Raw genomic sequence first — 72,089 nt, forward strand, 5'->3', positions numbered from 1 at the left:
TCTTTTAAAAATATTATGTAAAGATTTTAATGATGTCTTTCTTTCTTTCTTTCTTTCTTTCTTTCTTTCTTTCTTTCTTTCTTTCTTTCTTTCTTTCATTGTTTCCAAAGATGTTCTGGGAGGCCTTATCTGCCATAATAACAGTACTTTGAGAAAATGAGAGATGATGTAGGAAGCACATTGTTAGGAGAGCTGGCAGATGGGGAAAAAGAAAGAAAGGACGGAGGGAGAGAGGGACAAAGGAAGAAAGGGGATTAAGGTCTAAAATAACTTTGAAATATTGATGTCATATCAGTCTGTCCTCAAGGAGAATGCAACTCATAGTCTTCAAAAGTAAGTATGTCTCCTGAATGAATAAGTTTATAAATGTCTTAGAAGCACTCTATTCCATTAGCCTCTCTTGGAATTCTGTAAAACTCCATTCAGTTCTTCCCTAGACCAAATGTGTGAGCTGGGGCTTTTCTGATCCTCAGAGTTTTTGGAACTCCTGAAAGAGACAGACTTCTCCAGAGATACCCACTTTAGAGAAATTGGTATTTAGATATTAAACCACTAAAAAATAATGATATACTGCATGGTGACTAACATAACATAATAAAATAAAAATTAAAATAAATAAACAAACCACTAAAAAGGGCAAAATACCCAAATCAGGAAACACAGAAATAAATTTATGGTAAGTGTTCAGACCAATAGAAAGATGCCGAAAGATTTGCCTATTAGATCATCCACAACAAGCCTTACTTTGTTTGTTTCCAGCAGAATGAAAATTGCTGCATACTGTCTATATAGTAATAATGTCTATATTTCTTTTATTTTCTTTGGGTTTTTAGCAACTCTAGCTCCTTAAATGAATGAAAGAGAAGATTGGTGTAAAAACCACAAACATATTGTACCACAAACAACAATTAGACTTTCTAGTTACTAAAAGAAAATTCTGTGAAGCATGTTTATTGAAAGTGTTTACAAGAATTACTTCTCAATACAATTCACCTTTCTCTCAAGATTATTTCATACACGTACCAAGTGTGTTGAACTTAGTTTTTAACTATAAAGAGTATTATTTAATTTTAAGAAATTCAATTCTATTATATGTGTGACCCTGCAAAAATAGTATACACATTTCCAAAATTGTGAAGTTAAAAAGGGAGGAGCTTTAATTGACAGCATTAGCAACATCAACACTGCCTTTTGACCAAAGTTTGAATTTCTCAAGTTTGCATGACATATTGGATTGCCTTCATCTGTTCTCTTCATTTTCCTCTGATGGCACTATAAACAGCCAACACACACCCAAATCAAATGTGGGATAGAAGTTCTTTACTTGATGATCAGTGCTCTTATTTAACCACTCGGATTCTATTGGTTATTTATACCTGCCATTTTGAATGATGGGTGCTGTGCCATTGTGTTAGCTATTTTTTGTTTAATATTTTTATATCCTCCCCTGCAGTGGTGATATTATAACGTTACAAAATGTGAAAAGTGTAAGGTCTTTGAGAGCTCTTTGGTGCATAATGCACTCACTGCAAAGTTGTATGGGTTAAATATAGGCAAAGATGATTTCTTCCCTACCATTTTACACTCAATAATTTATTCACTCAATCATTTGTTGAGCATGTGTTGGGAGTCAATTACTCTTCTGAAGTAGGAAAAGAGAAGACATAGTATCTATTCTTATTAAGTTCAATGCATGACGGTAGAGGCAGTTATAAAACAGAAAGGCAATTCAGCTCAGTAGGCATAGTGATAAGAGAATGCACAGCAAATTAAAGGAACAGAAAGAAAAGACACCTTGTGCAGAATGAAGAGGACTGGCTACAGAAAGTTTTACAGAAGAGAAAAGTAATTTAAGACATTTTCTCCTAAATTATGAAGATAAGGAGCAACATTCTACCCAAAGAGAATGCTCTTCAACAAAGCACAGAGATGGAAGGACATGTGGTTTACAAGGAAATATGTCATTTGTTCTGACCCTGGCATAAGTTGGCAGTATGAGATGTGCTAAATATTACCAGACCTGGAATATTCAATATCTAATCTTTGTCTCAGAGAAATCTGAAATAATTCTAAGGCAATGCAGGAACCAATGAGTTTAAGAAATGAGTAACAGATTAGGGAATATACTACAAAATATGAGAGAAATATTCTGTGCATGTTAGACAGGTGTGAATATTGTAATAGAGAAGATAGATGGAAGGATTTCAAGAGGCAGAATCAATGAAGATTGATGTTTAATTTGATATAAGAAATAATAGAAAGAAAACATTTAATGGGACCTTTAATTTATGGGCTTGAGTGAATGTTTAGATGGTGATGACTTTAAGTAAAATAGGAAAAACAGAAGAGTAGAAAGTTTGGAAATTTGAAGATGGGTGAAATAGGTGAAGGACATTAAGAGGTACCAACTTCTAGTTACAAAATAAATAACTCATACGGATGAAAGTACAGCATTGGGAATATAGTCAGTAGTAATGTAATAACTTTGTATGGTGACAAATGGTAACTACACTTGCTGTGGTGAGCATTTCATAATGTATGATTGTTGAATCACTATGGTGCACACCTGAAACCAATAAATATTGTATGTCAACTATAATTCAGTGAAAGAGAATAAAAAACAGGAAAAAAGTTTGGGAATTTGGAGTTCAATTTTAGATGTTCAGTTTTAATATCTTACTGGAAATATCTAGTCAGTTGAATATATGGATCTGGTGTGCAGACAGGGGAACAGAGATAGAGATACAGATGTGACAGCATCAGTGTTCACTGTTTCTGGTTCTTGGAACTGTGAGTTTGGTTGAGCTAGCCCAGAATAAGTGGGCAGGCAATGTTAACCAACTCATGTGTCTAGAGAATCTGGGCATATAAAGAAAACAAAGGAAAGGACATGCCCACTCATAGTGAGATGACTGTGGACTGAATCGGAACATACATGCTGTCTCTATATATGGTGACTTATTTCAGTTCTAGCCAATTTTGGCATGAAGGAATGTGGGCACACATTTTCATATATGCCAAGAGAAGTTAGAAATCAAAATTTTTGTTGAAAAATATCCTGATTTATAAATGTTGACCCCCAAAAAAAAACAAACAACCCCAAATTTGTGTAGACTTAACAAAATATTCCTGAAGAACAATTAAGCCTATAGTGGTCATCCACTAAAGTCACATCTAGTAAGAGAAAAGGACAGAAAATAGAACAAAGGGGTCACCAATACATTAAAAATCAAAAACTAGTAGAAGTTTTCTTGTTTTTCTTTGTAATAGTCCATTTTCACCTAATGACAGTACTGTAATACATCCAACATGGAAAGAGACTTCTTGCGGTTCTGTAAGCAACAGTTTTCCCGAAGAAAATTTGAGATCTTTCAATTGAGAACTGAAGACATCTCTTGAAACTGTGGAGAAAAGCTGTGAGTTAAAGAGAATCACTGAGACTAGTAAGATTGGGAATGTCAATTTTCATAAATAGGAAAAGTTGTGGGATAGTTAGTATATATTGATTCTGGTCTAATTTAAGTTTAGGGAAAAAATACATCATGCGATAAAGAGCTCAAGATTATGGTTCTCTCTTCTGTCATTCAAGAGTCAAGGTATAGGGATGGAGAAGTGAGACTGTTACAGAATCTAGAGATAGTTTTACATAAGAATGTGTTTCAACAATATAAAAGGGCAAGGTCATTGAGGGCATCACAGCAAGAGTACTTGATGTATTGAATTATTAGGGCTCAGCCAGAGGGGAATGAATCCAGGAGGAAACTTACTTTCTTTTACCCTAATATGAAGTTTCTATCTCACTTAAACAATACACTAGTGAATTTGTGTCAACAGATTAAGTCTTTTTAAAAGTAATATTATTTTGCTGATAATATAGAAAATACAAAAATTAAAAATTACCTATAATTCACTATCTGGAAATAAAAACATTAATGTTTTGGTACATTTTGTTCCAATCTATATAAATGTGCTTATGTTGTGTGTGTGTGTGTGTGTGGTGTGTGTGTAAGATGAAGTAGGGAGGAGAGAGCTGCAGAGGGAGAAAGAGAGAGGGAGGGAGGGAGGAAGAGAGGGAGGGAGAGATGGCAGAGAAAGAAGGCTGCATGTGCACATATATTTTATTTTGGTAATTTCCCTTTTAAATTAATATTTTATTCTGGATATTCTCTAAATAACATCTTTTAAAAAACATGCTTTATAAATGATTGCATATTATTTATAAAATGAAGCATATTTGTGTGACATTAAAATTATTATAATATTCCTTTTTATAAATATTTTAAAAAGCACTCTTCAACTTACACTTTTCACTCATTGATGATTTTATCTTTGACTTTCTAATAGGTAATTAGAAGGATTATTGTGTCAAATGTTATCAACACATTCAGGTCTTGCTACTACTCTCGAAATGATTTTCAGAGAGTTTGGAGTTTTACTTGGAAGTGAAGTGGAAAACTTAACACTGTATTAACACAACTGCTATTAGGGCAGATTGAGTACTTACATTCTACTAATTTCTCTTAGGATTTTCTCTGTTTTGTTGAAGTTAGATTTTCTCTCAGATCTACTGCCTTCTTCCTTTACTTTCTGACACTTTTGACTTCCTTAATGTCTCTTAGTGAAGTTAGATTTATATATTCATTTATATATGTATTTTTACTTTTTGTCTCTTTTTTACTAGATCTAAGCTCCAAAAGAACAAATAACACAACGATCTAATTTAAAGTTTTATTCTAGCATCTAGTCTAGCACATAGTAGAATATTAATATTTATTTGTTCAATAAAAGAAAGAGGAAGGAGTAAAGGAAGAATTAGCGAATTTAAAAAACAAAAAGAAAGAAAATACAAATGATTACCCTCTCTATAGCATTTAATTTCTGATGTCTCTTGTTTATTTTAAGCATTGTGACACTGTAAGTCCTCCATTACCTTATTGCCAATTGTTACAAGGAGTGGCAATATGTAAAATCATGTCAAAATTATAGTAGTCATGAAGAAAGGGGTGGCAAAATGGAGGCATTAAATAATCAGAAAAACTTCTTACTACAATATACCTACAAATGCCAAATAGAAAATAACGAACATCCCTTTAAATGAATATTGGAATTTGCAATGAAGATAATTCCCCTAGAGAACTGAAAACCACAATGTTACAAATGTGTGCTGTATTGTTGGAGGCAGGGCGGGGGGTGTCTCAGTATTTTTTAGACGTAGGTTCTCATATCCATGTAAAATTAACCAATAAGACTTTGAACCAGGGATCAACAGATTCAACCCACAGAGAAAATATGACCAGTCTTCTCCTGTTTCTCTTACAGTATATGATCTTATAATAGGTTTTACAGTTTTCAAGGGTAGCTTTTTTCTTTTAAGAGGGAAGAAAAATAATATGCAAATTCGACCATATGTGACCCTCACACAGAACCTAAAATATGTACTACCTAGTCCCTTACAGAATCAGTTTGCCAGTCCCTGATTTAGACGCAGGCAACGCTGGCGGTTGAAACTGAGACCAGGACCATAAATCTAGGACCTAGAGTGGTTGTAATCTCTGGAAACTGATGGAAGAAAGCAGCTAATCCAATAGCAGATGGAGGCTACAAGTAAGCTTGCCTACTTTGGCCTAAAACCTGGAAGGAAAAAAGAATTCCTCTTGAAAATTTCTAAGTATGGGTCTGCCTTCAGTTATCTTTGGGGCACAAGTAGGAAATGTGTGTCTATTTCTTCTTTCAGTAAAGATGCAGTAACAAGGACTAAATTTAATGTTCTGCCTGAAATAACTTAAGAAGAAAATATATAAAATTTATGTTTTATATGCCTTCGATGGCAAGCAACAAAGAGCAATGATCAGTTATCCCTGGGGGACATGAAGTAAATAAGGCAGACCCTATGGTAGTCCTACTTCAACTCCTGGGGAGAGTGTTTGGTCACCAACCAGGGAAGAGCAACCCAGTCCGAGGCTGAGCTGGGGGTCTGGAGATGGAACAGAGTATAGGAGAGGTGAGTGCTGCACAGACAGAAAGTGATCTGCAGAGGGTTCCCCAAAGTCTCCAACGGGGGGCTTACCTGTCAGGAAACCACAAGTGGCCGAGAAAGAGTCTGACTAAAGCAGAAGGAACAATCTCAAAAGTTCACATAGGACTAGGAATAGTTCTTTTGCTACCAAAAATCCATAATTAATGGGGAATTAGTTAGAGTACCCTGGGTGGGGGGTATTGCCTGAGTAATGGGGAATAAATTATTCTGTGTAAAACATAGCAAAGCTTGTATAGCAAAACTTAAAAGTAAAAATTGGATGGATCAATTTCCAAGTAACTTAACTGCATTTCAAAACAAACCTCAAGAATATTCAGAGGATTAAAACAGTAAAAATATTCAGCTTACAACAAGGTAAAATTTACAGTGTCTGGTGTCTAATAAAAAATTTCCAGGCATGTAAAGATAAAGGAAAATAAAGCCGGAGATGAGAACAAAATCAGTCAATCAAAACTGACACAGGAATGGCATAAAAAATAGTATTATTAGAAAATGATATTAAAAGAGTTATCTTAACTATATTCATGTGCAGAAGATGCTAGAGGAAAAACTGAGCATGCTAAGTAGAGGAAGAAAGACAGAAAAGGGGGCCTGGATCAAACATCCTAATATGTCTAGATGTCTAAACTACATGTTTAAAATGAAAAATCCACGGTGTGATTAACAGATTAGATATTGCAGAAGTAAAGATTGGTGAGGTGGAAGACATGGTGAAGGAACCTATCCAGAATGAAACTTCAGTGGGAAAAAAAAAAGACTGAAATATGAATAAAGTAAGGTGAAGTAAAGACTTTTCAGAATATAAAAGCTGAAAGAATTCATCATCAGCAAACCTGTACTTTGAATAATTTCAAAAGAAGTATTCAGGCAGAAGGGAAATAATACCATATAGGAATCTGGTTCTACATAAAATAATGAACAGCAAAAGGAAGGATCATTTTTTTCTTATTATTTAAAACTCTTTAAATAAACTATTTATGCAGAGATGTGACATGATAAAATTCACCTTTTTTAAAAAACCCATCCCCCCACCCTCCTCCCTTCTGGTAAACCATCAGTTTGTTCTCTACAGTTAAGATCTGTTTCTTGGTTTGCCCCCCGCCTTGTCCTTTGCTTTTTTTTCTGTTTCTTAAACTCCACATATGAATAAAATCATATGGTACTTGTCTTTTGCTGACTGACTTATTTCATTTAGCATAATATTCCCTAGTACCATCTACATTTTTGCAAATGGCAAGATTTCATTCTTTTTTTCTGGCTGGATAATATTCCATTGTGTATATAATCCACATCTTCTTTATCCATTCATCAGTCGATGGACATTTAGGCTGTTTCCATAGTTCGACTATTGTAGATAATGCTGCTATAAATATCAGGATGCATGTATCCCTTTGAATTAGTAGTTTTGTACTCTTTGGGTTAGTACCTAGTAGTGTTGAGTAAAGAACAGGTGAGGCTAGGCAGGCTACCTGACTACACGGTGACCAGGCTCGTGGAAATCCCAGATGCAGAGAAATGTTACAGACAAGATATTAACCAGAAAGAAGGGAACGTAACAAATCCACCTGTTTATTCCAGATATAGAGGAGATATTTTACCTGATAGTTACAATCTACCTTGTTTGTTCTAAATATACATGAAATATTCACCTGATATTTATAAATACACCTTGTTTGTGGTAAATGTTATAGACAAGATATTTACCATGTTCCCTGGTCAGTTTTCTATAAAAGACCAACCAGAAAAGGCCTCAGTGGCAACCCATTCGGGACCCCTCTTACTCTAGAGAGCTTTTTTTCCTTTCCTTTCTGTTCTCATCTTCACTTAATAAACTTTCACTTCACTTCACCCTTTTGTATCCATGAGATTCATTCTTTGACCCCGTGAGACAAGAACCCTGCAGCAGTATGACTGCTTTATCCTGGAGTAGTCCTATTTTTAACTTTTTGAGCTACCTCCATACTGGTTTTCACAGTGGCTGCACCAGTTTGCATTTTCCCAACAGTGCAAGAGGGTTTTCCTTTCTCTACATCCTTGTTTCTTATGTTGTTGATTTTAGCCATTCTGACAGATGTGATGTGATATCTCATTGGTTCTTCTTCTTCTTCTTTTTTTTTTTTTAATTTATTGAAGGGGGCAGGGGCAGAGGGAGAGAGAGAATCTCCACTGGGTATGGAACCTGACGCAAGGCTTGATATCAAGACCCCAACATAAGGACCTGAGCCAAAATCAAAAGTTGGACACTTAATCAACTGAGCCACCAGGCACCCCTCACTGTAGTTTTGATTTGCATTTCCTTGATCATGAGTGATGAGTATCTTTTCATGTGTCTGTTGTCTTCTTTGGAAAATGTCTTTTCATGTCTCTGCCCATTTTTTAATTGGACTGTTCATTTTTGGGTGTTGGGTTTTATAATTTCTTTATATACTTTGGAAACTTTTTATCAGATATGTCATTTGCAAATATCTTCTCCCATTCTGTATGTTGCCTTTTAGTTTTGTTAATTATTTCCTTTGCAGTGCAGAAGCTTTTTATTTTGCTCAAGTCCTGAGTTTATTTTTGCTTTTGTTTCCCTTGTCTCCAGAGGCTTATCTAGAAGAAAGTTTATAGGGCCAATGTCAAATGGTTATGCCTGTGCTTTCTTCAAGGACTTTTATGGTTTTAGGTCTCATTTAGGTCTTTAATCCATTTAGAGTTTATTTTTGTATATGGTGTAAGAAAGTGGTTCAAGTTCATTCTTTTGCATGTTGCTGTCCAGTTTTCCCAACACCATTTTTGGAAAAGATGCCTTTTTCCCATTGGATATTCTTCCCTACATTGTTAAGATTAACTGACCATACAGTTGTGGATTCATTTCTGGGTTCTCTATTCTGTTCTATTAATTAATATATGTGTCTGTTTTTGTACCAGTACCATACTGTTTGGTTACTACAGTTTTGTAAGATAACTTCAAACCTGGAATTGTGATGCCTCCAGCTTTGTTTTTCTTCTTTGAAATTGCTTTGTCTATCCAATGTCTTTTGTGGTTCCATACACATTTTAGGATTATTTGCGAAACATACCATGAAAAATGCTATTGGCATTTTGATAGGGATTGCATTAAATGTTTAGATTACCTTGTATAGACATTTTAGCAATATTTGTTCTTTCAATGCATGAGCAGGGAATGTCTTTCCATTTCTTTCTGTTGCCTTCAATTTCTTTCATCAGTGCTTTATAGTTTTCAGGGTACGGGTCTTTCACCTCTTTGGTTAGGTTTACTCCTAGGTATCTTATTATTCTTGGTGCAATTGTAAATGGGATTGATTCCGTAATTTCTCTTTCTGGTGCTTTATTATTGGTGTATAGAAATGCAACAGATTAAAAAAATGCAACAAATTTTTGGACATCAATTTTGTATCCTGTGAGTTTACTTACTTTATTTATCAGTTCTAGCAATTTTTGGTGGAGTCTTTTGGGTTTTCTATATAGAGTATCATGTCATGTACAAATAGTGAAAGTTTACGTCTTCCTTACTGATTTGGATGACTTCTATTTCTTTTTTGTTGTCAGATTGCTGTGGGTAAGACTTCCAATAGTGTGTGGAATAAAAGTGATGAGAGTGGACATCCCTGTCTTATTCCTAACTGTAGAGGAAAGCTCTCTGTTTTTCCCAGTTGAGGATGATACTAGTTATGGGTTTTTCATTTATGGCCTTCATTATGTTGAGGTATGTTACCTCTAAACCTACTTTGTTGAGGGTTTTTTTTTTTTATCATGAATCGATATTGTACTTTGTCAAATGCTTTTTTTTTTTTGCATCTATTGAATTGATCATATGGTTCTTATATTTTCTTTTATTAATTGGATGTATCACATTGGTTTATTTGCAAATAATTGAATGACCTGTACAACCCAGGAATAAATCCCACTTGATCATGGTAAATGACTTTTTAAATGTATTGTTGAATTCTGTTTGCCAGTATTTTGTTGAGGATTTTTGCATCTATGTTCATCAGAGATATTGGCCTGCTGTTCTCTTTTTTTTTTTTTTTTGTGGTATCTGTATCTTGTTTTGGTATCTGAGAAATGCTGGACTCATTGAATGAATTTGGAAGTTTTATTTCTTCTATTTTTTTTTTTTTGGAATAGTTTGAGAAAAATAGATATTAATTCTTCTTTAAATGTTTGGTAGAATTCTCCTGTGAAGCTGTCTGGTCCTGGACTTTTGTTTGTTGGCAGTTTTACGGGGTTTTTTGTTTTCATTTTTTGTTTGTTTGTTTGTTTGTTTGTTTTTTATTACTGATTCCATTTCTTTGCTGTTTATTGGTCTCTTCAAGTTTTCTATTTCTATCTGTTTCAGTTTTTGTAATTTATATGTTTCTATGAATTAATCCATTTCTTCTAGATTGTCCAATTTTTTGGCATATAGTTTTCATAATATTCTCTTATAATTGTTTGTATTTCTGTGGTGTTGTTTGTTATTTCTCCTCTACCGTTAGTGATTTTACTTATTTGGGTCATTCCTTTATTCTTTTTGATAAGTCTGGCTAGAGGTTTATCAATTTTACTAATTTTTTCAAAGAAACAGCTCCCGCTTTCCTTGATCTGTTCTATTGTTTTGTTTTTGTTTGTTTGTTTGTTTTTGTTTTTAGTTTCTGTATCATTTCTTTCTTTTTTCTTAAAATTTTTTTTGTATCATTTATTTCTGCTCTAATCTTTATTATTTCCTTCCTTCTGAGGCTTTAGGCTTTGTTTATTTTCTTTTTCTAGCTCCTTTAGGTATAAGGTTAGGTTGTTTATTTGAGATTTTTCTTGCTTCTTGAGGTAGGCCTGAATGGCCACATGCTTCCTTTTTAGAACAACATTTGCTGCATCCCCCAAATTTTGGACCATTGTGTTTTCATTTTCATTTTTTTCCATAAGTTTTTTAATTTCTTCTTTTATTTTCTGATTGACGCATTCATTGTTTAATGTCATGTTATTTAATCTTCATATAGTTGTGATCTTTCCAGGAAATTCACCTTTTAAAAATATTTATTTTACCTCAATGTGATCATTATCAGATAGTTATTTAAAGATTTTATTTCATATTTGAGGCAAAAAAATGGTAGTATCATGGACAAGATAAAATTGCACAGGTTTATTATATTTTAGTGTTAAAAGCAGTGTACTTTGGACATGGATATTGGTGAGGATAATTTTGTTACATGATAAAAATGAACCTTTCCCCAAGAAGGTACACTAAGTACACTAGCTAGTATTAGTTGCTTGGTATTCTAGCTATTGGCAATTATTTTAACATCTGAATGTCCATTGCATCACCAAACATTTCGTACTCATTCTAATCTTCATTGAGGGAAAAGACAACTTTCATGTTTCTGTTATCATCTGCAACTAATAGATGGCTAATATATCTAGTAAAGACTTGTTATTTTTATGCTACTAATATTAACACTTACATAGCATGTGAAAGACTTTTAACATCCTCAAGTATAATGTCTATTTAATAGGTTTAAGAATTAATATGGCTTAAACATCACAGTTATGAGAAAACTATAAATTTGAAAATTACCTAGATATCTGATGGTATAAGAGATTAATTTTAACTTGGTAATGATATGATTTTTTTATAAAAATAATTTATTGTTTTGAAATTTATTCTAAAAGATTTATGAAAAAATAATAGAATTGTGGTATTTTCCACAAAAATATCTTGAGATAAAATTTAGGGAGTCTATTAAAAATTAATAATTTTTGAAACTGGATAGATATAAATTAAAGAAACAATGTTATCTACTATTGTATAGACTTGAAATACAATATATAGTTTTTTAAAGAGTTTGGCAGACATTGTTATGTACATTCTTTCTTAAGGGATTAAATTGTACAAGAACCCAAAAGAAATGAACATCCAAAAATTTTATGATAGAATCATTTTTGCTAGATATTATTGTTGCCTTAAAGGTTCAAAAGTTGTAATGCACATAAAAGACATTAAAATGTTAGAAAATTCTAATATAACATAATCTAATATGCTTTTGTCCACCATTCTCAAATATTTTGATCACTGAACAATTTTATCATCATGTTAGCAGCTATTTATATCCCAAAGAAAACACTAAGAGAAGCTTTAATTTATGATGTCTCACCACTTACTTAGCCATTGGACTTTACTGTTATCCTCTCGCATTAGAGACAAATGTGAAACAGCATGGGCTTTGACATCAGATAGCTGTGGTGTGGAAATCTAGAGACACCAGTTACCAGCTTTGTCAATTCGTGCAAGGTAAGTAATATCTCTCAACCTAACTTTCCTCTTCAGTAAATTAGATACAAAAACATATACTTAGAGAAGTATTGTTAAGATTAAATGTACTGCCATGTGTAATATTAATAATGGTAAAATTTCCTCCTAAAATGTATTATTTACTAAGAAATGTAGTTTAAGGCAATAAAGGAAATTAGCAAACTAGGCTACAAGAAAAAATCTTAAATTATTTAATTTCATTTTTTCATGTGTATAAAATCATTACAATTGACTTTCCACAATTCGATTTCGAATGTAAATGTTACATGTATGATAAGGAAAGCTAACGTGAACTCAAGCCAATTACTATCGTTTTGGTTAAGGAAGAATATATTTCTACTGGTGTATATACTCATCTGGAAAATGGAACGCTGTGTCTATTTCTAAACACAATAGTAAGTAAATAGTAAATAAATATAATAAGCTGTAATTTTTCAAAGTAGACATCTTTGGCCCAAATAGAGAAAATTGGTACAGATATGAGAAGACTTCATAGAAATGGGTAGGGCTGCCTTATAGAAGAGAGATTACAGTCAATCTGTATTACATACATCAAATGAGAAGGAACAAAATGGGATTCTTTCCTAGTCCTTTACTTTCCTAATGTGTGGTATTTCCTAATGTGTGGTATTTCCTAAATTTATACTTTAAATTTGGTAGACAATTCATACGCAGATAATCTATAAGGGTAAGTCTTAAGTATAATTATGCTGTTAATTTGAAATACTATGGACTGTTAAAATAATATTGTTATTCTACCAAACATTCATTTCCCCTTACTCCCTTAGTTTAGACATAGCATGCTGATTTCACTGCCATGTCCACCTCTATCCTATACATGTCCAAAGCATAAGACCACCTCCCAAACTCAATGGATCACATTTACAAGGTAAAATCCCATTATAGTGGTTCTATTCCGTTGCGTATAAGTAATCGAGAAGGAATAAACTCAATGATGACTCCTTAAATATGTGGGTATTTGATTTAGATTTGGCAGATAGGGAAACACATGCTTGTGATTTTCTTACTCCTTTTTCTGCCTCTAGACACAGTTATGTATGAACAAGTTCTGCTTCACGCATTATGAGAGACTTCCACGCTGAGGGCAAAAATGACTCACTTAGGACACCAGACAGGAGAGATGCAGGAAACTTTGTGTTTCATGCTATTATCACTGTAGCACTAAATCAACCAGCCCTCAAACCTGGCCTGGCTTTGGAGGTCCTATTATGGGAGATACATGAAATAATGTGTGTCCTTCATGATAAGTCAATTTGACAGGATTATTTATGATGTGGTTGTTGTTACTGTCACGTGGAGTTGTGCTAACTGTGGGGAAACAACAACAGCACAATAATCGTAAATGTGATTTATCCAATCAGTGCATAGTTTTAGTGGTAATATAATACTCCAGTTCTGCCAAGTAACATAAATAGTCACAGATACACAGTCATATTGATCACATGTTATTCTGCTAAAAAATCATAAGATTAAATTTACCAAGCCAGTCATAGTATGAAATAATTTGCTTCTAGACTATATTTTGAGTTAATGTTGAAATTATTCCAAAATGTAAATAAAGCCAAAGATAGTAGGAAAACACTCATTGGAAATTATCACAATTTACTAACAAAATAAGCTACATCAATTAGAATTCATGATAAAGTAAAAGTATGGTGTGTGAGAAAGTAACTATTCTTTTTTTCCATATTTGGATTACTATTGCCTTATTCTCTCTTATAATATCAAACTCTGTATTTTTTTTTGTTCCTAAGAGATGTTTCCTTAGAAGTTCTTCATAATTCTCCAAAAAGATAGGGTGGAGAGGTACAAAGGAATAGTTGGGTCTTATATTTGTTTCTCCACATTTTATTTTTAAAAGGCTTGAACTATTCATTATAAGAAGATTATTCATTAAACTTTCAACTGCCAGAATTCTATAAGTTTCAACTATAGCTGCTAGGACATATTACTGAGACCAAAATTTTTTAAACTGATAATGGAAGAACATGAAAGGAATCTCTGTACAAAGTCTTAAAAACAAAATAACTTAAATTCATAGTATTCTTAAAATGAGCAGGCTTTTACAGCATCTTAATTCTGCCTTTTAAGTATCACACCTCATAATGAAGTTCAAATAAAAATTCTGGCAGAGAAAAAATAATAATGGAAATAATAATAAGAGAGTTGATATATAAAAACAAATTGTGTAAAGTATTTACATAGAGGATTCTTGACAAAAGAAAAAAGAAAATATTCATGCATAATAACATGCCTTAAAAATTGAATTACAATAACTTATAAATGTTTTCACATAATAAATGTGATTCTGTAACTATGAGCTATATGTAACTGTATTCAAAAGTAGCTCACAAGATCATTTAAAAATCTCTCCCATATGATAATATGACAATTTCCTCAAGGCAGGAATATTCATGATTGTTCTGGTATTCTTAACATACAGTGTCTATTTACTAAGTCAAAACTTCTGCTTGGCCATGATAAAAAAACAAACAAACAAACAAACAAATAAATAAATAAAGTGAAACAAATGTTAAATTATGAATGACATATGAAATTAATTTCCCTATAGAACTTGGCAATCATTTCAAAAGAGAGAATGGGGATTTTAAAAAATTTTATTCATTTTATGTTATATAGCAAATGATACCTATTTTTCATATCAAGGAGGCTGAAAGAACGGCTATTAAAGAATTGTCTTACTCAGATGCATATTAAATTTTATCTGAATCAAAGATATGAAAACAAGATAATTATTTTGAACATGTTTACTAAATGGAAAGATAGCTGGTAGTATGAACCAATCGATTTGTCCTGGAGAATTGGCCATTCAAGTAATGGTAACATGTAGACAAAGAAAAAATCAAGTATTGTATTGCAGTGCAGGGTGTTGTTTCGTCCCCTCGCATTGGAAAACAAGAACTATGGATATGGGCAATAAACAGAGTTCTCACAAATGCAGGAATCTTTCGTTTTTGTAAGCTGTCATAGATGCTTTTTTTGATTCATGTATACTTGGACAACTGATGTTGTAAATCATTAAAAAAAAAAAAAGGAACTCAGATATTTCTGTTTCATGTTTCAAAGAAAGCAAACCTGCTGCTCCGTGTATTTGGGAGTGGTTGTTATGGCAACACAACACCAACAAAAGTGAGGCTAATAGTAACATAAGGAAGAAAAAATGAACTGTTCCTGGATTTGTTTTTTGATTCCCCAGCTACAACTGAATTGACCAATGCTAGGCCTTTAAAACATTCATAGAAGGAAATGCTTGCTGTTCATAGCAGGGAACCACCTATTTTTATACTTGAATAGTGCACCCAGAGCAGCATTATATGGTGTCTGTAATGTATTTCAAGAGCCACGTTGTAGTTACTGTTTGTTTCCATAAAAGTATTAAATTTTATCATCATCAAGGGCTATCAACAATTAAAGCACCAAGCAGGCAACTAATGGGAACATCTCACCAATAGGCATTTAAAAAAAAAAAAAAAAGTTTCTTCAAAAACACACACACTAGTAAAATGAACACTCTTTTTTTCATATATTTAAAGTTAAAACTAATTTCCCAAACTGGAAGAGCCTTTAAGGCAATCATGACGATTATGAAATTCTTAGATGATTTAAATTTATTCATGCCTTTAGGTTACAACTTTATATATCACTATCACTGCTTAACCACGACTGAGTTTTCTCCAAGATCTAAGCAGCTAAGAGTTTTATACTGATCTGAATTATTGTTTTTAGAATTAAAAGACTCTTGTGGCATACGGTGAACTTGCAGCTGTGGCTTCTGATCTCTGGAGCTCTAAATAATTGTTCAATAAAAATTCCTTATAGATTGATGTATTTTCTTTAGGTGTATACTATCAATTTACATTTGTCTATCTCAGAGAAAGCATTTAGTAGCTCTCCAGAATCATCAGATTTCTTTCCAAAAGCACATCTTCAGTGACCAAGAAGAGACCCAAGGAGTTCACTTAGAAGTCTGGTGAGTTCCCATGCTTACCTAAGTTTTCTATCTCTTGCTGCATCTCTTAACTTTATTAAAGACTTACGCAGATATACACCATGGAGTCTAGTAAGTCTTTTCAAATATCCAACACAGTATAATCAATGCAATACTGATTTCTAACGCAATGTCCGCTGTTAATGAAAGGAGCCATAAACAATATGTAAATGAGTGAATTGTCTTCCAATAAAATTTTATCTACAAAAACAGGCTGGATGGGCCCCCTGTAAAGTACTGTGCCCATACCTGCCATAGAGTCAAACATTATGCAAAAGTAAAATTGTAATCATTGGCTTCATATTCACTCATATTTTATATATATTCACCCTCATATGTTGAGAAAGGTAAATTCTATTTTTTTTTAGGTATATTATGTGAAATTTTAGTGCTGGCAGGATTTTCTTGTGTTCAATGTTTACTTGTGGAAAAGAAGAGAATGGTTCTAGAAGTTACAAGTTCCAACTTGAACCTTAAATGTGAATGTACTTTTGAAATATAAGTGCATCCATCTTCTATACTTTAAATCTATAATCATATTTAATGTCAGTTTTTTTTTCAAGATCTTTAAAACTTGTCAGGTTAATGTAATTTGTATACTAACATAGAGTATATATATCCATTTCCTCTAAGTATCTGATAGCTGCCAAAATGAAAATGTCATTATGATGTGGAAATTGACTTCTATCATATAAAATAAATCATAATATTTTCAACAGTTACCCTAACAATACTTACAACAGCCTTGTGAAAAATGACACTGATTTGATTCTTTTGATCCAGATTGCATGTGCTATCTTTATGTAATCAAGTAATATTCTAGTCTTTTTTTTTTTTGAGCCATGCAATGAAGGCAAGAAAATTAAAAGAACACTTCCATGAAAAATTAAAACATATTATCTTTATGAGTCCTCAGGTGGTGAAATAAAAATTTAAAAAGTATGTTTGCTTATGTTTTTTATTCCTCTCATTTCCGTATTATGGATATTTTTGTAGAGAAATCTTTTAAGTCTGAAGGTTTCTAAAAATCATATAGATTAGATATATAGAGTCAATAATACATATAGAGTCAACTGATACATTAAAAACTTTTGAAATATTGGTGAGTAAAAAAGGGAGAATAACAAAAGCATCCGTACATTCATGAAAATGACATAATGTGCCAAGAGAACAGATGTGAGTTATAGATATTTAAAGTAAAGATTCAGCTTTAATTAACACTAAAGAGGAATCTAGGCAAATCATCTTAACCAAATGCTTATGTACCAAGAAGTTTGTTAACTATATACCCATCATACAACTTATAATAAATAATCCATTATCCATTTTACATTTCATAATAATGTAGTTTTTATGTCAGTGTGAGTACCTAAATATGAAAATATGGAAACAAAGTACAAGCAAAAGTAAACCTACTATAAGACAGTAAACTCTGCCATTCTACAGTTTTATCTCTAACTCTTTGTATTTAATAAACATTTCACATAAAGGGCTTCTTTGTTCAGTCTTTAGATTTAGTTTTCCTTTGAAGTAATTTATTTTGCTTCAGTATTAAATGATCTCACTTTCTTTGTCTCTGACTTTTATATTTGAAGGAAATTAATTTCTCACTGCTTCCCTAGAGAATTATTCTCTTCACCCCACATCACACCTGGCTCTTCCTTTTAACTGGTGAACTCGATTTATTTATGAGGATTCAATGATGATGAATGATGACTGACTGCCTAGGTTGAATACATGCCTTCCTCTGTTTCCTGGGGTATTATTAATGGAAATGCTTTGTTTGTTTGTTTGTTTGTTTTATGAGTGAAAAATGGAAAAATCACTGCAGCCATTCCCTGTAAAATGTACATTGCAGTAAAATGGCTCAATGTTCTTTTTTCTTTCTGTCCACCTTGGTCTAATTGCAGGTAGAGACTTGTTAAGAATAAACCAGGGTAAAACTTGAGTCCATTGAGATACAATCAATTTGTTTTATGAAACTTCTTTTTTTTTGAAAACCATGTCAGGAAACAAGAAAGGTAGAAGAATATGTAATATCCATGTAGATATCAAGACAATGTCAAATCATTCCACAACCTTATTCTACCCACATTTACTATCAGAGGCTATATACGAAAGCTCTTTAAAAACTATTAAGACTTTCTACAAATATTTAATGAGTTCTGATTTATTATTATTACTATTATTATTTATTATTATTTCATATAGCACCTGAAGCCCTGCTGACTATGCATTTTTCATCCAAAAGAAAACTTATTTCTGCACTTCATTTGAATTGAGAGGTAAGGAATCTAGCGTCTAGAACATACTAAAAAACGTGCTTGTGGACTTGTTAACTCTTGTTACAGTCCGACACTTCTGTCCACATATTTTCAGTCATTTGTATTGCACTATGCTTTCTAAGGAAAAGAATAGAACTTCAGCTAAAAAATGTTGGTGTTCATGCCAAACAGTGGTTATGCTAATAGGAAAATATCTCCTATGTGATTCACATTTCTATGTGTGGAAATAGGAAAAGGTTCTACTAAAGACCTTTACTGTGTGAACTCTGAAGTACACCACACTTTTAAGATGAAACTTTTTGTTTTTTAAGACAAAAGAAAATATACAAACACATAGGTCATTTAGGTAATAGGAAGAGGTCTGAAAGATCAATAAAGGTAAACTTAGGGTCCCACAGTCATTCCTCCAGGAAAATATTTTTCCTACTCTTCATACCAAACACATTTCCAATAGTTCGTGCCAGATATATTTGGAGTTGTGATGCTGCGATGTTTTGTGGATTTAGAAAAGACAACGGATAATTTTTTAAATTACTAACTTAAGCATTGAAAACTGTCAAAAGTGCCTGGAGCGGTATACGAAGAACTTCATTGCTGACCTGGTTGCCTTCATGGGCTAAGATGAATGAAGAAGAGAGAATCTTACAGTAACTTTTGGTTCCCATATAAGATGCTCATAGATGCACATATCTCTAAGGTTTAGTACTAGATATTGGTCATTGCCACGGACTGAACCTTGTCTGGTGAGAAAATTAACCATTTGGAATGAAAACAGACAATAGCCTGCACCAAGTAATACTAAGCACAGTTAACTAGTTAGGATATCTTCTTTAGCTCATTGCCAGAAAATCCATAATATGATTCAAAGAACCTCCACTTTTAATTCAGGCAAAAATTATGGATGTTCAAAAGATTGATGGGTTTGATAAACAATTAGCTAAATGACTGGCTAGAGCTTAACTACTTTCGGAACGCTTTGGTCTAATAAAATTTAAACAAAACTTATAAAATTAGCCCCCCCCCCACACACACATACAATCAAGCAAAACATAGCTGATATTTGCTATTTGTGATATTGCAAAGTTTCTGACTAAAAACAATATGGATTTCTTATTGGCTTCTCTATCTTAAAATGATCAAAATTATTTCAATGGACTAGAGTCTAATTCAAAAACTGTTTGTCCTAATATTATAATGCTAAATAAAAATCAACCCAGATTAGGTAACTACTTCTAACAATAGTAAGTTTTCATTTATCTATCATTTAAAAAGTTAATTATAATGTATATACAAATTAAATACCAACTTTCAGGAAGGAGGTTTAAACCTTGTTTCTATAAAATCTTACCCACAACAAGTTACAAATAAAATGTAAAAAGCCAAAATCACACAACTGCATTTCCTTCAATTGTCTTACATTTCAAATCCTCTGGAAGAAAAGAAACTATTGCAAATCTAAGAAGGGAATGAATATTTATTATGCACCTACATATTATTCAAAATATTTCTTCTTTAATTTTAACATGAACTGGATTTGCTTGTCTCTGATTCTTGATGGAAAAAATGAAATTCAGAGATAAACTTTGCACATTAATAGTTAACAAGTAGTTAGCCAAGTTTTGAAACCAAGCCTGTCTTAAAACAAAGAATGTTCTTCAAATGTTTTTCATGATTCACAGCCTGGGGAGGGTGATGCTCTACGTAGTAGGGACCTGGTCGTTAGCGAGTGCTCTATTTCATTTGACTAGATGTGGCCTAAGTAATGGCAATCTGTTAAAACAAAACAAAACAGAACAACTAATGATGTACTGTATGTTGGCTAATTGAACATAAAAAAAAAGGTGACTTTAAGATGGAGATCATGATTTTAAGTTTTATTCTCTTCATCACTCCACAAGCTAATTGAGAAACCTTCAGCAATTCATTTAACCTCTCTGTTGTCAGCTTCTTACATTACACATGAAGTGTAATAATATTATCTGAAGGTAAATAATGATAAGCTAAACATACCATGAACTCCAGAGTAACCATATATATTTATTAAAAATAACTAGTTACTCAGTCAACGGAAGAGTTACAGTGGAATATTAAAACATAATCAATTGATTTAAATAAAAATAGAAAGGAGAGGAGAAAGAACAGAGTAGATAAATAATTAAATAAATATAATGATAGTAAAATTAATGATATTCATATAAATAATAATTACATAAAATGGAATACATGCTCTTCTTAAAAATAGTAATTATTTTACTGGATTAAAAAAGGAAGACCAAACTACATGCTGTTTACAAAAGATGTACATAAAATATAAAGTTGCAGACTTAAAACAAAAACTTGAAAAGTTATCCTGTGTAAACACTAATCATTAGAAAGCAAAAGTAGATAAATTTGATACTAGACAAAGTTGACTTGAGAGTAAAGAATATGAACAGAGATAAATTATTTTATGACATTGAAGGTAACATTTATCAAGAAGACATACAAATGTTAAATGTATATGTACTCATTAATGGAAGATCAAAATACAAGAAGAAAATAACTTCATAAATTATAGGGAGAAATAGCAAATCCACAATTATAGTTAGAGATTTCAAGACTCTTCACTCAGTAATTGAGAGAAAAATAAGTGGACAAATATTTACCAAGGATAAAAAGATCCAAACATACAATACTATTTCTGCCCTAACTCCTAAAATATAACAGAAGGTACTATTTCCCAATAAAAATTTGAGTTACATTTTTCCTATATACACTGAAATTATATGTAACACAATTTATTTCACCATACTTAACAATAAGCTCAATTTTTGTATGCCCTTAATGATTTAAAAATATATTTAAAAACACTTATGAATTGCATTTTTATGTTATATTAAAAAATAATCTGAAGTGTTTTAAAGTTATTCCTTTTATAAAATTCATTTTATTCAGGGTGGAACATACGAAAAGCATCTGATAAAGATGTGTATATATATGTATGCATATGCATATATGTACATATGCATATATATGCATAATTTTTGTGAAATTGACAAACTGAAGAACAATATATCAAGAGGGTTCTAGGCTCTATGGCCCAGATGTGTCTGCTGGGCTCACCACTGAGTGCTCAGCTCCTAGTACAGTACCTGATCCACACAAGTATTTTACTTTTCTATAAACTGTTTCAATGATTAGAAATTAGCGCAATTGCTCCTTAAAGGATATTATTCAATAAACTGAGGGAAGATGGAGTAAAAAAGATAAGTTGCCATTCCCTGATATGGGAAATAATTATTAGTATAGAATATAAGGTTGAGATTTATTAAAAATATAAATTTGAAAGAGGTGGGATAAGATGCAGGGATAAGATACAACTGTAAACCCAAAGAACTAGAGAAAGATTTAAGAATTAAAAGGAAATGGATGATTAATATACTTATGCAATGTTAGTGAAGTTTATATAAACCTTGAGTAAGATGACAATGGAGGCCTGAAATTTCAAATGTGACCCTAAAGCTATACGCTTTGAAGTATAACATTAAATAATAAATAGTTCATCAGAGTAAAACATATATAAAATAGAAGGAAATGGACAATTTGGAAGATTTTCACTTACAAGGTAAATGTCAATATTTTCTTAAGTTAAACTTACTGCGAGTCAATACGATTAGTTCCCTGACAGAAAACTGAGTAAAAAGCATAAACTGAGAAAAGAAGGAATATGTAAAAATATGAAAAATTCCTCAATACCTATGGAATCAACGCAATGCAAATTTAAATAGCGATGAGGTATTTTGATTTCTCGGATTGGCAAAGATTAGAATGAATAACTATGTACATTTTGTTGAACACGTGGGTGTCATTCTGTTCTAGCTGCCATAACAAAAATGCCATAAAATGGATTGCTTATAAACAACAAATATTTATTTCTCACAGCTCTGGAATCTGGGAAGTTCAAGAGGATGGCTGCAGGAGATTCAGTGTGTGGTGACAGCCTGCTTACTCACTGATGGCCATAGTCTCCTTGTAACCTTGCACAGCAGAAGTGGCTGGAGAGCTCTGTGGGATCTCTTTCCTAAGAGCACTAATCTCATTCACGAGAGCTCCACCTTCATGACCTAGGGCTTCCCACAGGTCCCACCTATGAATACAACCACATTGGGTATTAGGTTTCAACACATGAATTTGGGGGGGGGACACAAACATTCAGTCCTTAGCAGTGGAAATTGAGTACCGTCAAGCACTTATTTGTTATATGTTAGAAATCCAAGTATGGAAATACATGTCGATATTTATCTATTTCCCAAAAGAAAAAGTGGCAAGGTGCAGGAAGAAGAATATGATTTCCTTACAAAATTTGCATTAACTTTGGCCCAGCAGTTTGTCTTAAGGAAATTATCTGACAAGTATGCAAAGATTCATTTTTAAAATGATCTCATTAATCACAACCACCATATTCTCTTTCATTTGTGAAACTCTATCTGCCCAGGAGTGTTCTTGGTGCTGGTGTTACCTTGATAAAGATGTATGTATAATAATATCTGTTGCTACATTATTTATAATATTGAAACAATAGACACAATCTAAATATTAACACAAGTATACTGATTATAATACATACAGGAATGCTATTCAACCACTAAATAATGATATATGTATGTACTTAAGAGAATAGAAAATCGTTCATTTAATAAAATAAATGTATTTGAATATAAGTGATGCAAATAGTGAGATCTCTTATTTTGTTAAAAACGCATTTGTGGTGTATGTACAGAAAGTTATTTTCCATATTTTTTCTCATCAGTCATTTTACTTATGAAATAATGACCAAGATTTGCTTACACGATTAAGAGAGAACTTTCCAAATAATTTAAAGTGCAACTCTTGACTCACAGCCTACTTGAATTTCTTATATTAGAATGGCTTTCACAATGATCTGTAATTTCTGTTTTTAATTAAGGGGCTTGGGCTCAGTCTCAAACTGAATTATAATTTTAGCTTGAGGACATTGTACATATATTTTTTAAAATCTGTACCTGTGATTCTAATATGCACCTCCAAATAAGGAACACTTAGTAATGGATGTAGGCAAAAATACTTTCTGCTTACTACTGTCTATTGTCGGGCATTTTGGGAATAAACACGAAGTTTTCATGTGGTTCCTGTTCTCAAGAAGTCTACTTCCTAATGAAAGACTGAGGGGAAGGTGTAGATAAATTTGCATAAATCAGGACAGACACAATATAAGACACAATTAAATTTGTGGGAATTGGCTTCCATGTGGAAGTTTTAGAAGGCTTCATAGAAATCATGTAGTGGAGACAATATGTTTTAATGGAAGAGGCCGGTATGTGAAAAGTCTAAATGAGGAACAGTGGGGAAAATAGTGGAACAAAGCAATTCAGTTTACACGAAGTACAGGACTCATGAACGTGAACACTGAGATCTAAGCTTAAAAAAAACTGTCTAGGGTAGAACATGGAAGCCTAAAATATCCAGTTTATTAATTCAAATTTCAGTTTATAGGCAATGAGGATTTTATTGACAGTTTGGAAGGGAAAATTGACATAAAGTGAGATTGATTTTTTTTTAATTATGAAAAGAGAACATTAAATAATTAGAGCAGAAAGAATTAAAAGTAGACAAAACACTACTGGCCAGGCTTTTAATATGCAATTCAAGAAGCATTCTGCCTTTATCAGATCAGTCTATTAGCATTTAATTCTCCAGGACAGCCCATATCAGACATCCGAAAATATAATGAACCCCTCCGATCTTTAGATAAATGATCATGATAAAAAGCATTCACATATCTGAATTAACTCTATTGGGTTTGAACATTTATATTTACAGGGATTTCAAAATTTTCCTGTGTGTGACATAGAGGAGGATGACAAGAAAATCGGGTCACACAATCAGTCTAAGACCAGGGTTATGAGGGAGAACATCCAGCTCTGAGAACTTGGAGAAGAGAGAAGTAAGTTTACATTTCAGCATTTAAAAATGATTTCAAATAACATATTAAGTAATGGCAGAAATCCAGAGAAAATATTAGCTTAAAATAATAGTTGTGTGTATATTTTTGTACAACCTGAGAATCAGAATCTAAACAGAAACAATGAAATGTATTGTAGTATTTAAACCAGACTTGATTTAAGAACTGTTTCTTTCTAGTCTTTGTTTTATTATCAATAAAATAAAAATACATGAGTTAATGTAAGATACTTTGAACAATGCTCAGATTATGGTAATGTTCAGTAAGTGTGTTCATTAGATATCATTTTATAATAGGGTTCATACAAGCCTCATTTGTTTCCAGAATGTTATGTGGAGATATATTACATGAGCAATATAAAGTGGGTAAGAGAATGACAAACACCACAATCTAAGACACTAACACACACACACACACACACACACACACACAGGCACAGCAAGTCGTATCAATTTCTACCCACCAAATTTTCCCAGGTAGAGATAGTAATCTATACAAGTGCATATATAACAAATTGACCAGGGATGTACTGTATGGTGACTAACATAATATAATAAAAAATACTATTATAAAAATATATATATATAACAAATTGATCATAAAATTATATTAATGAACTGCTTTATGTGGAAAAATTATTTCTTTCATTTTATAAGTATGTACCAATCAGAATCTCTGAGCACAGTGTGTTTTCACTTATTAGTGACTTAGAGAAACAGGAATTGATTCTTCTTCTAGTGGCTAAAAGTAGAGTTGATTTCCCAAGAGATACACATTTCTAAATACAAATAACCACAGAAATCAGTAATGCAAGAACTGACCTAATATAGAATTAAATATAAAATAAGCAGTAAAAACTGTAAGCAAAATAATATATACTCTGAGTTGAATAAGGGAAAAATCATTGTCCTAAAGCAGTGCAAAAATGAGTCATGAAAAGGTATTACGCATGTTTGAAAGCTGGATCCAGTAAAACACTGGCCCCCGGATTTTCCAACCTAAGCAACCACAGGAGATGCTGTGTAAAATTACAATAATTTCCAAAACAACTTGTAAAAAAGCACTTTCAGACCTGTGGAAGCTGATCAACCATATCTTAAGGTAAGTAATTATTTTATCAAACCAGGTGGAAAATACTGGATTAAACAAAGGTGCCACAGGGGTTTTAGCTTAAGGATTTTTCTTTCCATAGACCCTGAGCTATGTTTTTCCTAAAGTTGAAAGTCACATTGAGTTGTAGCCCAAGTTTCTACACATGGGACAAACGTTTTCACTTTTTTGATCAGTCCCTTAGAGCCAATGAGTATTCCTTCAAGTTATTAAACTGGATTATAAAATGAAACTAATTTATTAACTATAATCTGGATACCTGAAACTTGATATCTCACCCCCTGCCCCCCACTTCCATTTAAAGAGTTGAAATATTTGGACTCTGTACATCACATTATGTTCGGAATCAGGAATCAGGCACATCCTTTGCTTTTTCCTCTCATTTAAATCACTTGAGTGTAATCCAATTTAAGTAGCCACACATGGGATGATTTCTTTTGCAGTCAAATTTCTTGGCGCACTGATAGATGATGAACTTTATAACACTGGAAATACCTAATGATCCAAAGAGAGGAAGGTTTTCACAACACCATTCTAACGGTCCAATTCCAGTATCCTGTGTGTGTGGAGCCGGCTGGGGTGGGCTTGTGAGGTCAGTTTTTAACAGCACAAAAGCTGAATATTTTTAATTCCTCATACAATTGAACAAAACAGTGACAAAGGAAAAACTAAAGTGGGAGGATAGAAATTGCCTTCATGAGGTATGCGACATCTCCCAACCCCGTATCTTCAGGAAAACTTAAGTTTACAAAATGTTCACAGAGATACCATATATTAAGTAAGGACTGAAGTGTCCCAAAGTAAGAAAGCGCCAGCTGCCATCTGCGATATATAGGAAGACTTTCAATTCTGTGTATTCATGCAAAGCATGAAGGCCTGAATGACTCAGTCTGGAAAAATTTCCCACTTTAGGCAAACAGTTGTATTCTTTGAGCCCCACCTTGAGCCTTTCCAAGTCTAGTATATTTCTATTTCTGCTAGAAAACCATCTTTGGTTTAGTCCCAACTGTTTTTAAGGCCCTAAGGAGAGTCAGAGATGAATCAAAATGTTTAATTTTGAATAATGAAATCTGTCATGGAGTCAATGGAACATACTGGAAAGAAAATTAATCCGTATGTCAATTGTAGTTTCTAACTTGGAGGAATCCTCATTGGCAAATTGTGCGAGGGGAAAAGATAAAAATTTAGGTATTAAGAAAAAGGAAATAAAAAATGCACGTGAAGCCAAAATACATATTTTTGCAGTGCAGGACGAAGACAAATGGAGACAAGGTATTGGTCATCAAGATATTTGGTTTGCCTTCTTAAAAAATAGGGAACGTAAGATAAGGGGGGGGGTTAGGTTGGGGTGGAGATAATACGCTGAGGGAGTTTCCTTACATTGTTTTGTTAGGCTCCATCAGGAATTAAATGTTTGTTTCTCCCTAAAATTTGTAAGTCAAAACCCTACCCCCAAAAGTGATGGTATTAGGAAGCGGGATCTTTGGCAGGTCATTAGGATTGTATTACCTCATGAGGGTGGAGCCCTCACTGAACGGCGCCAAGGGCTTTATAAGAGGCCGCGAGGCCTTGCTTCCGGTCTCTGGTTTGTGAAGACTCTGGAGCAGGCTCTCTGAAACGCGGGCGGAAGAGACGTCTCCCCAAAACTCTACTGTGCTCGCACCCTAAGTTCGGACTTCTCATCCTCCAAAACTGTGAGAAATAAGTTCCTGTTGTTTTTAGTATTTTCGTTATATGAGCCTGAAGGGACTAAGGCCCTGTTGTGCTTTGACTTAGAGGTATCGTGGATTCGAAGTGAAAAGTGTATTGCTCCGTGTTGTGGTGGAAGCTTTGTAGAGCGTCTGCCTCGGCAGTGCTAAATTAAGAAGGTTGGGAAAAACGAACGCATTCATTTTCTCTTAGAAATACCGGAGTTGTTGGAATGGCTCTTGTCGGAGGCCTTACCAGGAGTTTGAAGCTAGTACCGTGTGTGTCTGTGCCAGGAGCTCAGCGGCCAGGGGTAGGCAATTAAAGCAACAAGCAAACCTGAAAGAGGCCTTTAATCACTTGCTGGGAGATATAAGCAGGAATCTAAACCTGGAGGAATGGCCAACTTCTCCCGTTTCATTTTCCTCCAAGAAAGGACATAGCAGTGGAGAGTTAGTGGGGTGGAAACGGTTCGTTGTTGAGGATGCCCGTGACTTTAAAAGGCTCTGCGGGTTTTACGGACCCTGGAGTGCTGAACTCTGGAGTGGGGGGGTGCAGGGGTGAGACAGTAAGGCTAGGAGAGGAAGGCAAGGGATACCGAGTCAGAGGAGGAAAAGTGTCCTCGGAGTTTCCCTCCTCACCCCAAAATAGTAAGTCTTGGCAGAGGCAACTGAAGAGGCCGTGGGCCAAAGACCTGGGATAAGGAGACCTAGCAGCGAAAGGACTTGAGCTAAGAATGTAAACATGGAAGGATCAGGACCAGCCAGAGGGGCCTGAGACCCTGGCAGCACTGCCCTCCCTCGGACACAGCAAAAGCCCTGGCTGTGTGTGTTCAGTGTGCGGAGGGCAGCTTTCCTGCAAAGGCCTGTCAGGTAAAGCCTTTCTAATTGCCTTTTACGGCGGGTCTGAAAAATAAGGTGTGGGTTTTTAACCAGGAGCTGAACTCCTCAAGCAGTTTTTTTCATTTGAAAAATAAGGAGATTAATTGCAATTGCTTTTACCTGTTCTATGAGAGTATTGAGAGATTTCTGAGAGATACTGCATATTGAACTGTAAGATCAAACGATAGTAAATATTACTGTTTTTGAAAAGACATTCTTAGAATGAAAGAGTCCACAAGAAAATGAAAACCTAGTAAAAATACTTTTGGTTTCATCTACCAGTAGATTAACAGGATTCCTTATTTAATTTTAGGAGTGCATGAGTCCCTGAGAAAATCAAATGAATTAATCTACAGTTGTGTTAAAGTCAAACTAATTCTGATGTATTGAGTGTTATAAAAATGAAAAAGATAATAAAATAGAAAGCAGGGGCACCTGGGTGGCAGCGTTGTTAAGCGTCTGCCTTCGGCTCAGGGCGTGATCCCGGCGTTATGGGATCGAGCCCCACATCAGGCTCCTCCGCTATGAACCTGCTTCTTCCTCTCCCACTCCCCCTGCTTGTGTTCCCTCTCTCGCTGTCTCTATCTCTGTCAAATAAATAAATAAAATAAAATAAATAAAATAGAAAGCAACACGCTAGAACTATTGTAACTTTTCAGTAACCACCCAAAAACCAGAGAAACATTTACATGTTGGAGTAGTTTTCATTGAGACTGTGACTGTAAGATGAATTTATTTTCCGAGTATGTAGAATTTGAAGGAAAGTCTATAGGATTGAAAACAGTATGACAAGCTTTCAGCAAAACACAACAAATCACAATTGCCTGTTTGATTCCTGTATTCCTGGAAAGCTTCAAAAATGGATGAGAGACAGCACATGGTAAAAAGAAAATCTAAATATAGTGTGTATATAGGTTTATGTATGTAATTTGTAGATCTTCTAATAAATACATAACGGAGAGAATCCTTTCTTTGCATTTCTTCTGGATTTCCCTGCTATAACTACCCGATCTTATACTTACCTGACGCCAACGGAAAAGCCCTAGCAGACATATGTCTTAGTGCATAGCTTAGGTTTGAAGCCAGTGAACAGAAGACCCGATGAGAAAATTTTCCATAATATATTCATATATATGTATACTAGACTATATCATCCTCAGAAAATAGACTCAAGACTCAACTATTTTACAGAGAAAATAATTTATCTAAAATTTGAGAGTAAAAGTTAAATGAACCCAGTTTCACACAAAAGAGAAGTATCCATTCCTTTAGCTTCATAAATGCCTCCTCCATACTCTTAAAGTAATACTTAAATTTGAATCTTACATACTATAATGTTAGTTTTTAGATCTTAATGAATCTAACATAATTTTAAGAAAAGGAAATAATAGTGTCAAGAGTAATGTTTTGAGTCAGTGTAGAGGAAATAGCAGAAGAAAAGTAGTGTCATAGTTTATCTGAGATAATTATTGTTTAGTTGAAGGTGGAAGAAAGCTTTTATGCTGTTGTGGCAAATGTGATAGTATTTGGCAGTGCTTTGTATTTTAGGGGCAAATTCATCAAGTTCTGGAAGCAAAGATTGTATTAAATGTCCATGGACAGAAACCAAATTTAATTTGTGTTAAATGAATAGAGTCATAAACTTACGTGATATGATGGAGCCACTGTTTATTAGAAGTGAAGATTTAGAGGGGCTGGGCGGCTCAGTTGGCTAACCCTCAGACTCTGGGTTTTGGCTCAGGTCATTATCTCAGGGTCATGAGCCTGTCAGGGATGCTCAGTGGGGAGTCTGCTTGAGATTCTCTTCCTCTGCCCGTCCTACCCCCACATGAGTGCTCATTCTCTCTCTCCTCTCTCTCTAAAATAAATAAATCTTAAAAAAAGAGAAATGAAGATTTAGAGAACATAACCCATTTACCATTTATTGTATTAAAGAGAAAGATGGACTTACATGGGTATTTATGCTAAATCAATAAGAGGGCAAAGAAACATAAGGAAAGCTACAATTACTTATTTTTTTCCTTTAACTGACAGTTTTCTTAAAATCCATTCTGTATTAAAACATTTATAAATCTATTATATGGTACATAATTTTTTTTTTAATTTAACTCAAGCTTAACTGTTCTCTTGGTTACAAGCAAATTAAAGTGCCTATTACTATTAATATCTAGATACCTTTAAATATTATACTTAGGGGGTATTTACTACTTAAGCTGAATAAGAAAATATTCAGATGTCAACCCAACGGTGGCAGGAGTACAACTAAAGGAGTTTCTATTAAACATCACTCTTCTTCACCAAGTGATAATTTCTGTTGGAAACATCCTATTTTTGTTATCTGTGATTTGGTCCTACAACTGATGATTAAAGTCTACTTTGGCTGATGAATATTGAAAGTAATCAGGTAAAAATTGATTTGTCTTTATTGTGGACCCTCAGGTTTTTCCCCTCTGTCAGTCTCTCTGTCCCTCTTTGTGTGTGTGTATAGACACATATGAAGACAAAATAAGGACTAATTTTTTTCATTCACACAGTCATGCCCATTGGTCCAGTCCAGACCCAAAAAGGTACATGTAAATACATGTAAAGAGATACCCTACGGGAGGACACGGTGAAGTAGCCAGATTAAAAATTAATGTAACATTTTTATTGAATGTCATACATTTGATTCTATTAGGTTCGGGAATTTCTAGTTTTTTATAAAACAACAGGGCTCTCCAAAGTGTTTACAATTTAATATCTATATGTTCTTATTATCCCCTCTAACCTTCTCTCTTAAATTTTCTCTGGTGCTTCTTAAAATCAATTTGCTCTTTCAAGAAGTGTTAACTCTTCACCTACCCAGTGCCCTTGACAGTGAGACTACAGGCATGGACAGGCTGTGATTCCTGTTCTCTAAGAATATTAGTATTGTTTTTGACTTTACCACTTAATGCCTCGGTCTCTTTCTTCTTAATCCTCCAAACAATTCTTGCTCTACTGAACACTTAAATATTTGCCCAATACTTGCCTTCTATCTTTTTCTGTAGTAAATTTTCTTTTTATAAATATTATCTCCTTTTCACTCATCTACCTGACTTTAGTCATAACTTATAATGCTGATCAGTGAATCTGAAATATTTAACTCCAGGGTAGACATCATTCCTGAATTCCAGAGTGACTTATCCAGTCAAACCTTAAATAAAATAACCATCTTTAGTCCTATACACCTAGAGAAGTAACTACCTTTGACGTTTTGATGTGTAGTTTCCTATGTAATTGTGTGTGTGGTATGTGTTTACATACAGAGAGAAATGGAAAATATATTTAGGGTATATAGAAAATATATTACATAAATGTTATTTTTAGTAAGTTTTTTTTATATAAATGTTATACCACTCATGCAACAGGCTTATTTCACTTAGTATTACGTTATACAGAGGATGACAACCAAACCAGATCACTTTTGAGAAAATAAGAAAATGTTAAAGTAATGTTTTGTAATTTAAGTATTTAGTGGCCAAAAAATTATTTTATCAATGGGCCTATAAAGCCGCTTTATTCAAACTATATTTTCAAAACCATAAGTATTTTCTTAAAGTGGAATTCTGAAGTAATATTGAGTATGTACATTAATTTTCTGAATGAGCAAAAATCTCTAACCAGAGTATTCTCGAGCATATTTATGCAATTTAACCATTTCCTTTATACATATTTTGAATATCCTATCACTGATAGTTCTATGAAAAATTATTTTTCTATTAAAATTTATGAAAAATGATTTTTAAAATATGGTCTAATTACTATTTTATTAAAATATAATTAACAGTGTTATATTAGTTTCAGGTGTACAATACGATTCAACATTTCTATGCTTTTCTCCGTCCTCATCAAGATAAGTGTATTCTTAATCCCTTTTGTTTTTTTCACCTATCCCCTCACCTACCTCCCCTCTGGTAACCACCAATTTTTTCTCTGTATTTTAGGGTCTCTTTTTTTGTTTCTTTTTTTTCCCTCCTGTTTTGTTAAATTCTACATGAGTGAAACCATGTGGTATTTGTCTTTCTCTGACTTATTTCACTTAGCATTATACCCTTTGGGTTCATCATGTAGCAAATGGAAAGATTTCATGCTTTTTTATAGCTGAGTAATATTCTATTATGTATGGATGTATACGTGTGTGTGTGTGTGTGTGTGTGTGTGTGTGTATACACACCACATTTTCTTCATTCATTTACAGATAGACACTTGAGTTGCTTCCAATCTTGGCTATTGTAAATAATGCTGCAATAAACGTGGGGTTCATATAACCTTTGCATTTGTGTTTCTGTTTTCTTTGGGTAATACCTAGTGGTGGAATTACTTGATTATTGGATAGTTATAATTTTGATTTTCAAGGAAGCTCTATATTGTTTTCCACAGTGGCTGTACCATTTTGCATTTCCCCCAAAAGTGCATAGGAGTTTTGTTTTTTTTTTCTCCAGATCCCCACCATCACTTCTTATTCTCTTTTGAAATTTAGCCATTCTGACAGGTGTAAGGTAATACCTCATTGTGATTTTGATTTGCATTTCCTTGATAATTGGTGATGTTGAGCATCTTTTCATGTGTCTGTTGGCCATATGTTTATTTTGGAAAATTTCTATCCGATTCTCTGCTTATTTTTTAATTGGATTATTTGTTCTTTTGGTGTTGAGTTGTAGACATTCTTTTTAGATTTTGGATATTAACCTCCTAAAGAATATATCATTTGCAGATAACTTGTCCTATTCAGTAGGTTGCCCTTTTGTTTTGTTGATGATTTCCTTCACGGTGCAAAACCTTTTTATTTCGATGTAGTCCCGAAAGTTTATTTTTGCTTTTGTTTCCCTTGCCTGAGGAGATATATCTAGAAAAATCTTTCTACAGCCTTTGTCAGAGAAATTACTGCTTATGTTCTCTTCTAGGAGTTTTATGGTTTCAGGTCTTATAGTCAAGTCTTTAATCCATTTTGAGTTTATTTTTGTATATGGTGTAAGAAAGTGGTCCAGTTTCATTCTTTTGCATATCACTGCACAGTTTTCCCAGCACCATTTATTGAACAGATGGTCTTTTCCCTACTGTAAATTCTTGCCTCCTTTGTTGTAGATTAATTGACCATATAAGTGTAGGTTTATTTCTGGGCTCTCTGTTCTGTTGATCTATGTGTCTATTTCTGTGCCAGTGCCATATTGTTTTGATTAATACAGATTTGTAGTGTATCTTGAAATCTGGAATTGTAGTGCCTCCAACTTTGTTCTTTCTCAAGGTGGCTTTGGTTATTCAGAGTTCCATAAAATTTTAGTATTATTTGTTCTAGTTCTGTGAAAAACGCCGTTGGTATTTTGATAGAGATTGCTTTAAATCTATAGATTGCTTTGGGTAGTGTGGACATTTTAACAGTATTTGTTCTTCCAATCCCTGAGCGTGAAATGTCTTTGTATTTGTTTGTATCTTCAATTTTTTTCAACAACATTTTACCATTTTCAGAGTACAGGTCTTTTACCTCCTTGGTTACATTTATTCCTAGGTATTTTATTCTTTTTAGTGAAATTGTAAATGGGGCAGATTCCTTAATTTCTCTTTCTGCTACTTCATTATTAGTGTATCAAGTGCGACAGATTTATATGTATTGATTTTTTATCCTACAGCTTTACTGAATTCATTTATCAGTTCTAGTAGTTTTTGGTGGAGTCTTTAGGATTTTCTATATACTATATATACATGTCATCTGCAAACAGTGGAAGTTTTACTTCTTCCTTACAAATGTGGATACCTGTTATTTCTTTTTCTTGTCTGATTGTTATGGCTAGATATTCTTGTATGATGTTGCATAACATTGGTGAGAGCCGACCTCCTTGTCTTGTTCCTGATTTTAATGACAGAGCTGTTTTTCACCATCGAGCATGATGTTAGCTGTGGACTTTTTCTACACAGCCTACATTATGTTGATGTATGTTCCCTCTAAACCTACTTTGTTGAGAGTTATCATGAATGAATGTTGTACTTTGTCAAGTGCTTTTTCTGCATCTATTGGGATGATCATATAATTTTTATTCTTGTTAATGTGATGTGTCACATTGATTTGTAAATATTGAACTGCTCTTGCATCTCGGGAATAAATCCCACATAATTGTGGTAAATTATTTTCTTAAATGTATCATTGAGTTTGGTTTGCTAATATTTTATTGAGGATTGTTGCATTTATGTTTATCAGATACTGGTCTGTAGTTCTTCTTTTTCTTCTTTTTTTTTTAAGTGTCTTTATAGGGTTTTGGTATCAGAGTGATGCTGGCCTCCTAGAATGAATAGAGGCTTTATTCCTTTCATATTTTTTGGAATGGTTTGAGAAGAACAAAAGTCCAGTACCAGATGACTTCACAGGTGAAATCTACCAAACATTTAATGAAGAGTTAATTCCTATGGTATAATTATTTTTATTCTCTGAATTGCCTATCATCTTCAAATTTCTATTTTATGGTTAATAAATTTGAAATTGCCAACATCTTTATTAAACTCTTCTTTGCAGAATATTTCTTACTAAGAAATTATTCTGTAGTTGCTGACTTACCTCATATATTCAGAGCAAAATTAGTTAAATACAAGGTTTTCACATTTTTGTCTTCAACATAGAAATGTGTAAATATATTAGCCCAGATATTTTCTTGGGTTTTGTATTTTGCCACCTTTTAGATTATCTTTCTTCAATGAATTTTTTTTTTAGATAAAACTAGTCAAGTAAGTTCTATCAGCTTTGATTCCTTTTAATGTTTCACCAAAGTTTGATGTTGCAAAACATAGGCCTTCTCAAATCATTCCATGATAAATTAAAAAAAATATTAAATTCATGTTTTTGAACAACCTGTGTGTTCATCAGCTTTCTTGAAATTAAAAAAATTGAATGCATATTTTTCATTTAATATGCACAGTCCGTTTTTAGCTCATTGCTGATGAAAAGGCTTATTGCAAAATAAGGTAAAATTATAAAACTATAATAAATATTTGTAGATTACCACTGTATAATAAATGATGAAACCAATTGAGTGTTCAACTGGTCTTCATAGACTTTATGGGAGGACTGCTCAGCTTTTAGTTCTTATACTTTCTCTTACACTTAAATTATATTTTGCTATATTTCCCACTGACTGTCAGTTTGTGGCCTGGTGGCTTTGTGCATCTTGCTGATTTTTAACTTTCAACAAAACGAAATGGGCTGATTAACACTATATCTGACAAAGGCAGTAATATCAAATATTTCTTTCACCACCATCTGAGAGCATATGAAAGTGTAGCTATCTCCATTATCTCTTTGGCAAGCAATCTGTTTTTCAGCTCCATATACTTACCTGAAATATTGATGGTCATTTAAATTATATTTTAATCTCATGTTAAAGTAAAAACACTATTCACTTAACATTTTTTTTTTTTTTCAGTTTAATGAATGAGACCATAGTGTAAGTTGGAAGTATGGGGTAGAGCTCTCCCAAACCCATGTTAGCTTATTTTCACACAGCTGTTAATAATATGTTAACAATGAAATATTTGGAAAAGATTCTACACTGGGCAGGCTACCAAGACAACAGGCATAAGGCAATAATATCTCAGGCAAATCAAATCGAATGGTCAAACATTTTACATGGATGTTTATTCCTCACAATTCATATCAAGATCTATATCCTGCTTCTAAAATATATCTCAATATTTTATTGGATAGATGTATCCAAGTTTTTTTTAACTGTTTTATCATTGACCAGTACTTAGAATCCAAACTTAAGCAGTTAAAGACAATGATTTTACATGTCTCCTTGCAAATACGTATTTGCATATTGTGTATTCTGTATTTGTGCATTGCAGATTTTAATTGGTATAGAAGCAGTAAATGGCCCTCAAAAGTGGCCACGTGCCAGTTTACAGTATTAGTAGAGCATGAGAATCCTCTCTTCAGCACTGATAATATCAAAGTTAATATTTCCAATGTAATAATTACAGAAATTCATTTTTAGGTATAATTAAGATATAACATTATATTAGCTTCAGGTGTCAGTACAATTATTTCCTATTTGTATATATTGTGAAATGATCAGCACTATAACTAGTTAACATTGATCACCATACATAGTTGTAAATATTTTTTTTTGTGATGAGAACTTTAACATTTAGTCTCTTAACTTTCAAGTATGCAGTACAGTATTACTATATTCATAATGCTGTACATTACATCCCCATGACTTTTTTTATAAGTGGAAATTTGTACCTTTGACCCCCACCTTGGGTGACGAACCAGTCTGTTCTTTATGAGCTTGGTTATTGTTTGTGTTACTTAGCATTATGCCGTAAGGATCCACCACTTGGGAAGGATTTCATTCTTTTAAATGGTGGAATGATATTCCATTGTACCTATATTCCACATTTTCTTTTATACATTCCTCTGTTTTCAGACAAAGATTGTTCACATTTGTGGTGACACAGGCTATTGTAAACAATGATTCAGTGAACATGGAGATGTATATATCTTTTCAAATTAGTGTTTTTGTTTTCTTTGGATAAGTACCCAGAAGTGGAATTTGGATCATATGATAGTTCTATTAATTTTTTCAGGAACTTCCATACTGTTTTCCATAGTGGCTGCACCAATTCACATTCCCGTCAACAGTGCACAATGGTCCCCTTTTCTCCACATCCTTGTCAACGTGTTATATCTGGTCTTTTTTGAAAATAGTCATTTTAAGAGGTGTGAAGCAATGTCTTGTGGTCTTGGTTTGCATTTCCTTGATGATTAGTGGTGTTGACATCTTTTCATGTACCTATTGACCATCTGTATATATTCTTTAAAAATATGTCTATTCAATCCTCTGCTCATTTTTAAATCAACCATGTTTTATGGCATCTTTTCTTTTTTTTTTGAACTGTGTGAGTTTTTTATGTATTTTGGACATTAACCCCTTATCTGATATGATTTGCAAATATCTTCTTCCATTCAGTAAGTTGCCTTTTTGTTTTGTTGATGGTTTCCCTTGCTGTGCAGACTTTCTAATTTGATGTAGTCTTACTTGTTTATTCTTGCTTTTGTTGCCTTTAGTGAGATCCAAAAAGTCATCTCCAAGATTGACTTTAAGGAACTTGCCACCTGTTTTCATCTCGGAGTTTTATCGCTTCAGTTCCTCATTTAACTCTTTATTTTGAGTTAATTTTTGTGTACAAGAAAGCAGTCCAGTCTCATTCTATTGTATGTGGCTGTCTAGTTTTCTCAACACCATTTGTTGAAAATACTTTTTTTTTTTTTTTTTGCCATTGCATATTCTTGGCTCTTCTGTTGTAAGTAATAGACCAATTATGTGTGGGTTTATTTCTGGGCTCCTATTCTGTTTTTTTGATATATGTGTATGTATGCAGGTGTCATACTGTTTCTATTACTATAGTTTTGTAATATTATTTGAAGTCTGTGGTTTGTTCTCCGGGTTTGTTCTTTCTCAAGATTTCTTTGGCTATTCTTTGTCTTTTATGATTTTAAACAAATTTTAAAAGTGTTCTATTTCTGTGCAAAATACCATTGGCATTTTGATAGGGGTTGCATTAAATCTGTAGATTACTTTGGGCAGTGTGGATATTTTGACATTATAAAATCTTCCAATTGATGAGCATGAAACATCTTAGAGTTTTAGCATACAAGTCTCATTTCTTTATATGTATTCCTAGGTATTTTATTCTTTTTATGTAAATACAGTTTTATTTCTGTTTCTGATAGTCCATTTTTAGTGAAAAGAAATGCACAGATTTTTATATCTGATTTTGTATCTTGCAACTTTACTGAATTCTTTGGTTAGTTCTAATAGTTTTTCTGGTTAGGGTTTTCAATATATAATGTCATCTGCAAATAATGACAATTTTACTTACCCCTTGTCAATATGGATGCCTTTTATTTTTCTTGCCTGATTTCTCTGGCTAGGACTTCCAAAACTATGTTGAATAAAAGTGTGAGAATGGGCATCCTTGTCTTACTTAGTGAAAAGCTAAGAGCTTTTCATACTGAGTATGAATTTACTATCGACTTGTCACATTTGGCCTTTATTATGTTAAGGCATGTTCCCTGTATAAACACTTCGTTGAGAGTTTTTTTAAATCATAAATGGATGTTGAATTTTGTCAAATGCTTTTTCTGCATTTATTTTGTAATGGGGTGTATCCTGTTGATTGATCTGCGGATGTTGATCCATCCTTGCATCTACAGATTAAATTGCATTTGATCATGATGCATGATCCTTTTAAAGTATTGTTGAATTTGGTTTGCCAATATTTTGTTAACAGTTTTTGCATCTATCTTCATCAGGGAGATTGACTCTACAAGAAAAGAAACTTATAGGCCATTGTCTGTTTTGGTATCAGGTTAATGCTGGCCTCTTAAAATGTGTTTATAAGGATTTCCCTCCTTGTCTTTTTTTTTTTTTAAAGAGTTTGAGAAGGATTGGTATTAATTATTTTGAATGTTTCATAGAATTTACCAATGAAGCCGTATGGTTCTGGGCTTTTTTGTTTGTTTGGGAAGGTTTTGATAACTGATCAATATTCTTACTAGTAATTGGTCTCTTCAGATTTGTCTATTTCTTCTTGATTCAGTCTTGGTAGGTTACATGTTTTTAGGAGTTTATGCATTATTTTTTAAGGCTTCAAATTTTTTGGTGTATATTTGTTCATAGTAGTCTAATACTTTGCATTTCTATGGCATTAGTTGTAACCTCTCTTTTGTTTCTTATTTTGAGCTATTTTTGTGAGTCTAGGTACAGGTTCGTAAATGTTGTTTAACTTTTCAAAGAATCAGCTCTTAATTTTGATCCTTTCAGTCTCTATTTCATTTATTTTCACTCTGATTTTTGTATTTCTCTCCTTTTATTAACTTCGGGTTTTATTTGTTCTTGTTTTTATAGTTCTTTAAGGTCTAAAATCTGGTTGTTTATTTGAAATCTTTCTTTTTTCTTGAGGTAGGCATTTATGACTATGAATTTCTCTTTTAAAACTGCTTTTGCTGCATAAGTTTTGGTATGTTGTATTTCTAAAGTTCCATTTGCCTCATGTTATTTTTATTTCTTTTAATTTCCTCGTTGACTCCTTGGTTGTTCCCTATCATTTGTTTAATATCTACATTTCTTTGAATTTTCCAGTTTTCTTCTTGTAATTGATTTCTAGTTTCACTGCATAGGGATCAGAAAAGATACTTGATATTGTTTCTGTCTTTTTAAATTTATTAAGACTTGTTTTATGGCCTAACATGATCTGTCTTGCTGAATATTCTATGTGCACTTGAGAAGAAAATATATATTGTAGTTTTTGGTTGGAATGTTTTGTATATGTCTGTTAAATTCATCTGGTCTAATGTATTTAAAAAAAAACTTTTTTTTTTTTAAGATTTTATTTATTTATTTGACAGAGATAGAGACAGCCAGCGAGAGAGGGAACACAAGCAGGGGGAGTGGGAGAGGAAGAAGCAGGCTCCTAGCGGAGGAGCCTGATGTGGGGCTCGATCCCATAACGCCGGGATCACGCCCTGAGCCGAAGGCAGAAGCTTAACCGCTGTGCCACCCAGGCACCCCTGGTCTAATGTATTTAAAACCTATATTTTCTTCTTGATGTTTATGTTTGGATGATCTATCCATTGATGTAAATGGGCTATCAGAATCCCCTACTATAATTGTATTGCTTTCTCTTTCTCTCTTTAGGTCAAATATTAGTGCGGGTCTTATAAGTTAAGGGTACTCGATGTGTAGTTCATATCCTTTATTCCTTAAGGAGAAGCTCCAGGTTTTAAGATGCTCCTTGACTGTGAGTTACTGCCCTAGGGGTGGGTTTTATGGTAAGAATGTATCCGAGCCTCTTCTACTAACTTATATGTGGACCTTTTCTTATTTTCCCGAGTAGGAGTCAGTAAGCCAATTTTTAGGGTTTTTTTTTTTTCTTTTTTCTTTAGATGAAGTTGTTCCATATGAAGCTATAGCTGTTTCATGAATTCGTGATCTTGTATTGCCATCTTGAATTGGAACTTCTCATTTTTGTTTTCAGATGAATTTCCCATTTCTTATTAGTGTGCTTGAGCACATTTTCTATGTTTATAATTTTTGCATAATGTATGCAGTGACCATTTTACTCTTCTCAAATCTTTCTCCCTTGATTCTTTATGGTCTTTTGATAATAAAGTTGCCCTTGTGAATGAACTGCAGATTCTTAGACCTTCACGCATCTTTATTCTCTGTCAATGCACGTGTGTGTATAACCTACTTTCATTTCTTTTTATGTAATTTCTTCTTCTACAGTTCTTAAAATGAAAAGATAACCTGTCAAATGTAGACTCTCACGTTTCAGCAACAATTTTTCCTTTTAACTTATACTCCCCTGTCTTATTCATTAACCATTCTGGATTTTTTTGAAAATGCCATCTCTTTGCTTGACTACCTGGGAATTCCCCATGCGTTGTCCAAACTCCACCCTTTGCGAAACTGGGTCCAAGTGAACATTGGTTTGAACTGGTAATATGACAAGAGCCAGAGCATAGACTAAACGAAAGGACCCAGATCTTTTAAATTTGCTGTCAGGGAATGCAACAAAGGCCAAGATCAAAGAAACGATAAATAAGAAAAAGCTGAGCTGATGAAGGTTGCTAGCTACTGGTTGGTTGGTTTAGATAGATTAGATAGATAGATAGATAGATAGATAGATAGATAGATAGATGAGAGGGAGAGGGGGACTGGTGGGAGAGAAGCAGAGAGATCATCACATGAGCTAGGACACATACTATCAGGAAAAAACCTGGAGATTTGAGAAGACATTCAATCAGCTGTCAGTGTCTAGCAGAAATTTGTAGAGCATGGGCTGGTTCAGAACTCTGGCACCTAATTAATACAAAATACTGGTCAGCCACAGAGAAATGAATTGTATCCTAGTTCAAGTTATAACTTTGTTGGTAATGTTTATAGTATGTTTCTGACCAAGGACCATATCTAAAGTAATAGCTTTACAAAGCCGTCTGCCAGTGATTAGTAATATTTTACTAGCCATTTATAAATAAATATCCTAATTTTAAGTTAAAGTAGAATATAAATTTTATAATGAATATCAAATAGTATTTGTCATTTGTGAATTCACACATTTATTGATCATTTTCTATGATACATGTTCTATATTAAATACTGGCAAATGTAACATTAGAAATAATATAGACACTGATTATAATGGGAAAGAGAACATTGCTTTAGAGGGAAAAATACAGGATGACTTGAAGTTATATAACCAGGGTTCTAATGAAATCTGAGAGGTAGGGGAGGCATCCTCTGTGGTGAGGTTCAAGCTGGAGCTAAGAAATGAATTTCCTACATAAGCAAGGGAGAAGATGATGAGAAAGTTCTACTGCAGAAAGAATTTGTGAAGTCCTAAGACAGGAAGAAGTTCGCTAACCCTAAAAACAGATTGTAACTGAAAGAAGGGTGGTGAGGAATAAGACCAGGCTTAGACCATCAGGAATTTACCAGCCACATTAAGGATTTTGGAATTTATCCCAAGAGCAAAGGCAAGCCATTGAATGATTTTAAGCAGGAGAGTGGCATCATTAAATTTGCATTAAAAATTAGTGCACAAATTGATTTTAAAGGGCAAGAGTAGGCTTTAGAGGGTCAGCTAGAGGTGGTTGCTATAGACTAGGGAAGATATAATGATACCACATTAGTTTATTTTTGTCTTCTAATATATTTTAAAAAGCTCTTTTCATTCTCTTGTTTCATTCTTCTAATTTGTCTCCTTTCAGGAATTTAATCTTTTAGATATTTACCTTAAGTAGACTTAAAATGAAAAGATAACCTGTCAATCATTAATTAATCTGTTTTAAGCCTCAAGTTGCCACCAATTTGAATTTATGGAGAAAATTATTTAATTTTAACTCTGGTCTGGGGAAGTGTGTGACTTTGAAGGATACATTAGAATAAAATGAAGACATTAATTAATGTATAAGCTACTGGTGAACTTCTGCCAGCAGTATGATTTGAAAAAGAATGATGACTCCATTTAATAATCAATCCAATAACATAAATCTGAATTCAGTACCTAAAATGGAAAATAAGTAAAGATATTTTAGGCATAAAACAGGTAAGTTCCAGGGACATTACATTTATTTTTATGTTCTAGCTCATGTGTGAAGTCTAAATTTTTATTTTAAAATCTGTTTTTCCCTGCTAAATTCTATTTCTTCCTCTTTTTTCTTTATTCTGAAGGCATAGCTGTTGTTACCTTTTATAAATTAGTGACAAATGAATAAATGTGTCAGATATTATCACAAGACTGTGTAATTGATTATACACATAAGGCTGTTTGAGACCATGTGTTTCCTATTCTCAGTCTTTCAATATAAGATTCTACCAGAATGTAGAACTGTGTTAAATCTTTTCATACAGAAAGAAGACTTGGTTGGATTAATATGAAATCTATTGTAGAGTACTAAATTCTTTCATTAGCCCTTAGAATTTAAGTTTATTAATACATCCTTTTTTAAAGAAAATGTAAAATTGATTTCCATTTTACTTTGGACCTGAATGTCTACTTTTTCATAGTTATTTGCTTATAGAAAGTGATATAGCCAGTGGCAAACAAAATAGTAAAACTCAAATTAGGTTTTAAATTTTTATTTTTTTATTCAAGTTTAATTGGGTGTCCTGTATTTTTTTATTAAATTAATTTTTAAATAGTACTATCAGCCCTACATGTTTATATAGTAAAATTTTGTGAGATTCTTTCAGAAGAATTAGAGGAAGTGTAATGTGTTTTTCTTGAAGTGTCAATTTTTGCTGCATTTGCAAGACCAACCCTCACTCTTCCCCACCCTGGATTCTGATTTGTGACATTTCCTATATGAGTATTTTCACATTTTTTTTTAAAGATTTTATTTATTTATTCGACAGAGATAGAGACAGCCAGCGAGAGAGGGAACACAAGCAGGGGAAGTGGGAGAGGAAGAAGCAGGCTCATAGCGGAGGAGCCTGATGTGGGGCTCGATCCCAGAACGCCGGGATCACGCCCTGAGCCGAAGGCAGATGCTTAATGACTGCACCACCCAGGCCCCCTAACAATGAAGTATTTTTAAATTAAGGTATGTGACATTTCCTATATGAGTATTTTCACATTTTTTTTTTAACGCTGGGATCAACCCTGAGCTGAAGGCAGACGCTTAACTGCTGTGCCACCCAGGCGCCCCGTATTTTCACATTTTTATAGTTTTCTGGAGTAGAAAATGGATTTTTTTTTCCACTGGAGCAGACCAGGTATTTAAAGGGATAATGTGCAGTAGCTCAGTGTATCTTTTCACATTCAGTCAGAGAAACCAAACCACTAAGATTTGACCCTAATTTGGTTGCTGGTTAAATACTCTCTTATCGGGCTATTGTTTCCCTCTGGTGCTAGAACCAGCTAACAGTCCTCAGGGCAGGCATTTGAGAAGGGAAGATACAAAGGAACCAGGAAAAGCAAAGATACTCTAGACCCTGCAAGGCTGATTCTGAACTCAAGACAATGGATCGCAAACTGATCTTTCAGTACCCCCAAGCCTCTGACTTACATGAAAGAAAGCCTACCAATGATTTATAAAGGTGATAGAAATAGGCAGAAGCTAAGTTCATAAGTTTACTTATTACTTTAAAACTTCATTATATCTAATAGTTGGCTCAGTGACTACTTCATGTATATTAGACCAAGAGTGTTTTTTAATAATGCTGTAAACTAAAATTGGTAAAAAAAAAAAAAAAAAGAATCTTACTTGATTTTGACAAAATATAATATAAATATTATTAAAAATTTAATAAGGATGATTTTCAAGTGCATCAGTTTAAAGAATAAAAATGTGAGCCAACATCTATATAGACAATTAGGTACTAAACTAAAGCATATTGCAAGAAAACGTTGTAATATCTATATAACTATATTGCCAGGGGCCAACTCCTCAACCCACAAAGATTACCAGAATAACCTGATGATCAAGTAAAGCCATATTTATGGGATCTAATGTAACAGAGACCAAAACAATCTAAATCAGTGGAGGTTTCCATCTGGGCTCATGTGGCTTACTGTGGGTCGTTGAAGGTGTTAAAATAATTGATCGATGTTTATAAAAAAATAATTTACCTTTGGTGGACTCATCAAATATAAGGTCTTGAAGTGAATCTTGATAATTAAATTTTTTAGCATCACATGTATTATTGTGAGCTATTTGTTTAGATGAGTGAATAGTTTAGATAAATTCATTTGCAGAAGTTTCCTGTAGCAAAAAGTGATCTATTGGTTTTACCATCATCTACTTGGTTGAGAATTTTCTCATATATAGTAAGTATAGTATAGTATAGTAAGAGCTATTATGTTGACACAAATGATCTCAATTTTCACCCCTGATATTTAAATATGTGTCTACATGGTTAAATATATAATTTATATGTACTTATAATAAATTATATAATTTCTCAGGTTATTTGTATATCTCAGTATATTCCAGAATGTTATATTTTGTATAGTGTTCATTGTGTACTATGTATTATATGTTATATATTTGAATTTTTAGAGTTCTTTGTACATTTTGGATAAGGCTTTTATCAGATGTCTCTTGCAAGTAATTTCTATAGTCTCTGACTTGTTTTTAGTTCTCTTGACATTGTCTTTTGCAGAGCAGAGGTTTTAATTTTAATGAAGTCCAGCTTATCAATTTTTTTTCATAGATCATGCCCTTGGTGTTGTATCTAGAATTATCATCACCATACCCAGGGTCATCTGGGTTTTCTCCTATGCCAGCTCCTAGGAGTTTTATAGGTTTGCATTTAACATTTAGGTCTGCGATCTGTTTTAATCTAATTTTTGTGAAGGATAATAGGTCTGTGTCTAGATTCAACATTTTGCATGTGAGTGTCCAGTTCCAGGACCATTTGTTGAAAAGATGGTCTTTATTCCATTATAGTGCCTTGGCTTCTTTACCGAAGATCAATTGACTGTATTTGTGCAGGCATATTTCTGGGCTCTCTATTTTGTTCCATTGATCTATTTGTCTATTCTTTTGCTAATACCAAACTATCTTGATTACTGTAGCTTTATAGTAAGTCTTGAAGTTAGTGTCAGTCCTCCAGCTTTGCTCTTCTTCTTCTTCAGTATTTTGTTGGCTATTCTGTGTCTTTTGCCTTTCCACATAAACTTTAGAGTTAGTTTGTTGATAAACAGAAAGTTACTTGGTTGGATTTTGATTGGGATTCTTTTGAATCTATACATCAAGTTGGGAAGAACAGACATCTTGACAATATTGAGTCTTCATATTCATGTACATGGAATCTCCATTTATTTAGTACTTCGATTTTATTCATCATAGTTTTGTAGTGTTCTTCATACAGGATCTTGTACATACTTTGTTAAATTTATACTTACATATTTAATTTTGGGTCAAATAATTCTCAAAGCATTAAATTTTATGAGTCCTAAAATAAAATCTGGGGGCTTATGAGAAAAATTTATATGCTTGCCTTTTTTAGCTTCTGGAAACTGCCTGTATTCCCTGACTTTTTGACTTCCTCCTGTATCTTCAAATCCAGCGTTATATCATTGCAATTTCTATTTATCTTTCTCATTTCTCAGTCTTGCTCACTCTTGACTCTTACCCTCTCATCTTTTTTTTTTTTTTTTTTTTTTTTTTTATATTTATTTGACAGAGAGAGAGACAGCCAGAGAGAGAGGGAACACAAGCGGGGGAGTGGGATACGAAGAAGCAGGCTCCTAGTGGAGGAGCCTGATGTGGGGCTTGATCCCGGAATGCGGGGATCACGCCCTGAGCTGAAGGCAGACGCTTAATGACTGAGCCACCCAGGCGCCCCACCCTCTCATCTTCTTATATAATCTCTTTATTACATTAGTTTATTGTTATTACTGGATAATCCATGATAATCTCTCCCTAATGATCCTTAACCTAATCACTTTTACAGACTCTTGTCCTATTTGGAGCCATTGTTCAACACAATATACTAGGTCTTCTAGTTTATTAATCATTTGCAGTATCTAATGTTCTATTTCTCCTATCCAATATATTTGTCATTGCAGAAATTGTAATTTACATCTCTATAAATTGATTTCATGTTCATTTATATATCTTTGATGTTTCTACTTAACATACTCCAGTTTCTTAAACATGAAATAAGCATATATCATTTGATATCCTTGTCTACTAATTCTACTAATTTTAGCATCTATGCTATTTCTAGATTGGTATCAATTTTTTATCATTAGAGTTTGTGTTCTACTTCTTTACATACCTAATGATTTTGAAAGAATGCCAGACATTGTACATTTTACCTTGCTGTATGATATATATTTGTATGTTCCTATAATGAGCTTTATTATGGGATGCAGTTAATTTACATATAAACAGCTTGATATTTTCAGACCTTGCCTTTAACATTTGTTATGCAGGACCAGAGCATCATTTTCTATAAGGCTAATTTTGCTGTAATACTGAGTCACATTCTGTTTAAATACTCTTCAGTATTCCCTGTGAATTAGGAGGTTTTCAGTCTGGCTAATGGAAATAGGAACAATTCTCTTTCCTGTTTGATCTCTGGGTATTTTATTCTCTAAATCTTTCTGATAGTCTTTTTCTTGACTTTTAGGTAGTTTCTTCACACAAACGGGTTGATCAGTCCTCAGCTGAAGAAGTGGGAGAACTATCTTGAGGTCTCCAGAGCTCTCCCTTAATAGCTTTTTCTTTTCTATTTCATCTGCTTTGTAAACTCTAGCTAGTTTAGTCTTCATAGACTCCCAGTTCCATCTTCAAATCAGGAGGATTGACAACTCTTATTTGGCCATCCCTGTCATCTTGTTACGGTCCAGAAACTCATTCTAGGCACTCATCTCTGTCATTGTAGGTCTCATCTTATTTGTTGCTACTGCTCAAGGATTACTATCCTTTGTTGGATAATATTAAAAAAATAAACAAATAAACTTCTTCTGTATTTCCAAAGTGACTTTTTTTTTTTTTTAGTTTTTGTTTATTTTTCTTCAGATGGAAGGGTAAATCTTGCCACCATTATTCCATCTTGGCGAGAAGTAGAATTCCTTAGAATCCTTTTGAATACCATAGCATCATAGACTTTGGGAGCTGGAAGGGACCTTCCAGAGGTTGACAGGTATGTTTTCTAGTGGCTTCATTCTGTCACCAAGGGAACTTTTTCAAAACCCATGTGTCTGAAACCTATCCAGTCTAAATTAATTAAAATAATCTCTGTCATATGGGGGGAGGGAGGAGAAAACATTTTAAAAAGCTTTATTAGTGATTTTTTCCTCATTCCTGGTTAAACATCAAAATTTACTCCAATCCTTAATTGCAGAAAGAGGAAATTTGAGATGCTTGTCTAAAGATAAAATTACATGTCAAGTTTAAAACCCAACACATCAGTTAGTGGCCAAGTAGAGAGTAGGATACCAGACGGAAGTTCTTTTATTAAAATGAATTTTTTGTATATACCAATACTATTTTATAAAACATCCAGTTATTTTTTTGTTCTTGTTGTTTTAGTCCTACTAAAGTCTGAAACTAGGGAGGTTTAAGAGAAATGAGGAAATATAAACAAAGAAACTAATATTTATCCCACATTTCTAGGGATATAATCCAAGCACACACACTCCAACTTCAGTGCCCTTTCCACTAGAATTTCTCATTTCACAGTAAGACAATTTATGGGGAAAAATTAGGGACCCCCAAAGAATCCCAGCGTTTTCTCCATAATTCTTTACTGTGAAAGTGTACACGAGCTGAATTTTATGACCTATTCAGAGATGCCTTTATGCCTAATTCAGTTCCTTCCACCTAGGATTTCAATGGATATTTGTAGAGAGACCAGTTGATTTCCTAATTGAAAAGCATGCTTCCTTTTTTCTTGTATTTTTTTTCTCCATATTTGCAGCTGCTTTTTGTTGGGCATTCTTCTCCATGAGATGCTAAACTCAGTGTTGGATATTTCTAGTGCTTTTCTCTCAAGTTTATATACAGTGTTCAAGTAGTACTTTGAGACTTCTTTCTTATTCTCCACATCTTTGATTTCTTACCTTTAGACAAATTGCCAGCATGAGTTGAATTATGATTTCAGTTGTGAAAATTGTTTGCATTTTCCAAAGGAAACATGCAATTTTGTTCTTTTGTGTATTTAAATGGTGACTCTGCATTTTCCTAAGTGTTTTTTTTCACCCTAAAAAGCTGTCTTAATTCTAAACTGAAAGCCAATTGGCACAGATAAAAGAGCATTGCTAACAAAGAACACATCCTCATACACAAAGAATTGCTTTCACAAAAAAAACATTGAAAGAATTCTACCTGAGTAACATTGTTAGGTTTTCTTGTAAAAAGTGTTTAAAAATAGTTCATCTGTATTATAAACCAACTTTTGTTAAATAAAGAGGCAGAGAAATGTGAACAAAGTTAATATCTCATTATAAGTCAAGGAAACCTACAATAATGTTAATTTAAATAGCAATTAAAATAAATTGATTTTTTAAAAGAAACAAGTACATTTAAAGCAAGTTTCAAGCTTTTTCAAGAGCTCTAAACCTTTTATTCTCCTGTGAAGATGTTAAATTTCCAGAGAACTGTAGGAGTGATTAATTTTATTATCCTAAGCAGGAATTCTTGTGAAAATTGTGTTTCTTGAGAGAGAGAGAGAGAGAGAGAGAGATAGGGAGAGAGATAGGGGGAGAGAGAGAGAAGGGGCAGTAGGTGAGGAGGAGAATCTCAAGCAGCCTCCATGCCCAGCCTGACATAGGGCTTGATCTCACGACCCTGAGATCATGACCTGAGCTGAATCAGGAGTTAGGTGCTTAACCAAATGAGCCACCAAGGAGACCCTGAAAACTGCATTTAAAGTAAAACAAGATAATATAATCTTTCACTAGGAAAGTCCACTTTTATTTCTTTAATATTAATCAGCCTGAGAAAAGTAAATAAATATTTATGAAAGGAAAGCATGATGATTTTCTCCAAAATAAAATTTAAGTAAGAGAAACATACACTTCATAATCTAACAAATTTATTTAGATCAGAATCAACATCTATTTTTCAGTCATCATTGAGTACCTTCTTGATACAGGTATTTTGAAATAATTGTTGTATATATTGAGTATGGAACACACAATTTCCATACTATCTCACCCAGTTATACTTCTCGTGCTTAAATGCCATGCATGAAATCTAGATCAGGGAGGGGATGTTCATAAGCATTCCGTATCCTGAAAAAAGTATGGGCTCTACAGTCAGAGGAGTGGAGCTCTGATTCCAATTATGGTATGTAGCAGTTTAATGGCTGAAGCCAAGAAATCTAGAGTCAGAAACACATAGGCTTATAATGCTTTGTTATTTTGTGTTTTTATTAACATTAGTTGAGAAAGTACAAGTAGAAAAGCTTAACATAATTCCTAGAATACACTAATTTTTCAGCATATTAACTATTTTTGGATTAGTTGTACTAGAATCACATTAGCTATATAACCATGTATATCAAGATGCTATGGATTTGCATGAATAAGTGTTTGTATTTTAATGAGTAAGGGGAACAGTGTCTATATTCGAGGATTTTGAGAACTCTTAATGGGATAATGTATGATACATAGTTTGTGGTTTTTATACATGGGAGATAGCTCATCTCTAATTTGTGGCAATTAATCCATAATTTTCAAAATCCATAATTTTGGGGGCACCTAGGTGGCTCAGTCAGTTAAGCATCCAACTCTTGATTTCAGCTCAGGTCATGATCTTGGCTCCAGTCATGATGTCAGGGTCCTGCGATCCAGCCCCACGTGAGGCTCCATGCTCAGCAAGGAGTCTGCTTCTCTTTCTCTTCTCTCTCTTTCTCTCTCACTCCCTCACCTCCCCTCTCTCTCCCCCTCACCTCCCCTCTCTCTCCCTCTGCCCTTTCCCCTGCTCATGCGCGCGCTCCCTCTGTCTCAAATAAATAAATAAATAAATATTTTTAAAAAATCCATAATTTTCACAATCACAGGATAAATAAAATGATAAAGGTATTTGGAAGTAATTAAGATAAAATGCTTTAACCTTAATGGTTAAAGCTGATATATCTGTTTATACATATCTATGTCTACATCTATATATCTATCTACGTGCCAAAAAAGGAACATTTCATGGATTTATGAAAGGTCCTTCCTTCCAAAATAGCACAAACTATCAAATCTTACCTCTGTTGGCTTTATGAATGGCATTCCATTTCAGTTTGGTTATATAAAACAGGCATCTTGTAAGACTAAGACTACTCAGAAAAACAAACCAAAGGAAAAAAATATAAGAGCAGACACTATTTTTTCTATTTTGTTAATAGACATAACAGTATTTTTATATTTTATATATCTGTGGTACTTTTTATTTGGATATAATTGACCTATAACATTAATTTCAGGTATATATGGGAATGATTCAATATTTGAATGTATTATGAAATGATTACCACAATAACTCTGATTAACATCCATCACCATACATTACAAACTTTACTTCTTGTGACAAAAACTTAAGATATACTCTTAACAATTTTCAAATATACAATACACACACATAAACATACACACACATACACACACACACACACGTACACACACATATACACATATGTACGTATGTATGTATCTTCATAGACAAGATTTTATCCATTGATGGACATTTAGGTTGTTGTTATATCTTGGCTTTTGTGACTAATGCTGAGATAAACATAGGAGTGCATATATTTCTTCAAACTCCTATTTTCATTTCCTTTGGGTATATTCCCAAAAGTGGAATTGCTGGATCAGATAGTCAATCTACTTTTATATTTTGAGGGGCCCCCATATGGTTTTCCATAGGGTTGTAGCAATTTACATTCCCACCAATAGTGTATAAGTGTTTGCTTTTCACCACATTCTTGACATCACCTGTTGACACTTGTCTTCTTGATGATTGCCATACTAACTAAGGTGTGAGGTGATATTTCATTTTGGTTTTGATTTGCATTTCCCTTTTGAGTATCTTTTCTCTTGCCTGTTAGACATTTTTCCAAATAGGACATCAAGGTAACATTTCAGTTCTTCTGTAGTCTTAATCAGATTGCTTGTCTTTCATTAAGTTGTATGAATTCTTTATATATTTTAGATTTTTCTTTATACATTTTAACCCCTTTTCCAATATACAGTTTGCAAAAGTTTTTTCCCATTTCTCTCATAGGTTATCTTTTTATTTTTTAATTTGACTGTGCAGAAGCTTTTGAGTTTGATATAATCCCATTTGTTAATTTTTGGTTTTGTTGATGTTTTGGTGTTATCTAAATTAACAGTGCAAAGACCAATGTTGAGGCGTTTTTTCCCTAGTTTTCTTCAGGAGTTTTATGGTATCAGGTCTTATGTTTAAGTCTTCAATCCATTTTGAGTAATTTTTGTGGGCGTTGTGGGACAGTGGTCCAATTTCATTGTTCTGCATGTGTTTCTTCAGTTTGTCCCTGCACCATTGGTTGCAGAGGTAATCCTTCCCTCTTTGGGTGTCTTGGCTCTTTTGTCAAATATCAGTTGATGATATATGATAGAATTTAATCTGGGCTCTCTATTTTGTTCCATGGGTTTGCATGTTTGTTCTAATGCCCATACCATATTGTTTTTATTTCCATGGTTTCATAGTATAGCTTGAAATTAGGCAAAATGGCAGCTCTGGAGTGTTTTGTTTTTGTTGTTGTCTGTCTTTCAGGGTTGCTTTGGCATTATGTAAAATGCTGGAGTAAAACAAAAACTGGTGGCAGAGTGGGTGGAGGTGTGGGCTTGGCACCTGGGGCCTGAGTGTGCCCATGGCCCAGTAGGCAGATCTTCAAGCGAGAGAGTTCCAAAGGTCCTTGAGTGTACCTCTTGTCTGTAGTTTTCTTCGCCTCTCTTCTGCCCTTTCTATTTCCTCCTCCCAGTTATGGAGGACCCTCCTCAGAAAGAGAAGTAGATCCTTTCTAGCTGCAGCCCATGTGTCCTGGAAAACTTTCACTCACTACTTTCACTGTCCACTTCCTCTGTTAGAGTGGCCACCACTGCTGCTTGCTACATACACATAAATGATTAAATTAATCAAAAATCAAAAGGACTAGCTGGATTCAGAAAGCATTTTTTTGAGGGACATTTTCAATGGCAACAGTATAAAAAGTTATTAATATATTTTTGTGAATTTTTCCTGTTCCATGTCAGTGACACTATTGCCTCCTTTGTGGTCCAACCTACCCACTTATAGATGCACAGTTGGATGGATCCCTGGTGTCCTAGTGTGCTGTGTGGAGCTACTTTGTGATGGATGTCCAGTTACTTGTAAATCAAAAGGGAAAGAAAGGAATGACTCACACTACTATGATGCTGATATCACCAGAAGATTTATGATGTATGATTCAATCTCCTTGGTGGTAATTGGTCTGTTTAGATTTTCTATTTCATGATTCAATCGTGATAGTTTGTATGTCTAGGAATTTATTTCTTCTAGGTTGTCAGATTTTTTGGTATGTAACTGTTCATGATAGTCTCTTACGATCCTTTGTATTTCTCTGGTATCGTTTATAAACTCCTCTTTCATTTTCATTTTGCGGTTTCTATTTTTTTAAGTCTAGCTGATGGTTTGCCAGTTTGAAACATAAACAAAAGAACCAGCTCTTAGTTTCATTTATCTTTTCTATTTTCTCTTAAGTCTCTCTATCACTTGTTTCTGCTATTTCCTTCCTTCTACGAACTTTGGGCTCTGTTATTTCTTTTTGTTATGTGCATGAAGACTTTTATAAAGACTCTAAATGCTCAATCCCGATTATGTTGCCCAGGAATAATGGCTAATTTTATAAAGTTCTATTTAGTACTACACTTTGTTGTAAGCCAGGCATATCCAGTAGTATCAACAGTTGTATGGCATAGTTACCATTGTGAGTTTAAGAGATATTGAACAATTTATAAATATTCAGAGTTGATAGGTGGCAAAACTGATTCTTAACAAGTTGACCTCATAGCCACATTTAAAATCACTATGCTGTGTGATCATTTGCTATAATTTTGTATAAAAACGGATGTATTTCTGAAATTTTATATCTTTTGTGGTATTTTTTGTAGTTAATCTGTTTTTCTGTAATGATTTCAGTATCTCATAGTTTTTGATATTTTACTTTCTAATACATCTATTAGGATTTGGTGATTTCATCCACTTTCGATGTTCTATTTAGAATATTCTACAGATGCCTCCATTGTGGTCTGGCATTTAATGTTACAAAAGATATGGATGCATGTTTCTATTTTTATCTTGTTTTTAATTTCTTAGTTCTTGTTTTTGTTTTGTTTCTATACTTTTTCATGTTTCCTTTAGCTTATTATTGTTTTGGGGTTTTTTGTTTGGTTAGTTTTGTGTTTTTGGTCAAACTGTTACTTCATGGATTCTTACTAGAAATAGACTATCACTTTCTGGAACTCCCAAATTCTCTTGGAGAGAGAAATTTGCAATTCAATAAATATACAGCCTCCTATATTCAACAGGGTTGAGTGCCTAAATGTTGTACTTACGGTTTAAGAGTTTCTGATCTTAGATTATGGAGAAGCCTAGAACTTGTAAGGAGTATAAGAAAACCATATTAATTTTAGAATAAGTGAATATGAATAACTGAGTCCTAATTATGTCTGATAAATAAAAATATAGCCATTAGGACTGCAGTAAGATTTCTTTGCTTAGTTCTTTAAATAACTGACATGGAACAGGAAAAATTTACAAAAATATATTAATAACTTTTTATACTGTTGCCATTAAAACTGTCCCTCAAAAAATGCTTTCTGAATCCAGATGGTCCTTTTGATTTTTGATTAATTTAATTATTTATATGTATGGAGGATAGTAGCTTATATTTATTCATTGATTCATTCAACAGATAATCACTGCAATCTTATTATAAGCTTACCATGGTACTAAATAATGTGAATGCAGCCAGAATTAAAACAAAGAAAGTACCCTGTCTTCATGGAGCTTATATTCATTGTGTTTGATTATTTTTTATGTGCCATAAATTGCTTTAGGCAACTAGAATATATTGAAATCAGCTTTTATAATGCCCATGAATTCTATATGTATATTTATTCAACATTGTCATCAAAATAAAACCATCTTTGAGTATGTTAGTATTCTATTTTCAGTGTGCCTTAATTTTCTCTGAATTAAATGATGTGATATCTAACAGTGTATTGATCAAGTTGTTTCACTATTTAGAGATTAATTTCTATCACATGTAAAACATTAGTATCCACTATAATATAAATTATATTGGAAGGGAACTTCTGTATTTTATATATATTCATCATTCAATTGGTTAACTCCAGTTTCTCATACTGTCATGTAATAGCAAAAATAGACACAATGTAAACACCTGCAAATACATTGAAGTAAATTATTCTAGCTTTATTCACTTATATTAGCAGTTGACCCAAAAGTTTAAATACACAATGATCATTAATAAACCACAATATGCATTCAAATAATTCCATTGTCACTGCCCAAAAAAATCAGATGAAAAAAATCTAAATGTTACTGTAATAAAAATAGTTTACAATTGTAGAGTATATTTTTAAAAATAATTTACCAAAAGAATTGAAAAAAAAAAAAAACTAGAAAGTCAACAAATTATTTTGAGACAAATGCATTTGTTTTTCAGAAATAAAAATATAATAAATTTTAGGACATAGTATTTGATAAAAATACCAAGGATATTATTGCCTGGCTTAAAAAAGAAAATAAAATGAAACAGATTAATTAAACTTAGCCAAGGTCACACAGTGCTAACAGAAACATTGTAAAACTAAGGTTAGACCAATTTTATTAATACTTCTTGATTCTGCAAAGTGTCAGCATTACTAAACAAAAAAATACTTTGTATGAAGAAATTAATCATATTAGAAAGTATAAACTTATTTGGATAAAAGACCCAACCATTTCTAATTTTAAACATGTAAAACTATATAAAGAGATTTCTTAGATAAAAATACTTATGAAAAATAGGAAATCTTATTTGAATATAGGACAAATTAAAATTTCATTTAAAGTCAAGAACACAGAAATGGCTGCTACTACCAATCTGAAAAATGTCTTTAAGAAACAAGTATAAAATGTTTTGCTGATAGTTTGATTTTTACAATATGGTGGCTGAATATGAACATACAAAATCAAAGGATTTTCTTGATTACAAGTGTCTGGAGGAGGAATGGTTAAAACAAAACTTTTTTAAAATCACAATTATAAGAAAATTTAAAGAATATCCAGGAATTAAATTTATAAAAATTTGACAGTTATAGGTCATACTTGAATCTTAACAGACAAAATCTGAAAAAAAGACAACTGTATATTACATACACAAATGGTAATAGTGTTGTAAAAGCAAGTTGCAAACATGTAGCTTATAATCTTGCAAATTGATCAAAGTAAAACAAGTGGATATATTTGTATAGATTTCTGTATAAATATGTATCGATAAACAGAATGATATAGTAATATATTATAGAATACACAGAAAGCTGGCCAAACTGTGTCATATTGTGAGTGGCAGGTAGGGGATGAGGAATAGCTTTGCCTTTATTTTTATATTAGAATGTTTTACTTGTTTTAACAAGAATGTTTTACTGTTGTAATCTGAAAATTTGCAAGATTTACTGAAGGCAAAATCATTTATAAATTATCTTGCTGAGAGTAAACAAATACAATATAAAACACATTTAAAGTAATTTTTTAATGACCTTGCAAGGCATAGATCCTGATATTTAAAAAGGAAAAAAAAAAAAAGGCAGTGCTGAGAACCTGTGATTTTTCTCTTCCCTCTCTTCTGAGGGGAAAGGAAATCTAGAAAGAAAAAAAAAATTTGCTTTTATCTCAAATTGACGAGTGATATACATAGTGGGGAAAAGGAGTAAATACTTGCTGATGATAAAAAAGCAAGAAAGGAAGGACTCTTTTACCTATTTCCAGTTTTTAAAGAATTACTGTATTCTACATTTTGCAAGTTAAAGTAGAATAATTGCATAGATATTCTGAGATTAGGTACTACCACTAAGTTTAAACTTTATGATATATGTGCACAGTAATAATACAAAATACATTGCATTTTACATCTATTTCTATGTACATTAGTCATTTAGTTTTTAAAATCTTGTAAGCTTGGCATTGTTTCCAACATTTACTGCATACAATGAATAACACTAACAGTTACTGAGATTAAATGCTTGTTAAAGTACATACATTAAAAAAAATTACACAATTGGGATTTGGAATTGGCAAATTTTGAGGCTCACAGACCTAATGTTTTGAAGTCTATTGTTTTATTTAAAGAAAAAGCTCAAAACTAAGCCCTGAGTTTAGAAAACAGAGCATTAAGTTAAACTATTTTTAGGATACAAAGCACTTGGACTGTTGTTCAAACTAAAACATTTCCTCCATTACAAGCTTAATCAGCATTTTGGGATCTCATAAACAAGCTTAACAGACTATAGTCAATTCTTCCAGAACATTTTCACGATTGGCATGGTATCCTATCCAGTTTAGATTCCTGATAATACAGATATAAAACAATTATTGGATCACTTGGAAAAATAACACTATTTTTATAATACACATTTCAAATAAGGTTAAAGTATTTAAAAGCATATTAGCTTGTTTTCTAAATATGTAATAGGCCCAATAATTAAGAATGAACATAATTATAATAAACAGAAGTAGCATCTTAAATTATATATAACCCTATCGTGTGTGTGTGTGTGTGTATATATCTCTATGCACTATTATGTTGTGAATGATTATTTGCTCTATTTAAATGTGATTAATTTCTTTGGAAAACAAAATTAGTTTGTCTTAAAAGTATCTAATATTTCCTTCACAATTATTGCCATACCAAGATATATGTAAACTATTTTTTCCAATACTATAAAAATATGAGAGAATATAAAGGGATTCCAAAGAATGTATTTAATATTCTTCACATGAATATAATTCTGTTGGTAGTTTTTCACTTCTTTCTGTATGAATATATGTTTATATTTAGTTTTTTTATATGTGCATACACATTTATACATACTTGCATATATACATATTCTTTACATTTTTGAATACTATTTATGATCATACTGTGAACTAATGCAAAATGATTTGGAGTACACAGAAATTACATAAGTCAGGTAAATTCTTTTAAAAATTGAAATCAGTGAAAAAAATCAAATTTCAAATGTATTTTTTGCGCTGGTGAGTAATCTACAAAATTCACTGGAGCATTTGAGAATAAAATCTAATATTGAACTGAATGAAAATCACATGAATAAAAAAAGACTCCTACTTGCAAAATAGCGTCAGCTGGATAATTTTACATGACTTCACATTAGTTTTGTCATAAGATGTCAAATACTTCTGAATGAGTAAAGAAGGAATTCAGTGAAAACTTGACAAGATATGATTATTCCAGAATAAAATTCCATATTAACATTTTTCATAGAAGAAAAGTCTCAATTCTTCTGTGTATATTTTAAATTTTTTGTTGAAATGAGTTAGCAATTTGACTAAATCTTTATCAGTTTACTATTAGATTAACAAATTATTAGTTTCTCAAAAATCAAGCCTAAATACACATTTTGTGCTTTACTTATCAGGAACCCTTAGGTTCCTTTCATACTTTTCAGTAGTTTGTTAAATTTGCCTATTCTTTAATTATATAACATAACCTTGATTTCTTTTTATGTTAATATTCTACATTTAAAATATTAGTGAACCAGAGTGAAGAAAAATGTGTTTTCTTCATAGGGAACAGATTTTGGTAAGAATTTATAAGGTTTCTGACATTTTTTTCCCTTTTTATATGTGTTTTTATATTCCCTCTATCATTTGGCTGGGCAGGCCACTTGAAAGAATTAAAGCACAACCATCTTCCCTAATACCTAGCAATACAATATGTGGTTTAGAGTTTTCTTCTCTTTTAAAGTTTTGAAAGTGCTCATTGGCATAAAGCTTATAGATTTTCTGACCTAAAAATCATAACATCCAAGAAAATTTTAGGTTTTTTTGCATTTTCTTTAAGCAGATTAAATGACAAAACACAAGAATTCTCTCATAACACAATAAAAAAAGATGAAAACTCTGAAGCAAAAAAACAGACTTGGAACGTAGATCCAATTAGCTGTATATGGAAATGTAGAAGTTCCAGAGGAGACAAAGTAAATAACAGAAGACATTTTCTATAAGCCGGCAGAGAATTGATTCTCTCTTGAAATGTTTGAATTTGAACGTAAAAAAATGTCTGCACATGTTCTTGTAGAATTCCTGAATTCTAAGGATAAAGAGAATACCACACAATGTGACAAGATTAAAAAAAAAAAAATCTGAGGCAGAAAAAAATGAGACTGTCATCTGAGTTCTTAAATAAAATTTGGAAGGTAAAACAAGACCAATAAAATCTTATTAAAAGCAAAAAGCTTTAAAAAGAAAAGGGCAAGATTCAGCTAGCAAGAATAATTTGAATATGAAGTAGAAAATTAAAGATATACAAGGCATAAAATTATTTATAGCAGAAATTATAATATTACAAAGCTATATGTAACATTATATAAATAATAGAAATGATAACTTGTTAGACTTGTGTTTATGGATGGAAATATTTGTCTTTATATGCCTTTATTTGACTTTTTGTAGTTAGAAAAAATAAAAAAGAGACAAATTAAAAATTGAAATTGATACAGAAAAAACCTCAAATTTGTAATCTTAGAAAGGATGGTAAAATAAATAACCCCGGGTATATTTTGAGTAAGAAAGAATATAAGATGAGCAAAGTTTACAAAAGTAAGAATAAGAAAGAAGCATCTTTAAAGTAACAGTTAAACCTAATGAAGAGATTACTACATTTAATGCTATGGCAAATTATTGAAAATCTAAAGAAAACGGATGATTTCTTAGAATTTTAAGTACCTAAAATTGACACCCAAATTAGCAGAGATTACAACTAGCACAATTAGAAAACATGAGGATTACTTAAAATCTAGCCTTGTAAAGAGAACCCAAACTAGAATGTTCCATCTGATTTTTAGAATACTTTAAAAAACATAATTTCCAGTTTATTTATGTTAGTCAAGACAAAAGAAATACAACAATTCTCCAAATCATTCTAGTAAGCCAAAACAATTTTCATCCTGAAAGCTTTATAAAAATAGTATAAAAATGACATTTTTCTAAGAGAAAAATGCTTTCACATTAAACACTAAGATGATCCAGCAAAATAACAGGATCACAAGATGCTTGATAAAGAAAGCATGCTTTATTCATAGTATGGAAACCTAATTAATTAAAAAAATTATCAGCATAATTCATTAAATCAATGAAATCAGATGTCTTTAGATAAAAGTTATACTCCATTCACAAACAAATGGAGAAAAAAGATTATTTTTCTTTGTAATCTAGCAATAAGTGCCATTTAGTGGAGTTAGATAAAATATTACTGGCACCGTAGGGGAAAATTGCAAAATAATTAAGAATAAATTAAATATGAAACTGGAAAAAGAAAACTACAAAATCTTAACAACATGAGACAACATGGTAATAGATATCCTGCCTTTGTAATAGGAAGATATATCATAAAAATGAGTTATCTCAAAATTGATGCAGTACTAATTTAAAATTAGAATCCCAATGGAAATTTTTCATTTAAACCAAATAAACAGCCTCAAATCTTATATGAGGGGATAAAGTTGTCCCTTCCTTCTAAATTATGCATATCATTTTCTACACTTACTTTGCTGAAGAATTGTGTGAAAAATAGTGAAAGATGTGTCACAAAACATAATACAAAGTTATTTGAAAGCCACCAATAGTGTTGTTATAAAAATTGATAAATCAATGGCAAATCAGAAATCTCATTGTAAATGAAATGTTAACATTTTAAATGGAAAAAGTAAAATTCAATGGAGAAAAGATAGATTATTTAATAATGGCGCTTGCATAATTAACTATGCATCTGAAAGGAAATTTTAAAAAGCTTCTATCTTTATCGTATGCAGAAATCTCTCTGATGGCCTGAAAACATATATTTGAATAAGTAGTTAATATTTTCCCAGCAAATGTAGAAAAAGCAGAGGAGAAATTCTTTACCAAGACTAGTAACTTAGACACTCAGATACCGTGTGTGTGTGTGTGTGTGTGTGTGTGTGTGTGTTGCCTTATACTTTAGCATTAAATAGTATACTTTAGAGTGAGTTTAATTATAGTTTAATGCTAAACCATAAGGCACTGTATATAACATCAATATGCAGCCAATAGATTTTGAAAAATCAATGTGCAAAATAAAGTATTTATAACTATAATATGCAGTGAGCTTTTATAAAATAAGAAAATATCCAATATAAATATTTAAATAAAGGAAGCAGGGGATTTTTTTTTTTTTTAAAGATTAAGTCCACGTAACAAATCATATTTAAAACTGTCCATATTGATAGTAGCCAGGGAAATGCAACTTAAGTTTAAAAAAAAAAAATCATTACATTAAAATATAAGGGAAAAACAAAACAAACTCTAGCGTCTAATACTGGCTTGGAATGTGAGCAGAAGCTAGAGTCATACATTGCTGATAAAGGCAAACTGATAACTTCTCTATAGATTAAAAGTACCCACATATATATATTTTAAAGATTTTATTTATTTGACAGAGAAGCCAGCAAGAGAGGGAACACAAGCAGGGGGAGTGGGAGAGGGAGAAGCAGGCTCCCAGCAGAGGAGCCTGATGGGGGGCTCAATCCCAGGACCCTGGGATCATGGGGGGGGGCTCAATCCCAGGACCCTGGGATCATGCCCTGAGCCAAAGGCAGATGCTTAATGACTGCACCACCCAGGCACCCCAAAAGTTCCCATATATTTTAACCCAGTAAGTCCACTCCTTGAAAATCTATCCTGTAAACACTTTTTTTTTTTTTAATTAGTAAGACATGTGTACAAGAATATTATTGTGTGATCTATGGTGTCAAAAACTAATCTGAGTGAATACCATTAAAAAAAAAAAAAGGTGGACCATATTAGTACTCCATACCATAAAATGTTACAGAAAAAGTAAATATTTTATCTGTTTAGCATGATTTTCAGAGAGATTGTGGGTTGAGAGGAAAACCAACATGCAGAAAACAAATATGTATGTGTGTCTTTAAAATTTTCTAATATGGATATATGAACATAAAAATATGGAATGTTTATAAAAAGTTATCCACAACAAGAGATGAAAGGCAGTGCCTAGTAGGATTGCAGGAGGGAAAACTCTTAAGAATAAAGCAAAAACAAACAATTGTCTAAAAATATGTACTTCCATCTGGCCGGTTGGCTCAGTTGTGAGAGCATGGTGCTAATAAAAGTGTATTTCCTATTATATACACATATGAATACATGTGTGTATATATCTATACATACATGATATATAACATTGTTTTGAAATTAGGAAACTGCTTATATATCAGGAAATTATGAAACACTGGACAAGAGAGGCAAAATTTATAAAGTCTTTTAGTCTAGCTTTTTGAATTTAATTAAATCCAGTACAGTTCCATATTTGCAAACATCTTTATTTTGACTTTATTCTGTCATTTGTTATTATCAAAATACATCTAATTAGCTCATAGATCATACGCCCATATTTTCTCAGGTGGACAAGGTGATTTCAGTTTTTATGCCTTCAATCATTTATTTCTATCTCCCTAATTCTAAAAGTTCTTGTCTGTTGTTCATAGGTTGATAAGTAATTTTGTATATCCTGATGATTTGTCCAGAAAAGTGCTGCCTAGACTATGAAATAATTAGCTAATGCAAATGTGAAGACTGTCCAACAGACATGCATGGATACAATATATTTATTGGAATTATAAAGCTTACTACAGACATGTATAAATTTGTTTACAGTAAATAATGATTGCTTTAATGTGCTAGTAAAATTGTCAGATTTTAAAAAGTGTCTGGATTCAACCCAAAGCCAATAATTATTTAATTTCTGATGATAAATATTTGAGTTGGATTATTAGATTATTGCATTTCCTTACTCTTTACCTTTATGATTGATACGTTGGTTCCTTTATTCATTCATTCATTTACTGAAATTGACCTAAGTATTCTGAGATGCACCTTTATGGTCCTTCATTTTATGGATATAATAACTTGGTGACCCTGAGTTACTGCCTTGTGTATAAGGTAAATTCAAGTTGTGCTTAGATAAGTTCTGTGAAGCAAACTGATAATTCAGGTATTTATAACAGATGACATGATATAACATAAATTATAGTTAGATTTTATTAAAATATTTTAGACTCATGGATACTGTAATCCTTTTAATTTTTTAAATTTTAATTCCACTATAGTTAACATCCTGTGTTATATTAGTTTCAGTTGTACAATGTAGTGATACAACAATTCCAGGCATCAACAAGCACTCATCACAGCAAGTGCACTTCTAAATCCCCATCACCTACTTCATCCATCCCCACCCCCACCTCCCCTCTGGTAACCATCAGTTTGTTCTCTATAGTTGAGAGTCTGTTTCTTAGTTTGTCCCTTTTTTTCCCCTTTGTTCATTTGTTTCTTTAGTTCCACATACGAGTGAAATCATATGGTATTTGTCTTTTTCTGACTGACTTCATTTAGCATTATACTCTCTAGCTCCGTTCATGCTATTGCAAATGCAAGATTTTATTCTTTTTATGGCTGAATAATATTCCATTGTATTCCACCTCTTCTTTATTCATTCATCTATTGAAGGACAGTTGGCTGCTTCCATAATATGGCTATTGTAAATAATGCTGCTATAAACATTGGGATACATGTATCCCTTTGAATTCATGTTTTTGTATTTGGGGAGTAATACCCAGTAGTGCCATTCCTGGATCATGGGGTTGTTGCAGTTTTAACTTTTTGAGGAAACTCTATACTATTTTCCAGAGTGGCTGCACCAGTTTGCATTCCCATCAACAGTGCCAGAGGGTTCCTTTTTCTCCACATCCTTGCCAACACTTGTTTCTTGTGTTTTTGATTTTAGCCATTCTAACAGGTGTGAGGGGTATCTCATCATAGTTTGATTTGCATTTCCATTATGATGAGTGACATTGAGAATCTTTTCATGTGTCTCTTAGCCATCTGTATGTCTTTGGAAAAAAGTTCATGTCTTCTGCCCACTTTTAACTGGATGATTTGGTTTTTGGGTGTTGGGTTTCAGAAGTTCTTTATATATTTTGGATACTAACCCCTATCAGATATGCCATTTGCAAATATCTTCTCCCATTCTGTAGGTTGCCTTTTAGTTTCGTTGATTATTTCCTTCACTCTGCTGAAGCTTCTTCTTTCTTCTTCTAATGTAGTCAAAATAGTTTATTTTTGGCTTTCATTTCCCTTGCCTCAGGAGACCTATCTAGAAGAATGTCAGAGACATTACTGCCGGTGCTCTCTTCCAGGGTTTTTATGGTTTTAGGTATCACATTTAGGTCTTTAATCCATTTGGAATTTATTTTTGTGTGTGCTGTAAGAAAATGGTCCGGTATCATTCTTTTGCATGTAGCCAATCAATTTTCCTAACACCATTTGTTGAAAAGACCATCTTTTCCCCATTGGATATTCTTTCCAGCTTTGTAAAAGTCTAACTGACCATATAATCATGGCTTTATTTCTGGGTTTTCTGTTTTGTTCCACTGATTTATGTGTCTATTTTTGTGCCAGTACCATACTGTTTTGATCACTACAGCTTTGTAATGTATCTTGTAATATATCTGGCTTCTAATATATTTTTTTAAAAACTAACAGCTTGAAAACCATGTGAAAATATTGTGCCATTTAAATGAAGCAATATGTGCGTGGGTGACTCAGTTGGTTAAACATTAGACTCTTGGTCTTGTCTTAGGTTGTGATTTTGGGGTTGTAATCTCAGCTGGGCTCTGCACACAGCACAGAGTCTGCTGGAGATTACTTCCATCTTCCTCTCCCTCCCCCACACCTCTTCCCCCTACTGATACTTTACCTCGCTCTCTTTCTCTCTCAAAAATAAATAAACTCTTTAAAAAAAAAAATGAAGCAACATGTTTAATTGGGGGGGGGGAAGTACAGGTATTTTTATAAACATGGTGAAGTAGTCTCCCAAGATACTGGGCAGCTATTAGCACATTGCTTTGTTGATATCAACATGAATTTTAGATAGTTTCTTCTTTTTTCCCCCCAAATAGAATTTGTAGTTATTTTTAAATTTTAGCTGAAGTCTGTAAGAGTTTAGCTTCTTGAACACTTAATCTTAGGTTCTACTCTACATACATTTAAAATGCATGTAACTTTATACATGTTGTGGAATCTAATATAAATAGACCTTTATATAATTTAATCATAACTAATATTAATTGAGGGTAGAGAAAAAGAGTTGGTCAGCTAAATGGAAATATCTTGCTTCATTGTAGCAACATTTAAACTAGTGAAGAGAATGATATAAAAAATCTTTATTTAATATCCATTGTGGACATCAAGACCTGGGATTGGTGATGAGCCATCTATACTGATTTCTGATTTATATTGAACATACTTTAAATAGAGCAGTTACTGGTACATGTATTAAATAGGCAGAATTCTAATTCTTGATAATTCTCTATAATGAGACCAGTGTCTCCTAACCAGTTATAATAGCTTTGCTTTTACCTGAGTCATTTGGTTCTAAAGAAGTGTGTGTAGAAAAACTAGCTTTTCCTATCAGTTCCCAGGAACTAGGAATAACCTGTACATTTTATTTTGATGTTTTTTTATTATGTTAGTCACCAAACAGTACATCCCTGGTTTCTGATGTAAAGTTCGATGATTAATTAGTTGTGTATAACACCCAGTGCACCATGCAATACGTGCCCTCCTTACTACCCATCACCAGTCTATCCCATTCCTCCCCCCCCCCCGAAGCCCTCAGTTTGTTTCTGAGTCCATAGTCTCTCATGCTTCATTCCCCTTTCTGATTACCCCCCTTTCTTTATCCCTTTCTTCCCCTACCGATCTTCCTAGTTCTTATGTTTCATAGACGAGAGAAATCATATGATAATTGTCTTTCTCTGCTTGACTTATTTCACTTAGCATTATCTCCTCCAGTGCCATCCATGTTGCAGCAACTGTTGAGAACTCGTTCTTTCTGATAGCTGAGTAATATTCCATTGTATATATGGACCACAGCTTCTTAATCCAGTCATCTGTTGAAGGGCATCTCGGTTCCTTCCACAATTTAGATATTGTGGACAATGCTGCTATGCACATTGGGGTGCATATGGCCCTTCTCTTCACTACGTCTGTTTCTTTGGGGTAAATAACCAGTATTGCAATGGCTGCGTCGTAGGGTAGCTCAATTTTTAACTTTTAAGGGACCTCCACACTGTTTTCCAGAGTGGCTGCACCAACCTGCATTCCCACCAACAGTGTAAGAGGGATCCCCTTTCTCCACAGCCTCTCCAGCAATTGCTGTATCCTGCCTTGTTAATTTTTGCCATTCTAACTGGTGTAAGGTGGTATCTCAGTGTGGTTTTGATTTGAATTTCCCTGATGGCTAATGATTTTGAACATTTTTTCATGTGTCTGTTAGCCATTTGTAGGTCTTCATTGGAAAAGTGTCTGTTCATATCTTCTGCCCATTTTATGATTTGTTTATTTGTTTCTCGCGTATAACCTGTACATTTTAAAAAATATCTCCTCTCTGACCCCTGAAGGTGAGAGAGAACACTGGTCTGTGAAATATTGGATCACTGCTTTCCTGGAATTATGAGTATGGCAATGTTTGGAAGGTGGAGGTAGGAAACTTGAAGCTCATTTGCATAGCTTTTTCCCCCAAAGGGTCAGAAAATATCATTTGCCCATATTAAAAATTGGTGTTTGTTGGAAGGCTGAAATGTCTTCCTCTGCAACTGCTATCAAGTCACTCCCATGTCACTGAGTGAGTGACATGGGAGTGTCACTGAGACCAGGCTGTTGTCTTCAGATTCTCAGACCTGAAGGTTCAACTCTATTAGGCTTCAAGAATGGATTCACATTACCCAGATGACAAGATTCTGGTTGACACGTTAAAAGGAAAATTCCTCAACCTGAGGAATGGGTTCACATATTTTTTGTATTTTAAATACTAGTTTATATCCCTCAGCATACTCCTTTCTCAGTATTTGTGTACTTGGAAAATCAAGTTTTTATCAGAATGTTGCTTAATGAGCAAGAAATTGAGAAAAAGGTGGTCTTATAAATTCTTTCCCTGTGCTGAGGCACATTTGATGACCTCTGATTATTCTAAAGATTAATGTATTAAGTACCTTATGTGTTTAACAGATTACATAACACTCCCTTATTCAATTCTATTTTATTATGGTGAGATGATGTTTTGTCTACTTACTAAAAAGCACATTTTAAAATGCAACAGAGGCAGCTCAACCCTGAAAAGATTGATATACTGTTTATTGGCAAGTTTAATTTTCTCTGTTACACAACAGAGAAGGAAGGTGTGATCAGTTATTGAAAATTTAAAGAGCTATATTTTCTTGGTTGATTCAAGTGAAGTGTGTAACTGTGAATGTAACACTATGTGCATAATTCAAGTCATAAAAATGTTTAAAATATTACTTCTATTTGAATCTAAAGTGTTACATAAATGCATAGAATATAAGCTTGCTAATGAAAAGCATAGGCAAAAGCAAGTAGTGTAACAGTTTGCTTTTTATGTATAAACTCTTTGCCGTGTGCTTTATATGTGCTTTTACATGGATTATAGCACTCCAGTGTGCTTCAAATTTTTCCTTCTTTTGTGCTTACAAAAATCCTGTTAGGTTTTTGAATAGGTAAAGACATGAAAGTTCAAAGAAATTAAAATAACCACATTTTTTAGCCTATTATCTCTAAGTACCTTCCTCTCTCATACATATATACACACGAAGTGTCTTTCACAAACATTACTGTTTCCCAATTGTTTTTGTAACTCATTTTTTAAAAAGATTTTATTTTTGAGAGAGAGAGAGAGAGAGCAAGCATGAGTGGGGGGGTGTGGGTGGAGAGGGGCAGAGGGAGAGGGAGAAGCCGACTCCCCGCTGAGCAGGGAGTCCTACGTGGGGCTCCATCCCTAGACCCTGAGATCATGACCTGAGCTGAAGGCAGATGCTTAACCAACTGAGCCACTCAGGAGCCCTTGTTCCTCATTTTTTATTAGTGCACATATTTGTATCAAAGGACCAACTATTTATAATTTGAGCATGTTTATGATATGAGAATATCACAATAGTGTTTATTGTGTACTTTAGTAGTACTTTTTTTTTTTTTTTAAGAGTGTGCACAAGTGGATTGCCGGGGAGAGACAGAGGAATTGGAGAGAGAAAATCGTAAGCAGGCTCAATTCCACACTGAGCACAGGGCCTGATTTCACGACCCTTAGATCATTGACCTGAGCTGAAATCAAGAGTTGGTTGCTTAGCTGACTGAGCCACCCAGTTGCCCCAGTACTTTTTAATAGATTCAACTACTTCCCTTTAATAGGTTCCCAAAAATGTGAAGAGTGAGTTAAAGGACATGAACATATTTTCACCTTATAATGCCAACCCTTTTTGAAAGTAATAGAATAATCCATGTTGATGGAGACTTATTGAACTAAGTTTTCAAATGTGATTGATTGAGGCAATATCTGTTTTATGACTTCATATTTTTGCTTATACTACTGATTTTTAAAAATGCATAAACTTATAGGAAATTCATTAAATATATTTTCTCAGTCACTGATATATTTTTGATACACTAAAGTGAAATTATGTATAATTATGAAGTTTCTGTACAACCATAATTTTTATCTTAGACTGTTATCTGTCTCTGTAGAATTAGACAATATTTTTATTTTCCAATGTTTATAGTCTATTCTTTAGAGGAAAAAATATAGTGTGGCAAGGTGTTAGGCTAAACATTTTTTTCAAAGTTGCTTGTCTTCAAATACCTTTTTGTGAGTTTTCTGATATTATAGTTTATGCTTTTCTAAATTACACTCACAGAAATAATGGATACCATTATTCTGCATGTGTTTGTATTGTTTATTCATGTCTTAATACTACATTTTTATTTTGGTTGAATTTACATATATCTGATAGAAATACACAAAAAGTAAGCTATTTAAACAGCTGATTCATTTTCTTTTCTGGATGAACTTTGGAATGAATCTGGAGAATCTCAAGATAAAATCTTCTAAGGTTTGGATTAAAACCCTTCTAGGGTTTGGATTAAAATGTGCTAGCCCTAGCAGTTAGCCATCTTTGCATTATCCAGTTTTCTATCCAAGGATATAATGTATCTCTCCATTTATTCAAATCTTTTTATATTACTAAATAAACTTTTATAGCATTCTTTATAGAGGTTATGTTTCTTGGTCCTATTCCTTGTTAAATATAGTCTGGCATTTTATAGTCCCTGTAGCCAAACTCTTTTTATTGTTTACTCTTGGGATCCTTCCTGGTAGATGGTTATCTGTCACAACTGGAATCACTTTTCATTGGTCTTCTGGGCTGCTCCCCACCACACACACATTGAATGAGTCCTCATACTGGCTAAATTAATCTTGAGAGCTCTATTTTTAAAGGTCTGGCATTCTCAATTAAAAAAATTTAAAGAGCAGAAGAATCTTTTGAGACTTTTAAGGAGAGATGATATCAACTATAGCTTAAAAATAAAACTTTTAATGCTATTGTGGATTTGAGAATCTGTTCAGGTTTTCAGTTGGATAACTCTTTTACTTGGAATGCTGTTCTATCCCACTCTAATTTCTGAAACCCCTCCCTTCGAACCACATTTTAAATAACATCTATGTTAGGTCTTCTCTATTAACCCTTCCCAAGACCTCCCACGCAACATCCTTAAATTCTCTCTGCAGAAACACATACAATGTGTCCATATCTTTCATTTTAGGTATTTCTATGCATTTTCTCCAGATTGGCAAAATAGTAGATTCAATATATAAATAGTTAAGTGAATACATGAATAATGATGAGTAAGTTACGTACATAAAATGATCTCTGACCGAACTATAAATATTTTCTTAGTGAATGCTACAGAGTGGCAAAGAGGAATGCTTGCTGTGGTGGAGGCTTCAGGTGAGCTCTGTAAAACTTCCATTGAAGAAAATACTCAAGTTACACAAATTTAATTTTCCATATCTGATTGTACCATATATATATTTCCTAAATACATATATATCCTGTACCAAATTATATATATATATTTTTAAACAGTTTATATATATATGTATTTGCTTAACTCTATTTTGGGTTTTTTTTTTGCACCCATTTTGCAGATTTGGGAACTGAAGGAAGAGGGTTTAAGTAACTTGCCTATGGGCACAGAGCTTCTAAGAGCCAAAATATGGATTAGAAGCTAGATGGTCTAATTCTATAATTTGTATTTACACAGCAAACTCTAATATATGGCTTCAACACATCTTACCAACAAAAAATGATCGGTATTTCCTCTGTATAGTGTCATTATAATTGGCCTGTTAAATATTATTTGGTTAAGGCCTCTTCAAAATCCTTCGACTGTTCGTTGCTAATTTGTGATTGCTTTATTTGCAACAAATCAGATACAGTCGTGTTACTACTTAAAAACAAACAAACAAACAAAAAAAAAAAACGTTAAAAATCTGTCTGAGGACTGCAGGACTACCTGAAATTGCTTGCATTATATCTTAACTGAAAAAAGGTACTTAACTTGGATTAGTAGGCTATTTTTTTTTAAATCTCTAACTAAATTTTGTATACCTATTTTGGTTTTTTGGCTCTTTCAAACAAAGGATAATTGCAAGAATGCTACAATACTTTAATGAAATGCTGTATATACCTTTTTCAGATTCAAAAATTGTTTGCATTTTTTCCATTTGCTTAATGTGAGTAAACAACTACAATACTGTGTTTATTTATCCTTAAATATTTCAGTGTGCATTTCTTATAAACAAAGAACTCTTTCCTGAGCAAAGTAGAATCCTCAAAATCAGGAATTTATCATTGACATGATACAATTTTGAAATCTCTTGTCATCTTTCAATTTAATTTTTCTACAGTATCTTTTTTTGAGGAATAAATTTAAGGAAATGCTGTTTTATGTCTGTTTTTGATAAAATTCTAAGCTTCAGGAAAAAATATGAAACTATATAAGGCATTGGTAATTAACTCATATAGGTACCAGCAATTGCTTTTAATTTATTTAATAATTATATTTAGGTTGCATCCCTTGTCATATTCTTCCAGTTTGAATTCTCTATCTAGTCCAGTTATTCTAAGAGTAAGCAAAACAAGATATTAAAATCAATCCTGCTGGGGCACCTGGGTGGCTCAGTCAGTTAAGCATCTGCCTTCAGCTCAGGTCATGCTCCTAGGGTCCTGGGATTGAGCCCCACACTGGGCTGTCTGCTGAGCAGAGCTTCTTCCTCACCCTGCCTAATTATGTGCTCTCTCTCTCTCTGTCAAATAAATAAATAAAATATCTAAAAATTTTTAAAAATAAAATCAGTCCTGATGATAGCAAATATTTAGCCTCTAATATTTAAGTTTTACCAACTAGTAGAAATGACATTAAAATCTATTTTAAATAAAACTTTCTAAATGATGCTATATCTTCAAGAAATCCAGCCAGATTTTTCTTTTCATGGTTATAAGGAACTAATCTGATAACCAGGTATGTCAGTGCATAATCAAATATATCTGTTACTGAAAAGTTAGTTGTAAAATTTGTAAGATATAATAGTTTTATTATGTATTAGATAATGTATTCCATGCATATATTTATGTACATATACATATATCATGATTTAGCATATTTTTAAACGATGGAGACTTTAGAATTCATTTTCTTTAAAATATTGTTTATTGTTTATACAACGACTATTGCCTAAGCTAAAACACCTTTGGTTGAGTGAAAATTTAACTTGGATGACAAAGACCATAGAGTTACTTTGCATATGTAATTAACTGGGAGGTAAGACATAGACAAAATGGTTAAAGACTTTAGTTATGCACATTTGTACTTATAAAGCTCCTTTAATATCAAATAACAAATTTAGTCCAAGAAAAAAGAGGTTACTGAGCATAGCACAAAACATAATATAAATTTACAATTTGATAAAGTATTAGGGAAGCATAATTACTTTCATAATTATGTTTTTATTAAATATGAACAAACTAAAATACAGAATACTAACACTCTTTGGGTGCCTGGGTGGCTCAAGGCTCAAGTCATGATCTCAGGGTCATGAGATCCAGCCCAACATCTGGCTCCTCGCTCAGCATGGAGCCTGCTTAATACTCTCTCTCCCTCTGCCTCTCCCTCCTGTGCACTCTCTCACGCACGCATGCTGGCTCACTCTCTAAAATAAAAACACTCTTTAAGCCTATGTGGTTTTTACAAAAGTTGTTACATGCAACATTTGTACAGAAAATATAGACTAAGGAATCTTTATATGTGCTTAAAAAGCTACTCGTAATTGAGTATATATACTAGAATAAATGTTTACCAAGATATGTTAGTATATTTTTGACTTTTGAAGCTTTAAGATTATAATATCTGCAAAAAATTTCAAAATACTTAATGGTTTTCACTACATTGGTATAGGCACTCTTTAAAGATTTTATTTTTTTATTTGAGAGAGAGAGCACAAACAGAAAGAGAGTGAGAGGGAGAAGCAGAATCCCCGCTGAGCAAGCAAGGGGCCCAATGCAGGGCTCGATCCCAAGACTTTG

This window comes from Ursus maritimus, unplaced genomic scaffold (assembly GCF_017311325.1).
Source record: "Ursus maritimus isolate PB19 unplaced genomic scaffold, ASM1731132v1 scaffold_8, whole genome shotgun sequence".
NCBI lineage: Eukaryota > Metazoa > Chordata > Mammalia > Carnivora > Ursidae > Ursus > Ursus maritimus.